The 72,089-nt window shown below is 35.5% G+C and overlaps 1 protein-coding gene across 5 annotated transcripts; it reads right to left on the minus strand.

The window, feature by feature from the left end:
• Positions 1 to 4,927: 4,927 nt before the first annotated feature.
• LOC149772040 (uncharacterized) lies at positions 4,928 to 51,639 on the minus strand. Of its 5 annotated transcripts, none has more exons than XM_089947976.1 (4): positions 51,546 to 51,613; positions 40,485 to 40,595; positions 12,850 to 12,934; positions 4,928 to 7,779 (listed from the first exon to the last, which is right to left on the minus strand). In XM_089947976.1, the coding sequence occupies exon 4, from the start codon at positions 7,527 to 7,529 to the stop codon at positions 6,378 to 6,380; it is 1,152 nt and encodes a 383-aa protein (XP_089804102.1). In that variant the 5' UTR covers positions 7,530 to 7,779; positions 12,850 to 12,934; positions 40,485 to 40,595; positions 51,546 to 51,613; the 3' UTR covers positions 4,928 to 6,377. The 5 variants fall into 5 exon arrangements, with proteins under 5 accessions (XP_089804102.1, XP_089804101.1, XP_089804103.1 ...); XM_089947975.1 differs by lacking the exon at positions 51,546 to 51,613 and adding an exon at positions 17,862 to 17,952 and having other exon boundaries at positions 40,485 to 41,019; XM_089947977.1 differs by lacking the exon at positions 12,850 to 12,934.
• Between the last annotated feature and the right edge of the window lie 20,450 nt (positions 51,640 to 72,089).

A 72,089-nucleotide genomic window follows, 5' to 3' on the forward strand; every position in this document is an offset into this window, starting at 1 on the left:
GTAGGAAGAGATAACAATATACGATTAAGCTTATCATAATTATGATTCCTACGAGTTGTGCCAATTTGAGATTTTTAAGTACTCGTTTAGACTAAAACCCTGATGAAGAAAACTTGTTCACAATAAAACGTTGTGAGACTATGAATGTTCGGTGGCAAGACGAGCAGCATCTTCTAATGGTCCTATCTTTCCGACATCAATATAGGACTTCACTATGCAAGCATGTCTTGAACTCCTCAGCTATAACGAGTCGTCCAGGATTATCATAATCTGTACCAACCTCATTCGCTGAGCACCACATGCCAAACAGTTGTTCCTTTCCTCTTGCAATTTCGACAGTATCTTCTTCACAATTCCAAAAGCACTGTCAATATGCTTCAGGTATCAACTCTTTTCCCTTTAAACTATGTTCCTTTACTACTCCATAATTTGCACTTCTGATGACAGTGAAGTAAGGACATTGCAAGCTTCAGAAATATGTTCAAATTCGCACTTCTGCTGACAGTGAAGCAAGGATATAGAATGCTTCAGAAATTTGTTCAAATTCGCACTTCTGCTGACAGTGAAGTAACGACATTGCATGCTTCAGAAATTTGTTCAAATTCGCGCCTTCTGCTGACAGTTAAATAAGGACATTGCAAGCTTCAGAAATATGTTCAAATTCGCACTTCTGCTGACAGTGAAGTAAGGACATAGAATGCTTCAGAAATTTGTTCAAATTCGCACTTCTGCTGACAGTGAAGTAAGGACATTGCATGCTTCAGAAATAAGTTCAAATTCGCACTTCTGCTGACAGTGAAGTAACGACATTGCAAGCTTCGGAAATATGTTCAAATTCGCACTTCTGCTGACAGTGAAGTAAGAACAGAAATATGTTCAATCTGTAATTACTTAGTCCAGTTCCATTTTTGACGTTGTAACGTTTTATTTAATTTTAACAAATGCTGAAATAATTATCTATTTCTTTCGCTTTAAAAAAGATACTCGTGTACTATGTTAGCATGAAATCCTGAACGTGGTAGTGAGTGCTTTCTGCTTGCCATTCTAATTCTTTTAATTTCAATTGCATTTCTTAGTATTGCATTTGCAGTTTTATTTCACTTTCCTCTTTTTCTTTTCGCATTTGCATTTTCATTGCATTTCTTCTTTTTCTTTTACCTCTGTCTGATCTTGAAGGGCTATACTTTCTTTCTGAAGCTAGATGTTTTTTAATTTTATTACCATATTATTTTGTTTAAAATTTCAATTCAATTACTTTCATTTCGGAACCAGAAAGAGACTTATAAATTAAACCCAAAGCATTTCTATCAAAAACATTATTTCCTACCAAAATATTTTATCGAACAATTTTTTAATCTTGTTCTACCAAAGATGATCTTACATCCAAAACAATAGCGGTCCGCAAGCAAAAGGAACGTGTTCTTTTTTAAACACTCCAAACATTCCTGGGTCGGATTAGAAACACAACTCTTTACTGTAGATAACAAGTACGGAATTTTTTTAACCACAGTTTCCTTCCTTTGAAAGCTGTTTCATGACCAACCCTGACAACAACGTCTAATACGTGGAGTGCTGCATCGCACAGTTGGACTTCCATTGATTTTGAGACAGGATTAGAAGCTTACCAAAACAACCGAAATTTTATGTTTTGCAACAAACTAAATGATGCTGAACTTCGTGTTCCATCAAGTCGTTGATAATATTATATATCAATCAAAATGTTATTGATAATAAGGTGAATTTGAGTAGATGGTTGTGCCGCACTGAAGGGTGAATAAAGTCTTCAATGCTTCCACTTAGCGGCAAGTCTGTATATACAGGGAGAAAGAATGCCTTTCAGGTTTTTTCGGTTTGCGGTATGCTAATATTGGTTTGTTCTGGGAGATGTATTTTAGGAGGATTGTACCTACTTTAAAGTTGTCTGGATGGTTCGTCAGGATAAATGGTATCTAGACAACATAGATCTAGATTAAAAAGAAAAATACAAAACTGAGATAGCTACGGCGCGGTTTTTTAATACGGATAAGCGTGTCATGTTTTGCCAATGATAAGTTCTTTATTAGCTGATGCACATTATTGGATTTTGTAACATTTGATAGTTGAAATAACAGTTGATGTTGTCAGCGGACATATCTCTATTTTCTTATGTATTAAGGTCATATTCAACAGCTTTTGACAATGCAACGGAAATATGAGTAGTCGCGCTATAAAATGTAAAACAAATTTTCCGATGACATGAAAACATGCCTAACATAATGAAAACCTCCAAAAAGGTATCTAATACAACATTTATTTATTCCTTTATGTGTTCTTTAATTATAACATATTTTGGCACAGATACCTCTGTGGTGAATGGCAGATGAATTGTTCATTAAAATGTGTACACGTACATCCATACCACATACAATATTTTTTAATCTGAAGTTTCAGGAAAGTAAATACATACTTGATCAAAAAGAAAGCAAAATATTAAGCAACATTACGTAATGCAGATTAAGCATGTAAATATATACATATTTACATACACATCTAGAGTGTACGCACATAAACAGACTTTATAAATAGGCCGTCCAATTTAATGACTTCTGATCAACTTAGTGACCAGCTGTTGCACATGATACGTTTCCTTCAATACTTTAACACCACGTGTATATTTCTAAGCCCACGTATTTTGACCTAAACAAGCTTTAGTGTGAGGTGAATTAGCTTTTAAACGTCACCCACAACATCACCAGATTCATGAAATGTGTCACCCTGCGTGCTTGATGTTTATTTGACACATAACTTTGTCGATCATCTTAGTCCCAAAAACGGATCTTCTATGCACTTTATGAGTAACCACACCTGTAGAGAAACACATCCTGCATAGTAAGCGCTCTAAACATAGAATGTACCTTTCTTATTTACAGATTTACTGTTTTATAGGTACGTGCACAGGTGAGATATTATATCAAAAGCGTTAATGGATATGTAAAGTCCTAACAGCTTGTGGTTTTAGTCCTTCCAACAATTGACTCCTGCGTAGCTCTTTATATTACATTTATTTAACATTCAAAGACTTGCAAGTTTTCACGAGTATGTCACGAACAAAAATGAGCGTGGAATAGAGAAATATCGAAATATTTCTAATGAAATAAAACATATTAACATAACATCGAAATTCCATTATCAAAACAGGTTTAAATATCCTGGCACAACAGATTTCGGTATAATCATTCGCCGGCGGCCTGTATTTTGAATCAGAGGATGTTAATCAAGAGGCAAGATTTTATCCAGAGCACCCACGACGTACATTCATAACTTAAGACATGAAAACGTCTTGCAGTTTGTTACACCTGAGAAATGTGACACGTATTTATTTATAAAACGATATATGTTGTTAGTTTTCATTATTGTTTACAGAGAACTATCATTTAACCGCTTTATGCTGGAAGCTGCCATGTTACCCAAGGACATGCACACGCGTTTAGATCAAGACTCTTACACAATTTTGCGATCCATTTTACTCTCCAAACATGAACATTCTTCAAGCAATTCAAATTTTCGTTTCTAGAAAGCATTTTATCAAAGCTAATTTAGCTTGATCTTGCGTGAAACATTACGCTAGATTCAAATCTATTCCTTACGCTAACTTGGACAACAATAATACGCACATATAATCCATGCTGCTCACTGACTAATATACCTATATATTGAAAACTATCTTCACATAGCATATACATCAATATAGATAATGATGCACGGAGCATATTCCCTATTGCAAAGTTGCGACTTGTCGAAACATCATGGTCGCGGCACAGATTACCAGCTTGGTACTAACCTTGATAAAGCTGAACGATCTTACATTCAGCCCTGCTGAATGAAATAGACAGGAATATTAGGCAGTTGGCAGTCTCTGTATTACGTCGACACTAAGGACAAAACTGCAGTGTTTATAAAATTTCGCATCCCATGTTAGATGTTTGGTCGAAAGGTTTAAGTACCTTCCCTATTGAAGCATCCTTCATTAAAATGGTGGAACTTGCCGAAACAGCGTTGGAGTTGCACCAACTATGGACAACATAGTATGAGCATTTTCTCAGACATACCAAACTGTGTCGTTTCTTTACAAATCCGACACTCGAAGTAGAAATGAATTATTTATTAACTTGATATTGTGCTTTGCTTGACCTTTTAAGTCAAACAATCTCGTAATATAAGCAACTGATGAAGGTAAAAGGCTCATGCCGTTCAAGTGAGTAGGACACTAGATTTGGCTAACATGTGACTATTAATGCTGCTTAACGAATCTTATCGTATGTACCAAAGTGGATAATGTATTGAATTATATGTCAAAGCTACATGTTATGCTCAAAGTGTCATATCTAAAAGAAATATATAGTTATTGTCGAGTTTATGCAGTTAAGACTCGATGCTCGTGAATAAAATGATTAAGCTACGCCACTACCGGGCATTCTCTGCATATTTCAACGTTTCGATAGGTTTCGGAGCTGACCTCGCATCTAAAAACAAATGGTCAAAATTGAAACGAGGTAGGAAATGTCAACCGAAAGTCGTACTATTTCGTGACAATGGCATCATCGTAAGCTAAATAAACCGATTTGCGTAGTTCAGTAGTGAATGTGGGGAAAGGAAAAGTGTATGTTTTCACAAACATGCATAATATATATTAATAAATATATGATGTTAGGTTCGCATTTAATTTTGTCATATGCTTTTTGTTTCGTATTGAACTATTTGTGTATTAACGACGATGGATATGTAATTATTGTCTTGGATAACAAGCAATTTTGCGTACTTTTATATCCAACAAGGGAAAAAGCGCGACTATTGATTTATTTGTCTTCAAAACTAGACTACGTTGATTTTTCAACAACATCTATTTGATATTTGTGCCATCGTTTAGAGCAAAACACGAACAAACAAAACAGTTGCATTTTTTATTAAGTGAACTTGTGCACTGAAATAAACAAAATGGAACCTATATAAATAATCTAATAATGTCTTCCTTTATAATACTTGCATACACGTCAAGCGATCTCAGGAAGTATATAAAAATAAGGTTCTAAGCTGTTTAACAAATCTTTTGAGCGACACCATCCTCTCATGAAATTTCCGTTTGTAGTGGGTTTATTTTAGTGGAATATTTGCATTTTGAACTAAAACGTTCCTTCTATTTTCTGAGTAGGTTTCGTTTTCCTGTGTTAACAGTTTAATAAGATTAGAAAAAAAAATATTTTGAACCTTTAACATTATTCAATTTTAGGATTATTTCGTTAACCGATATTTCATTATTAAGTTCTCACTGTACAACCTTCACACAGAACAAGTTTCGTCGAAACCTCAAAGTATTCTACCCGATTCAACAATACATTTGTTTAAAGAATTGCTTGAAATGATTTTGTTATAAGCTTCATATGCAGTGAAAAATTGCCTCATCTATGTTTGATTCCCAAGTTGAGCATACACATGCCTATACGAGCCAAGTAGTATAAGTTAGAACAGATGAAAAATGACATCGATATGTTATGCACATCCATCGATGTGAAAGACCCACACTTTTACCCTGTCAAAATGTCCACTCTTTCTGGTTAAGTTTTGCTCTTTTGTCACATTAGACCGGCATATGTATTCCACCAAATATGTGTAGAGCTTCTTTTTGCTTAACAGAGAAGCACCACTCTTATATTGAGCTAAGTTCTTTGAAGAATACGCAGATAAACGTAATAATCAATGCTTCTCTACATTGATATTCGACGAAGAACAGACTGCACGCTTTTTACTATAAGCATATACCATTACCAAATAGAAAAACTACGGGGGGAACACAACAACTGTATTAGTAGTATTAGAAACGAAACAACTTCCTTTCATTAATGTTTAAGAAATCCGTTCATCTGGGACTTGTGTCATTCTAGTTCGCATTCTATATTATCAGAGCAATGTCCGCTTTATTTAAAACCACTCAGAGCCAAAATGACACTGAAGGAAAACAGACTTAAGTCAATATATATTATAAACTAATTATCTATGTGCTGCATGATTCAGTTCAAGATCCTCAAATATATCTCTTGACAAAATAGTATACTTAGACCCTGTCCTAGAATCATTAGGATTGCCATTTCAGACACTCGTGTACCATGCGAATCATTCTTTCCCTGAACAGGTCTTAGAATGACCATAACAAGGCATAGCATCTCGTTCAAAGCTGCCATATTTTTGGTCCGGAACTCTGAAGGATGTTACAGATACACCTCCCGAGAATGAACACGAAGAAATACACTACATTTCTCACCCTCTATGAATCTCACAAAATCTGGCGAAAAAGACCAATGTAGACATATCAGAGACAAAAAAGACCCATAAGCTTCCAAATATCATAAAAGTTCATCTTTTGACTCTAACATGGATTTATTCACTTCTGATATCCACTTTTGGATCCATGTTTCTTTTTCTGTGTCCATAAGCTCGTTCTCCGTTATATACTTTTTAACATCAGTATATGCATACGAGTCGTTGATGTCGCGCCACGTGTGCCAAGTTTTTGCGGATTCAGTTCTGTCTTTTGTCGCCGTGGTGGATACATCATTGCCGGTATCATTTTCATTTTCTTTCTCGTTCTCTTTATCTTTATTTCCATTCACTTTTTCTTCAGATCTCACAGACCTAGATATCATCCTTTCTTTTCTATTTTCGTTCACAGACGCAGACTTAACATCTGGCGGCACCTGGCGAAGAAGCATTTGCTGCTCAGCCTCGTATTGATTATCCACTTCCTGTTTTAACCGTTTAATCTTTTCTTTGTTTTGTTCTTCGTGCCATTTTCTAAATTGCTCAATTTTCTTTCTTATTGAGAATGTTTCGTTCTCCTTCGTTTTCACGTTATCCTTTTGTTTTTTGTCTGTCCTGTGGTATAGACCCATTTGGTTTGACTGAACCTGCAGCCTAGGTCCTTGATCAACTGGTTCATCGTCATACAGTTTCCGGCCTATTCGCCTATCAGCAGCCTTGGGACGCCTTTCTAGTGTTGGCGAATAAACTTGCTGCAATTTTTGAAGGCTCATAAACGTTCGCTCATTGTTAATTTCTAACACGTTCCCTTGAGATAGCTTGGTGTTTTCTCTATGCAATACAGGGGAAGTGTGTTCTACTTTAGTGACTTGGCTGTGTAATATATATGGCGTTGTTACATCCATTCGGTTAAAACCAAGGGATACATACGGAGTTCTTATTTCCTTCCTATGAATAGATTGCACATGTGGGTTATTTTCTTTCCGGTCTTGAATAACATCGACAGGTGCATGACTTAGGACCAAAGGTAGATTCGCACCAGATGCAATTGGCGGCAAATGGTGGTTTGAATCTCCTTTCTGATTTATGCGTCGGCCACGTTTTTTCATGGCCATTGCGCCTCCTTTTGACCCTGCTGAAACACTGATCGGCTGCCTCATAAAATTTTCTATCGCCTCTCTATGTGATGGTGACAATTTTCCATCTTCACCTGATGACACCGTTGAATATTTTAGCATGATTTATGCCACTTCTTCCTGTAAGGATGAGTGACTGGTCAGAAGAAGAAATGAAGAATATGATATTACTTCACAATTCTGTTTTAATATCCAATGAATTTATTATCATCGCATTAGTTGCTGTCTCGAAAATAATCATCCCACTTCATTGTCAGAAATACTGTATAAGAGGATTTATTTTAATCACAAACTAATCCGTCTCAGTCATCTGTTGTATAGGATATGCCTATTCCTCCTGGATGAGGTTCAGCTGAAAATAAATAAGACGATTAGTAGCATTTAGTTTTTTGTTTTTTTCATGGTGTTTTTTATGTGGACAGATGATGTGCTGTTATCATACCGTTAACGCTAAACAGGAGATTAGTGCGACAATTTAGGATACCGTGTAGTTTTCCTGAACCGCTGACAAGTAGTTGCCAAACAAAATTAGAAGGAATTAGTTAGAATTATATATATCATATTAAAAAGACATAAATTAAGTCAGGTGGTATTAGAAATCCAGAAATATGTTTTCTGATGTATGTTCCTTAATAAAGCTAATTTTGTATCTTCTCTCTCTTACAGCTAGATTCAAAATCCATAATATAAACGGTGCAGAAATAAATACATACATCGCAACAAATTCTAGTCGCTATTGTTTTATACTTGTAAATATTTGCTAGTGTAGTCATTACGTATATAATGCGTAGTTTCAATACCCTTACAGGAACACGAAATCCACTGGCACTTTCAAAACTGATAATAATTCTTCACAGTAGATTGATTTGTAATTGTCTATATCAATTTGCAAGATAGTACGACAGTTGGTATAAAGGTAGGGAACCAAAACAATAACCCCAGTGTTGTTTCTCCCGGATTAATTTTCAAGGGGTTATTCATTACGTTTTGGCAGTTTTTTTGTTATTACTTACACGGCCTACCTGGCAAAATTAGTTTTCTGTACATTCTTACCCCTTCTTAAGGTTTTACCTTACCTAAGTCTACACGTGTTTAAGACCCTGTATCAATGTGGATTTTCTTTACAAATTTGTGACACAGAGTTCACTCGTAATAGCACTGTGTACTGTTTAATCTAGAAAAAGCAAATATGGTGATTACATTGTTCTCATAACTTGAACTGTAAGAAAGTGGGGTAGGGAAGGGAATTTAATGAAACGTCTAAAGTTTGAAATCAGTACTTGAATCATGTTGCATATCATTTAATTAAGGCTCATTAAGGGGCGAATCGTTGTTTATTAAAGCCAATGCTATCTAAAACCTTGAACGACGTTTAGGGCAGAACCGGATATTTATGAACAAGAACTCTGACCTGTGAATCTGAATTTTTTTTTTTCTAAAGCAATAATTGATCTAAATAATCAGATGAGTGATATGCGCTTCCGATTTTGGTACGTGTTCATTATATATATATATATATATATATATATATATATATATATATATATATATATATATATATATATATATATATATATATATATGTGTGTGTGTGTTTGAAAACATTCGTGAGGCTTTTACTTTCTCGTTTTGTACAGCAATATCGAGGAAAGCGTGTGTCATTATATATATGGTTTTGAAAACATTCGAGAGTCTCTTACTTTCTCCATTTGTACAGCAATATTGGGGAAAGCGAAGCCTTGTTTAAATAAATTTTACCTGGACACTAATCCATGCTACTTGTTAAACTTATTTAGTGATGATTACAAAAAATATGCTTAATTAGAACAATATAAAATCATTGTGAGAATCAATGGCACCGTTAGAATTGACTTACATGATTTTTATTTACCGTGTCATCCAATAAATTATTTAGCCTGTATCTACTGTGCAGATAAGGAAAGGCTTCTCAAATCCTTAAACTTACATCGTTCAATACGTACAAGATTAGTTTTTGTTCCGAAATAAAACATTAAAGATGTGAAAGTAGCTTTCAAAAATATTTAATTAAAATTGTATAAATGTATTCAAAACATCTGGGAAAAAGGGGCTTTCAGATTTCAGATAAGTCGTATGTTTTCAGTGCTACGATCTTTTTCGTATTGCTTCATCAGCAACAATATTGGTAATGGTATGAGAGAGTGTACTTTGTTGTATAGGGTACATGAAACTTGAAATAAACTTGTTGAATCGCTAGCAAATATGTTGCATCATTCAAGATTGGAATAAATTCAAGCACATGGAAAATAGACAAAAAAATAAATAACAACAAAACATTTGCACTTAGGCACATACAGAAATTACCGAAAAAGATACACATTCAAGTTGGTAGTGTTATATCTTACATTCAAATGGAGACGAATCAAATTAATTATTTGTGATCTGTTTTAGAAATTCGTAATTGTTGGAGTAAGACACGGTAAGCACCTTTTTCACTTTACTGATATAATTGTATAGATGATATACTAGAATGTATGGAACATGTACAATTTAAAGTAATCCAATTTAAACAAGAGTTACTGAACCTGTTCGGGCTTCCTCCTAGTGAGAATTAATTGCTTTGAAATGACCGTGGGCTGTGACACGCGTCTAACGGCTTTGACATGTGACAAATGACGGAAAGCATGTAACAAAATACGTTATTGTCTCATTTAAAGCAAACTAACTACACCTATAATTTTCTACAAGCATGTTTTGTCTAGATGGTATATCGCACAAACAGCAGTAAACATTAACAGCGCATGAATAAATTCCATAAGTATGAAGTAATGCATTCTAGGATTGCCTAAACTAAAAGGCACCAAAATTGGAAAAATATTACAATGAAAAAAACAGCGGAATGAAGTACGGTTTTACCAAGAATAATATAAAAAAGACGATGACAATGAAAACGGAACATCCCAAAAATGTTCACAAAAAATAGGAACATTGAGCAGAATGTGAAAGGAAAGGTAAGAATATAAAAATAGTAGTAGAAAATGAAGATCAAACTGGAGCACATGAAAGAAAGGGTAAGAAGATGAAGACTAAAATGAAAATGTACAAAAAAATTACTACGAAAAGAGGAAGAAGGAGACAAAAAGATAATATAACAAAATGAAAAAGAAGAAAACCATCAAGGTTAAGAAGAAGAAAAAAAAACAACTAAGAAAAAAGTCGAAAAAGATAACAAAAAACGAAGACGTCTACCATGATATCAAAGAAGAAGACAAAACGGGAGAAGAAAACTATGTAAAAGACGAAGTGAAAGAAGACCAAATATGAGGAAACAAAACTGAAAACAGTAAATGAGAACAAAAACTAAGTGAAAGACGACAAAGAAGAAGACGAAGAAGATCATTTTTCTAAGAAGGAAAGGGCAACGAATAACAAGAAAATAAAGAAACCGCAGAAAAAGACAATTAAAAAAAATGAAAAACAAGAAGGCAAAACAAGAAGAATAGGAATGACGAAGAAGAAGTTCTTAACAAGAAAAAAAAATATTTATTGGCAATACTAAACAGTACCGGATGAAATGACGAGAGCAAAATGCAATGCAATGGAATGTTTCAACAAGTTTATTTCAGCTTGTTGCTGATACTGGACAATAACGTCTTATTGTAACTGAAGAATTATTGATATAACTATTCTAAGGCAGTTGAATTAGTCCTGTATCGATCGAGAAGGATACTGCAAGCCAGTCTGTATTGATTTTGATTTCGCCTCTTGACTTGGATCCAAAAGATGTTCTTATTTTGTCAATAAATAACACATTTTCTGTTGTTTTTGTTAGCGTATATAGAGCCCGGTCCACATGATATGCTATCCAAGGGACACAGAAAGTTATGTGTATTACTCGGGTTTATGTACTAGCTGTGATTCGTTGCTTTCATAACTGTCGGAAAACAATGAAAACAAACGTGTTTGCGTTAATGATTAACAAAACCTAATTAAGTATAATCTGTGAAATTAGCACTGCAAGGTACAAACCTAAATAAATTGTTCGATATGGAGAAGACGGATCATGAATGCAGTATGGACTCAGTGCACTGATGCTTTTGGCTTAATAATAAGCTGAAGACTATATTATTATCGAAATCATGAGAAACAGTCATTTTGATCTATATCGGACAAAACTGAAAAGCCCTTATTGTTAAAAATAAAACTTGCCATCCATAGAACCATTGATTCAACAAATAATTTCCGCATAACGCTTAAGTTCTTCTGATCCTTTCGTAAATGCTATACATTTTATATTGACCATGGTGACCATAAACCTCATAGTACCGACTATGGGACCAAAGCCCACCTCACTTCAGCGGGATTTTTTAATAACCAATTAAAATTCGGGTTATATATTGATTCGATCATTCGAAAATTGCTAAGAATGAAGACGATTACTAGAAACGTTCTTTAAACAATCGGACCACCTATTCATTAGTATATACGAACACTGAACCATAATCGAAGTTTAGAAGATTAAAATCATTCTCCGGCCCAAAACTCTAATACTCGCTCCCTTTTCGGAAATTCGTCATAGGCTGATCATTTACAAATACATAACTTAAGTAAGAAGTGAGATTGGGTTTCCCTAATCTGTCAGGGTAAATTACTTTCTTTTCTTCAAACTATTTGGAAAACGATGGAGTCCATCCAATCCATCAATGCGTTGAAGTGGATTTGTCGTTGCTTAATTTCCACGTCTGTAATGTAAGGCAGTTTCTGTTTGTTTGCTCTGCCTCCTAAAGTATTCGTTTTTTGTGTTTCTGCAGGTACAATATTTGTGGGCACACACAATCAAGCGTGGCATGGCATGGTTGGAAATCGTATATCTTCACATGTAAAATTATGAGGATATATTTTACACATGTGAATATATATATATATATATATATATATATATATATATATATATATATATATATATATATATATGGGGGGGTGGGGAGGTTAATAACACTGTATCAGTCCAGTGGATCAATACAATAATGTAATTGGGCGTACATTGTCTTTTTATTAAAATTTAATTATTTGTTAATTGCAAGCATTTCTTTAAAAATAACTATGAGAGTCCCATGAAAGGTCGGCATTCCTATGTTCGTTTTTAATGTTATTCATGATACACGTTTTACTATCCAAGGGGATTTTCATACAGCGATAATTAGTAGCATTGCACTCTCACAATAAAATCAGGAGGTCGTCTCAATATTAGTAATGAAGAATTTTCAAATATGTTCTCTCTCTCTCTCTCTCTCTCTCTCTCCTGCCAAAATTGTATAGTATCAACTAATCATTGCATCTTTAATTGTTATATTTTAGTTTCATGTTTTTTCCCCGCCTGAAGCGTACATGATTCAGTTATATATTCTATTTTGCAAGTTGAAAGGTAGATAACCATTCTTACCTTTTATTTAATCAGTACTGCAATGTTATAATCGTCCCTCTGCCTGGTGTACTTTATTTTCCTCAAACATAGGAACCAGCAGCACCTGGAGTGAATAAAATATCACATGACCAGTCACATATATAATTTAAGACACAAGCAGTTGTGTTTTATTTTTCACAAGTAAAATATTATTGAAATTTGTTTTCAAGTATGGGGTTTGGAGGAGGGTAGCATATAAAATGCTTATTGCAACGGACATGGCATGTGGACATCATGTGTACAGAAGAGGTGGCGAATAGATAAATTATGTACAGATGTTCATAGAAAAATAATTCACAAAGATTAGGAACAACTCTGACATTACAATATTTCATATGTGGCCCAAATGATAGTAACGTATATAATTAGTCAATTAACCTCTGGAAGGATATGTATTCAATACTATTTAACATACGTATGGACAAAGAAATATCCGACCACATCGTTATAATTTAACACTTAACTGTACTATATACATTATACAAAATTTTAATATTTTTTTCTTGCATATTTTTGAACTTCATAGCTACGTTTATTTGGAAGCCTTTATCTTCCTTGATTTCATGGATCATTCATTTCGTTGACCTTTTTAAGAACTTTTTTCAAATCGATATAAGGCCCATATTGTGTGTAAGTGTCGCTAAACCTTAATACATACTTACATGCATATCTACTCATGCACACAAACACACACAAACACACACACATACATACATACATACATACATACATACATACATACATACATGCAAGGGGCCCCGAGTGGCCAAGTGGTCTAAAGCGCTCTCCGTTACTGATCACTGCCATCTCACCTGTGTCTGCGTGGGTTCGAGTCTAGGATTCGGCCAATGTGTGTATTTGAGAAAGCTTGCCAGTAGCTTCTCGTGGATCGGTGGTTCTTCCCGGGGTTTTTCCGGGTTCTTCCTCCACCATTAATACTGGCCGCCATGTATAGCCTATCGTGTTCTGAAAAATGGCGTTAAACTCAACAACATACATACATACATACATACATACATACATACATACATACATACGTACGTACGTACGTACGTAAAATTATATACCCGGCCTTATGACAGCCTTGGCGTCATTTTAGTATACTTAAGTATACTCCTAGAGTATGGAAGAAATTGGACCTATTCTGTTCTGGGACAGTTCGAACTATGACACTGACTAAAATATCTAGAACCTGTGAGTTGCCACTCAATGGTCAGTTGTGTAGGTTTCAATTTCGGTATATATACACATCTGATATACATACGACTATTCCAATATATGCATTGGAAATGCTGAAATAAATTATGTATATTCACATCAGGAATGATATCATATCAAGAGACGACACCATTGAAATAAGAAAACATATTCCACTTTCAAAAGTAAAAATGTAAAAAACACAAAATATTTTAGTCCGTAAAATTGAACAGGTAGCGTAAGATCAAAATATTATGTTTGCCTAAATCAAGTTCTCAGCAGACACAACCTTTTAAATATTTTTTTTTTGTTTCCTAAAAAGCAATTTATTCAAACTATTCATTCAATGTTTTCCATTTACAAAGGAGAACGACAATGAACTGCATGGAAATATTAAAAATAGACGTACAAACTATAGAGACAGCTGTTCGTATATTTAACGTAACAACACAGAACTGCTGATATATGCTTTTGTTTTGTTTACAGTGACAGGACTTTGGCAAATGACCTGCATATTTTATTATATGCAAAGGATTTCACTACCTAGCAAACCAAACAACGTATGCGTGAGTCTAGTTTTGATAGTCCATGTTTCCACTATTTTGAAGGACCTTAAAACAACATATGTTATCATCTGAAAGGTTCTTAAAAGTGCAAGCGCAAGAATAAATGCTCCAATCACATAATAACTGCACATCACGAAATTCTAATAATTTCACACATGCAAGGTTTACCTTGTTTCAAATTTGTACGATTCACCAGATTGCCTTTCTAAGCCGAATAATAACCTCTTCACTCCATTAATTAGGATACACGACCCAAACACCGAGTACAAATAATTATTTCTTTCTACGATCACTAAAAAACGTATGCCTTAAAATATATCCAAATGAATGACTATGTTAATAAATTAAGGAGGGTCCATTTTACGAAATTTGTCAAACAGTTTCGTGAATTATGTACTTTATGATGTCTTATCCTATAAATTCGCTAATTAATAGGACTGCAAAATATCATCCCTACACCAGCTCCGAATAATCAACAAACAGTCATGACATATAACAACGCTATAAATAGAGACTTAAATACAAAAAAGCGCATACCTTGGTTATTAGAGTAAGATACGACGAAGACAATATTCGATTATAATTTATCATTGAAGAAAGGGTCGTTGAAAAATGATTGACTTTCTAATTGAAACCGAATCATATTATAGAATCTTCTCTGCAGATTTGTATATTTCTTTTCTGACGGAATTCTGATTTCTAAGTTTGTTCACCACCTGACAGGTACAGATCATATCGGTATGATTTAGCTTGTCAAAAGAGTAGATAAATTGTACGTGGAAACTCAATGTCGTCTTTAAATTTGCGGATGTTCCGTTAACATACATTCGTTGGTTTTATTTGCTTACCATAAGAGGAATCAGAAGGGAAATATATAGATATATAGATAGATAGGTAGGTAGATAGATTTCAAGTGCACTGGATCCAGCAAGGGATCAGGTTTGTCTCTTAATGGGTCTTTTTCAAAGGCAGATACAAAACATAGACAAGACAAGCAAATAAAACAGACAAACCGTTGTCTTTGTAAAACTTTACATGACTATGACTTGTACAGAATGATTTCATATCAAAGGCAAACAATATCATGGTGTCAGTATAATGGGACTGGGTGGGACATAGTGCTCATGGTCGCCATTGCTCAGGAATGGATTAGCACAGATCAACACCGAAAAAGAGTTATGTGCACTTTACTGTTCAATCAAATAATGGAAAAAATTGTATTTTATTTATAATAAGTCTCAAAATTCAATAGTGAAATGCTATGATCCACTTTAACCCGAAAGACTGTGCTAAATTTGGATCAGACAATCTGACAAAAAGGCAACGTTTATGTTTTCATATTTTGGTTCTAGTGTAATATGCTCCCCACCCACCCACCCCACCAGTACTAAACTGACTGCGTAAAAACGATAGATTTGAGGACACGTTTTCAAATCTGCGTTTGCAAATCGGAGAGGTAAAAATGGGGGTGAGGGATGGCAAAATGACGATAATAAAAAAATGGGATACTGAAAGACACTTAAAGAAAGATATATTTGTGATTAGGGAGTGGGCAGACGAATCTGGAGCTACAATCAGCTATGCTGCACAAACGGTCTAGAAAAAGTATGTATACGGACAGAAATACGGACGATCGACATGTATCTCAGTATATGTATATTCAGACAAATAGAGACGGTCATACAGACCGACAAACCTACCGACAGACAACCATACACACATACGTATAAAAGAGAACATACATACATACATACATACATACATACATACACACACACACACACACATACATACATACATACATACATACACACACACACACATACATACATACAGAAATACATACATCCATACATAAACACACACACACACACACACACACACACATACATACATACATACATACATACATACATACATACATACATACATTAAAGCCAATGTTGTAACTCTACCTCGATTAGGAATACTTAGGAGTTAATAAGACTGATGAAAAAAAATCGATTCTGTTTTATAAAGGGTTACCTAAACCTGCTAGAAAAGCTTCACTATGATAAATGATAAATTTGGGTTATTACTCAGACATGTCTTTGACAAATGACACCTCTAAATAAACAGAGAAAATAGTGAATCGCTTTTATTGAAACAAATACTAGGGTAATTTACGAACTGCAAGTTTAAGAAAAGGTCCTGTGGTACTATTTCATACAGGGACGCGTCAACAATAATATACACATGTCAGCAGTCTTATGTGTAATGGCCCGTACTTAAAGTATTAATCTACACATGTCACCAGTCTTATGTGTAATGGCCCGTTCTTAAAGTAATAATCTACACATGACAGCAGTCTTATGTGTAATGACCCGTACTTAAAGTAATAATCTACACTTATCAGCAGTCTTATGTGTAATGACCCGAACTTAAAGTAATAATCTACACATGTCACCAGTCTTATGTGTAATGGCCCGTTCTTAAAGTAATAATCTACACATGACAGCAGTCTTATGTGTAATGACCCGTACTTAAAGCAATAATCTACACATGACAGCAGTCTTGTGTGTAATGACCCGTACTTAAAGTAATAATCTACACTTATCAGCAGTCTTATGTGTAATGACCCGTACTTAAAGTAATAATCTACACATGACAGCAGTCTTATGTGTAATGACCCGTACTTAAAGTAATAATCTATACATATCAGCAGTCTTATGTGTAATGACCCGTACTTAAAGTAATAATCTACACATATCAGCAGTCTTATGTGTAATGACCCGAACTTAAAGTAATAATCTACACATATCAGCAGTCTTATGTGTAATGGCCCGTACTTAAAGTAATAATCTACACATGACAGCAGTCTTGTGTGTAATGACCCGTACTTAAAGTAATAATCTACACATATCAGCAGTCTTATGTGTAATGACCCGTACTTAAAGTAATAATCTACACATATCAGCAGTCTTATGTGTAATGACCCGTACTTAAAGTAATAATCTACACGTCAGCAGTCTTATGTGTAATGACCCGTACTTAAAGTAATAATCTACACATCAGCAGTCTTATGTGTAATGACCCGTACTTAAAGTAATAATCTGACGAGTGATTCCTGGCATCATTCTAAGATGTACAGCCTGCCCAGCGATTAAACCAGAAAACCCGGATTATCTTAACATGGCAAATAAAATTAGTATCGACAATTTATTTACTGTTTCTTTTTATAAATCTTACTTCATTTCATTATGACTTTCTTTCTTCGTTGTTTCCTTGCCTATTGGTCTCGTTCCCTCTTTATGTCCCTTTCAGTCATTAGGTAGGTCGACTGAAAGATTGATTAATCAATATGTTACCTCTAAATGTGTCAATCTGTTTTGTCGACACAGCTGGCTTCTTATTCGATTAGAAACTTAATTGCCATTTATTGTGTGTGTATGTGTGTGTGACTCAGATTTTTAACGTAGTTTTAACAATATTTCACTCATATCGATACGATGTCTGCAGTGTGGCAGTTTATAGTGATGTCTAGCACTGGGGCATCATGCCGCAGACACGTAGCATGATGTTCCACCCAGTGGCATTCTCCGATTTCTGCGTTATCTGATTTATAAGCGTGAAATTATTGAACAATGAAAAACATTTCAAGATATTATCTTGATGGGTGTTACCTTCAAGGTTTTTTTCTCCGATTGTTTTTGGGTCACAAGATTATGAAAACACTAAACAAGAAATGGTGATAATTTGAGACCTCCTGTTCGTGTGTGTTGCCTAATATTACACAGCTCCACTAAACTGTAAAGTTCGTGTGTGTTGCCTAATAAAACACAGCTCCACTAAACGGTAATATTCGTGTGTGTTGCCTAATATTACACACCTCCATTAAACGGTAAAGTTCATGTGTGTTGCCTGGGTGGGACATCATAATATATATCTGTATCACGATGCCCCAGTGTGCTAAACATCACTGAAAACTACCCCACTGCAGAGATCGTAGCGATATGACTGAGAAAACAAAATTAAGCGAAGTTAAAAATCCAATTATCTTTCTTCGCCTCCATACCTTCCCTCTTCTGCGGTCAATAAATGAGAAGTCTGTCTTACAAACTCAGTGAAAAACGACGTTTATACATCACTCTACGCATGCAAACATATATTTTCCTTAAATACAACTTTGCAACTCGTTGGTCCTCTATTAGTTGTGATCCTGATCAATGGCGGAAATCAGTTCACAGACCAAGGTTTTTATAAAACTGCTTACAGTGTCTCAAACCTTAGATCCTTTTTTGTTCTCCGTTTGTGTAAATGAAGCAGATGTTTATTCATGTAGTTGCATGTCTGCGTGCTATGGGCCTATTACAATTATTCAAGGAGAACCAAACAAAGCATACGTTGTCTTTAAATGTATTCCCATTACATTTGTCACACGCATGCGCTTTGTTCATAGCCATATTCAGCTTTTAGTGCAAACGCGTATTTTTCTTACGGCTTTCCCGGTATGTTTGTCTCCTATTCATTGCTTCGAGTAAATGCTTGTATGAAAAATTGGTTTTGACATGTTTGATATTTTTTAATCAAAAAATCGGACATTAACTTCTGACTTCGTTCTTGAGGTCCACAGGGTACATAACTTTAGATCAAAATGTATTATTATGTTGTTGCGGTTCTCAAACACGATATTGTATATTCGTACATGATCAGGCATGTCCAACGGGGTTTGACGTCATTTTATTGACGTCAGCTTACTCAAACACCGGAAATGTTTTGTGCTTAAGGTGTCCACGTCAAAATATTTTTTTAAAATCACACTCTGTGTATCTGGGAATATTATTTACTTCATTTTTAATTAATTAATTACGAATAACTGTAATACACCGTTTGCTGTGTTTAAACCTTTGGTGTAACACAATGGATTTCTTTTAACCTTCTTGGATCACACTCTTTCCCCTGATTGTTAGAATTATGTTGGTATGATATAAATTTTGCGAATCTGGCGAGAAACCGAACCCACAAAAAGAGGGAAAGACTGTGATACAGAAATGGCATTTTCGTCTCTCGTAATTCTCATAATTTTTTTTATAGCACATTGAATAATTGTGCAAGACTCAGAAAAAAAATTAATGGCGCAAAGACATTATGATTTAGAACTTTAGCCATGTATCTAGTATAATGTGACAATAGGAGTTCCAACGCTCTTCAGTGTAACTAAAATTACAAACTGCCTAATAATGAACACCGAGCCTGAGATAGCATCTCTCAGCGGTCTAATCACTGTTGTTATTAACATTTGAATCGGGGAGGTGGTGGTTTATAGGCTATCCTTTCACACTCCTATAGCTCCATTTTGTTATTAATAATACAGACACACCAAATTAATTATTCAAGCAGCTTCATTATGGAACAAATAAAATATGCATCACGTTCTGTACAAAATGTGACAACGTTGCGTCTTATCTGTATCAGATAACACTCGACTCAAAGTAGGTTTGTTCAATGAAGTATTGAAAGCTCATGTATGGAGACGATACAATTACAAATTGTCACGCTATATCACGGTTGGTGTAGATCAACAGCCTTTATCAGATCTGAAACCTCAGCCAATTTATTTGTGGACGGAACACATATTTTGCATTGAAGGTTATTTAAGATTGGTAACGACGCCACAAGTTAACATAACTGTGCTACACTCGAATCTGGTGAACACCTCTGCTCATGAGACCTTAACCCAGGTTTTGTTTTTATTACAAAATAGCTTTATTTCTTTCACAAACAAAATCTACATCGATACATACAAATATGCGATAGAAAGATATATTCCCAATGTGCGTGTGTTTGAAAGGTTTTCGGTAATGTTCACGCATATTTTAGTGTGCGAAGTTAACAAGTCCACCATCATGGCAGTGTGGCTTGACAAGCACAAGTACGAGACAGTTGACGTGTTTTCTAGTATTGATAGTAGTTGGTTCCATTAACTCTTTAGAGGATAGAATGGTTTACGAGACAATGAATGCTGTTCATTATTGTTGTTCAAAAGCATTAAATGAAGACATAATTTATCTAATAAATTTTATTTAACAGGTGGGATGGCATGCAATCTTCTAAATCGAATGTATGACAGAAAGTCACATGACCGTCACAATTTGAATTTTCACTAGTATGCGACACATGTAGGTCAAGTCACTGAACATAGCCACATTTTTAATTTTGAACTGTTGCAGGCCTATACATGTCGCATTCAGATATTAGCACAATATACAGTCTCAGCAGTATGGATTTTTTAAAAAAAATATTTTCAAGACTTTTTATAACAGTTTGTAAAGGAGAAATCCAAACGATATTATATATAATACTAACAAAATAATCACGTTGTTGCAACTGTCACTATTAATAGAACAGTTAACTAATGATTTGATTCAGATTGTTAATAGAGGCTTAGAAAATAAATTGTTGGTTCACAGTTGTGTTTTCAATTATTTGAATGTAAATGTTTGCTTTAAAAAATTTCTCTGAAGACTTCAGTTGCTAAGCAATTTCACTTTTCCAGTGAAGCTATCAATTTAATTTAATTTAATTAATAATAATAATAATAATTGGAATTTATTGAATATCACAATTTTCATAAATTTTTTAACTCGTCTTTCGATACATTTGTGATATAAGTAAAAGATCAGATAAAACGAAGCTAGCCGAAGAGGTCCGAATCGGAAATGAACAGAGCTAGGTTTCATTCTGACCGTACTACACCATTACAAAATTACTGAAATAAAATCTGATACATTTTTATCTTTTGACTTTACTCCATACAGGCATATTTTGATATGACCATGTCCTCCACGGTGCGGTTGTGATTTTTTATTCGACGCATCGTTGCATAATTAAAGTGTATGTTCTGTGACTTTCTGTTCTACATGTCCACTATGACAATTCAAATTGTGATTTGTCGTTGTCCTATGACTTTTTTCATGTATGTATTTGTGACTTCTTGTTATGTACGAATATATAACTTGTTGTCCGTGACTTTATATCCTTTACGTTCTGTATTTGTTACTTTATGTTCTGCCACCTTCTATCCGTTTACTTCTCTATCACCCCTTTGAAAGTGCGACCCGTCCAAATTTAACATGTATGGGCAGACGATAACGAGAACGTTTCGGCTTGTAACCATCTGCAGTTTAATGTGCAAATATAATAATTCACATGATGTAACTCTTGCAATAACAGCTTGAGAGACAGTGATTCGTTAATATGTGCATCCTCTAATGATGAACAATCTTTGCAGCAAGTACAAAACAATCCATCAAATTTATTAAAGAAACGGTCATGTTTCAAGACTGTATCCAACATCATCTCTGCTATAAATCAGAGAACGTACTAACTATTTTTAAACATAATTAAGGTCACATGGTCAACAGACACATATCTAACGATCATAGGACAAGAAGTGGGGGGGAGGGGCAAACGGGGATATATGCCCGGAGCCCGGGCCCTTAAGGGGTCCAGGGCCGATCAAAACTTTTTAATTTAAAAAAAAGAAACTTTTTGTTTGAACAAGAACTAGGGGAGGCCCTGGTGTTGCTTACCCCAGGACCCGTGATCGCTCTCTACGGCCCTGCTAACGTTAATATGTATCATATAAATTTCACAGGTTCCCATCAATAGATGCAAGACTATATACCTTGCCAATTATGCGTGAATGACGGTAGAACGAACCCACCCAAAAAATCCTATATAATATATAATACCGCCTTATGGAGTTGACTTTATGGCAAACAATAAAGTCATTAATAAGGCAGCAGGCATTTCTGTATTATTTGATACAGGATAGGGCATTATACCCTAGGAAGATCCTTGTGACAACACTCAGATATAAATAGTATGTTGCATGAATATACCAATACAACTTTTAGTAATTAAGCGCTGGCCATGGGACCATCGTCTAAATTCTTCCTTAAGAACACAACACTCGGATGCCATCCCACCCAACTCTTCTTACTTCATAAGACTGGTAGTAATGCATGAGCATATTGTTCCTGAATACGTGAGATAATGCCGATTAGCCAGTCTGAAATTAATCTTTTTAGGAATTCAATTATAATTCATGCAATACGCGATGGTTACAACCATCGTAACTGTGCAGTGTACTAAGGTAAATTGCGCTTGGACGACGCTGATGGTTCCAACAAAGATTTTCCAGCAACTAAATTATCAGCTGCTTTCGGCGCCTCAAGACCTCTGGCGCCCAGTGGAACGCCCCAGCCACTCCCTTCCCCTCCCCATCCCTCTTAGTATGCTACAAGCCTTTAACATTAAGGAACGGCCAATTAATATTCTACTGAAGGATGGTATGTAATGACTTTCTTTCAATAAATGGCACTTTTGTGTTATTTTGTGTCAAGATATAATTTTCATTGTACAACTTATATCATGGAAAATAAATAATTTTAAAACATATTTTACAAATCAGGACAATATTATTTATGTTTGAAGTTATCCGAGGAGCGAAGATATATTTTCAACAAATTTCTGGGTCCTCTCCTCCTTCCCAGCGAAAAATAAACGGCCGGTCCCCTGTGGTTAAAAATGTTTGCCAAAGCAAAGCGGTGAGAAAACCTATATAGATGCATTATTGAGATCAAATTAACCATGATGAATGGTAACAATAGCCCCCCGCGGCTCTGAAAGCAAATATCCACGTTGAAGGTCAAACACTGATACACCAAGGTACGACATATAACTTGATGGCAGTCCTATATGTAATCCACACTCTTATGTTTTTTTTTTCTTCCTGGATGCAACATTTGTTTTCCGATATCTAACATAATGTCTATTTGGGGTAAATATATGTATCTTCTCGTCTATTTTATCCACATGCACTTTACGTACCCACTTTACGTACCCATTGACGTTTGTTTACTTTATATCTCTAAACAAAATATGACAATTTTACTGCTGTGTTATAATGGTATTGCTGTACATTTAGACGCCAGGTTTACACGCCTGTCAAGAAATGAGATATCCAGAGGACAGAGAGAGAGAGAGAGAGAGAGAGAGAGAGAGCATCTATTTATTTGGCATAACGGCACATCAGCAAAGCAGTGGCTATGTAAAGCCGGTAAGTTTAGAAGAGCTTTACACAACAAACAAACGGATTAAAGGCAAATCCTGAAAATGAAAAGTCACATTTTAAAACAAATATAAACCACATTCTTTTACATACCTTCTGATATGTTACAGCATTCGATGCTTCATTCTATACCATATTTTAAAATACATGTGGCGTGGATTAAAGCAGACATATCCATATGTTTGTAGCAACACTGATATATATTCGTAGAGCTAGGAACCCTCATATTAAACTCTCCCATTCAAGGTACACTTGAGAATCTTTGCAATTGTGTCCTCGTACAGCTATAATGTATCGCTATTTACATCCGGGTTATTCCATTTTTGATGGGTTGGAGTTTATTAAATGGAAACATGGATTTTTATTTCACGACAGTTGCTTACATGTGTAGCCACACACAACTATGAACCAATTGACGCGAATATGATCTAGTATAACGGAATTCATGGTATAAATATTCGAGACCTAAAATAGTGAAATATTTGGTAAGCGGATCATTGTATGAAAATATCAACTTAACTGACCACCCGTAATATCAATTGATGACTAAATGGAAAATCGTCAGTCCTATGTAAACGAGCGAAATTACAATTTTCTCATTAACATGTCATCTAATATTTGCAATAAAAAATAAATAAAATATTATCCATTTAATTATGTGCTTAATGTTGTTTTCTTAGTTCCTTTAACGTTATAAAAACAAATGCAATAATGAGCACGGGTTAATTAATTTATCTGTCAAAGATGGATTGAATACTGGCTTTGACTAGTCAGAAATCCAGGACCAAGTAGTGCATTGTGGTGAACGCTTTAGTAACACTTTTGAACACAGTTATACACCTGTCACGAAGGTTTTAATAGTCGTTGCTAGACACAGTAATTCTCAAGACAAAGATGGGCAACGTAACATTATTGACACCACTTTAGTGCTTGGATCTCCTTTTTAATGTCTTACCATGAACGAAGCCTATCATAGGAATCTAAAATGTTGTTTTTTATACCTGAAAATAATAATTTCGGTTCAGTTGGATACTACCAGAGATGTTAACAGTTTCCACTCTGTTCCTATATTTGAATGTGGTGCATTGCCGTGTCTGAGAGCAGTTATGAAGATAACTGATTATATGAAGTTCTATTTAATATGTGTATTGTGTTCTACAAGACCATTCATGGCCGTTTCATCTTGATAACATGACCAAAATAATTTACTGAATTTTGGCAAAAGGTAAATTTACACCTGTCTGTTCCATCCTAATGCAGGTATTAACATAGATGTATTGTTGTTTTGGGTTTTGTTTTGTTACCTTTTCGGAGGATTTAGTTTTCTTCAGCTGAAGAACAACACCATGTTGTGTTTATGTATTTTGTTTTCTTTACCGTTTAGGTCTTTTTTAACTCGATACAATGACAAACATATCTCGTTACCCCACAGAAAGCGCGAAAAAACATATGATGAACAGTTACGAAGAGCATTTTTTGCAAGCGTTAAGAGACAAATATGAAACCATAATTAACAGTATTACAGGCAGAATGTGGCTTTAATATGTAAGTTACAAATATAATTAAAAGTTTACCATGGTGATATAAATGATTTCCAGATATATGACAGTAATGTATTTAACAAAGCTTATTGTTTTTAAAACATATCTGCCTCTTGAATCGAAGTTAAAATTTCTAAATAAAGGGCATTTATTGTATGATAACATGATAAATGTCGATGTATTTTGTCACAGTTTTGCCTGGACTAATTGAGTGTTTTTCATTTGCTTTGGACACGTGTATCAGCCTTTTAATTATGGGAACTTTCTATCTAATGATTCTTCCAAACTATGATAAAGTCAAGATGAAGAAATAGGCAGCTATAAAAACGTTGTATAACAGACAAGTATACGAAGCTGATTTTGACAAAGTTTTATTTGTACTTCATTTTTTAAAGCATTACACATCATTCGGCACAATCTTCTCTTCGGCGTAGGATAAAATTAAATTTTAAGCTGATGAGCAAACGTAAATAAAGATATACTTAGTTTTAATTTAAATCTAATCTAGGCACCCCATGTGGTCAAGTTGTCTACGGCGTTCATGGTTACAGATCACACACATCTCAAATATGTCGGCGGGTGTGTCACTCTCAGCTCTGCCAACTTGGGTATGTGACAATGTTTGCCAATATCTTCCCATTGGTCAGTAATTATTCCCTGGGTCCTTCCGGGTTCTTCCTCAACTAAATATACTGGCCTACATGTATAACTTGTCAAGTGCTCACAAAACCAACACAAAGTTGAATGGAGAATCAAGTAGATTTCTGTGCTGTAGAAGTCAAATCCCATTCGTTCTATGATTTGACTCCCAATCCAGGCCAATCTGCATTTGTCTTTTCGTGTACAGTAATTATATACATGGTTATAAAATAGAGATATTCCTTCTTCTGGTTCGAGAATGAATGCAGCAAATCCTATATGTCGTAGACCAAATCATGGTGTGGGATGCGTCTTGAAATTGTTATCCGAGTGAATGTATTTAATTAATCCCCACGTTGCGGACAATTTAATTTACGGGGGTTAGAGGTTGAGGGGTTGGTTGCTTTATTTATCGTTCGAAGAAAAAGAAATCATAGCACTTCCCCTACCCCGAAAATGAAGTTGCCGGTCCTGAGGCCATAGAGGAACTGAATTGTAAAAGATTCAAGACGAATCATACTGTGGACATGTAAGTCCTCGTATTCTTTTCAAGAAGACGAATTTTAATGCTCAGATTACACAACCAAATACCGTATCACAAAGTGCCGAAATTATCTGGCATAACTGCAAGATGTATTGAACCTGATATTTGTCCCTAAAGCACCATTAGCTTTCATTATTATTAATACAATAGCGCTTTTTATACTATTAAATCTTTTTCAAACTTGAGCATATGTTTGTCGTAAGGGGTATAATAATTGTTATTACACTTTTCACGATGTTTCAATCCGTATTGGAAACAATTCAAGACTAATTGTCAAACACTTACCACGGGGATGCATAGCAGGTCAAAGCAAGATGGTAACTGAGCTGGGGTCTACTGAAAACGGAATACCGACCAGCTGGCCTGGACATATGGGTCAAATCTTCTTTATTGTAGGCCATAACATTAAGTTTACTCGCAAATTAGTCGTATGCCTGAATTAAAATTGTATAACGTTATAATTGGCGATTTAAATGAGACAATGAGTAGTAAATTGCAGAAAATGTTATAAATTTATAGAAGGAATGTAATAAAATTTTGTATTTATAGAGTTCAATAAATTTATGACAAAGGTTATATTACCTTTCCATATCAAACATTATATATAAAACGTAACAAAGCACATTATCTTATGATGCAGAAAGGTTGTACATATATTAGCCGCGCTCAAAATCCGAACATGGCAGAAAATGGTTATTCAGATGTTCACCGTCACGTGTCAATCAGTGTCCTACAAGTAGCTTAAAGTTCCAACCAGACAACCAGACCCCGGTCTGGAGGGATGTCATTCAAAAACAACTAAATAGAAACGGAACCTAAGAGAAAACTGAGTTAATTCTCCACTTTTCATAATACGTGTATAATGCAAATCCAGGTTTTACGCATTACTAGTCTCCATATTTGACAATACGTGAATACGGCAAGACCAGGTCCATATATATATATATATATATATATATATATATATATATATATATATATATATATATATATATATATATAAGCATATCTTAATATTATAATATTATCGTTCACCCTCAAGAATGATACTTCACCGGAACCTGTCCTAGCACGTACACTCTATTGAAAAAAGACCTGATCTTTAAGGATGGTAACCATAAGCCAACCTTCCTAAAGTTTGTTTCACCTTTTAAATCAATATAAGGAATACCTGACCAAAAGAGACACGGCTTTCATTCACACCGATCTAGTGCGAAATTCTTCACAGTTCTATCCTAATCTCGAAGGAGAAAACAAAACAAAGCAAAACACAAGAAAACAAACTACGTGTGAGTCACGGGGCGAAACTAAGTATTGGGTCCAAATAATAGTTTCACCACAATCAACGATTTTGAATGCAGATAGCCTAGTTTACAATGTTGTCATTAACAGCATAGGCCTTCAGCCGGAAAGTTGGATAGTGTGTTCCAATGTGTGTGGTCAGATATTAGTAATAAAGTAACATATCAGTGTTTCATTTAAGAACATTGACCTCTGTTCTGTGTCCATATTTTGCACCGCGTGTGTGACTGGCTTGATTTTTTGCTTTCATTACACAAGAAGTTCAAAACTTCTCGCAATATTAGTGGAAAAAAGAGAGATCAACCCAAAGCCCGTCAAACTGAAACTTATGGAACTGCAAAGGCTGGCAATTGTTAACTACAGCCTTAATATTTTTCTGTACTGTATATTCCATCCCATCACCCCCATTTCGTATATACTGATACCCCTAGAGAGTGACGCAATGGTAATAATGTAATTTATGTTACAAATATAAAGTTTCTTTCCGATATGACTACATATTTAAAGTTTTATCCGATTGTTTGTTGGGATAGGGGTTGTATGTTTTTTTTTTTTTTAAATGCTAGTGTACCTGAAAGCCCAGGAAACCTGGAGTTGGAAGCAAAGAATGACGAACCTCTTGAATATGAGTATCCCCACGTGCAGCATGATATTGAACTTTCGTAAATTTCCATCCAGCCGTTTTGAATGCCATCTAATAACTGACAGACACACGGACAGATGGACGGTCTATACTAGTATCCCATTCCAAAAATGTGATAGAAAAGAGGACGGAAAACATTAGACTACAAATTATGTGGCATAACGTTCAGACATGCAGAAAATGTAATCCCACGGCAAGCGTATGATTTAACAGTCCCCTCAGTTATCCACCATTATATAAAAAACGTAGTAACACATTGAAAAGATCAACAATGAAATGAAGAAATCAGTATTAGAATAAAACGCTATTGTAGGTGCATATCAAAGTCTCTGTTTCTAATTAAATCGGTTATTTTGGAAGAAAAATAAACTAAAGAAATTTAATCGCGATAATGTACCAATTTCATTCTCCTATATAACATCAAAGATAAACTTAACATTTATATTATCACACGACGTAACATCATACCACTCCGACGGCCTAAGTGGTTAGAGCATCCGCCTCTGTTGCGGGAGGTCGCTGGTTCAAACTCCGGCCATGCCATACTATAGACTTAACAAAATGGTACTCGTTGCTGCCCAGTTTGGCGCTCAGCATTAAAAGGATAGTTTTAGGACTTGTTGGCTTGGTGTCACGATAATATTACTGGGTGGGACACGATGTCACATGTCTGCGGCACGATGCCCCAGTGCTAGATATCACTATAAAATGCAGACATCATATCGATTTGACTAAAAATGTTAAAGCTACGTTTAATATCGAAAATCACACATACATACACACACATAACATTAAAGTTATACTTACCATTACTTATACCATCATACATGAAATCAAAGTTATACCTATCATTATATTGACATTTAGGACGCTGTGCAAGTTTGAATGGTTGATTTCTGGTAAAAGATTCAACCAAAATGTATGCCATAAAATAATCACGAGAAAGCAGATAATATTAGCAGCTAGATTTCTCTCTCTCTCTCTCTCTCTCTCTCTCTCGATCCATCGATCGATGGATCGATCGATTCATCGTCGATCGGTCAAACTACGAGTTGCTTAAAGGCCGCGAACGCAAAAAAAAATGATCTTTATTATAAACAAAAAGTTATTCACAGATCATTTTCGTGCCTTTTCTCATGCGCATATTTTAGCTTGACGTTTAGACAAAGAAATTATGGCAAACTGCATTCGTTAAACAAGTCTGGCGTGTTTTTGCGGCGGATGTTATTGTTAGCTGGCTTCATCCGGCATTTTTCGTATCGCTTTTCTTACGGAAGGGATTTATTTATGGCTCTTTATTATTCAAGATTTACTGAGAGGAAGTTCTCATTTTTCAGGCGAATTGAGTAGAGAAAACGAACGAACAAATAACTAAAGGAGTAAGTAAATAAACAAATAAACGAAGAATGAGTAAACAAATTAACAATTCATGGAGCAAATGTTTTTATGACTCAATGAAAATAAAACTGGAAACGAATGGAGTGAAATGCAACGTTTTAAGCAGCTGAAATAAATTTAATGTTCACAAGCAGATTCAATTTTGATGACAGTGATAGACTATCCATCACAAGATTACAAGATTACTTAGTTTCAATGACACTGAATATAATATAATTTTTTATAGTTCATGTTAAGAGCTATATAAAGAAGTGGTGCGAACAACCTACCTTCTTTATCGTCTCTATTATTTTATGAACACTATACCTACTTAAAAACTGTATAATGTTGACAAGAAAAACACTTTATACGTATACTGACCGTAATAGATTTTTATAATTCATCTGACCATATATATATATATATAGAGAGAGAGAGAGAGAGAGAGAGAGAGAGAGAGAGAGAGAGAGAGAGAGAGTTGACATCAAGTATAACCTTCCAAATATCCTGACAGGCCACTATTCGCCCCCAATTCAGTAAGTTTCAACTCACCTTTGTTCTATCTCATGTTATATCTGGTATTTGTTTTATTGTTTTATATGCATTATATCTAAACTTAACCGTATATTTAGGTGACTTGCTCAATAACTCAACGAATTAATATTGATATATCTTGGGCCACTGTCTATTCCCAGCACATCTTTTCTTTTTTGTTCGTTTTCTTATAGAATATGAAGGTATTAATTTATAAATGTTTAATGCAATTGGTTTGTGTCTTTGCGAATAAATTCTAACGACTTTGGATACGTTTGATCGTTTCGTCCCATCAAACGAAACCATATAAGCTTTCTCGTGATTTAATTTTATTTTGAAGGACCTTGGGCATAGACACAGAAAAGGTGATACGGATCTGTTGTGCATATTGATCAAATATCTTGCTATGCATATATTTTCTTAGTTTTTACTTTTTCCGTAATCCGATAACTACTTCCGTATCCCATAATCCGACGTTATTTATACACGTGGTCGTACCGACAAATGGAACATATCTTGCAGCCGATGAAGTAACCGATTTTCAAGCAATAAAGATTGTGATTGAGGCAAGCGTTCAAGCACTGCCCTTGTTATCGATAACACCAAGGATTACATTATATTGGAATATTTGACACAGTGAATCATTCAATGGGTAAAAAAAGTCCATGATGCTATCTCACATAAGAGACTGCTGGTTTACATTGATCACTGGAATATCTAAAGGATGTGACTGTCACCTAGTCTTCGATCGGTATTTTCCGGCTAGAAATAAATGATTGCAGCAACACCTATGTGAAGTGGTGTTTAAATAAAAAGAATTAGAAAACATCTTACATGAGAGTTCATTACATATAATACTTACACGAGAGGTCATTAGATATATTATTATATGCTCATTTGTTTCCCCGTTAACTTTACATTGCCAGAATCGTGCAGTATTACACGATATTGAACCCGCGCGACAATACACATATAGCATTCACGTGCATAAAGGAACTACTTTCTATTGTAAACAAACAATGGACACAGACGCCAGCACTTTTGATTTGTACACAAATCATGTACACTCGCGTAAGAGGCTCTTTACTTTGTGGTTGTTTAAATTTGTTTCTGAATGAACTAAAACAGATGTTTCGTTGACTGCCACATACCAGCTACTTTGGCACATTCCGCAAAGATACAATGTTACGGATTTAGGCTAGCTACATTATATAACAGACGCAAGATAAGGTCCTTACAAATAACATACAAGTGACAATACTATACTCTCTTCTTTAGCTGATGATAAGGATGGCAAAATAAAATATACTTAGTTTTACATCCTGAATTTCAAAATGTATTTTCTTAATTCTGAAAATCCGAATTACATAAGCCATATCATAAGTTTTCAATCTGGATTATACATTTCGAAATTGTGCTGTAACTTCGATGATAAGTGCAACTGCATCCTCTTTACTGCACTCAAAATGAAATAAGCATTAAATTCCATAGCGTCTTATGATAATTGCAACTGAAAGACTTCATATTTTTCCCACATTATGATTTCAAACATTCATTGACAGAAACAGAAACACATTTGTAGATGTCAACACGCTTGTCCCTAGTTTATTCAATCTCATGTATTTCATGTGGAATTGTCACATACAAATCCAGTCCATAATCACAAAATTTCCTAGAATCGAGATAATTACCAAAATCTATTCATTCCAGATCAAATGTAAGACTTGTTGCAATGCACATTCATTCCCAATATGACTCCAAATTTCAATTTTAAGTAGACATGCCATTTTCTTTCCAAAGTTATGTCTAGCGCGCGACTAAGTTCAAATTTATCTGGGCGGAGTTATGTGCGCAGTAACAATGTTGATTTGTGTAATGATGAATATGCGCTTGTGTAATTAGTTTGGACTGCGGCAGACATTCATTTACGTTGTTTCTTGTAGTGTATTGTGTTTATATAATAAAGCCTTAGGTAGAATAAAAAATGAGCATATAATAAAAAGGTTACTGCATTTGTATGGGAAAATATGAACTCGTTTTGTCGGAAGGATATACTTCACTCCCAAGGTCGTGCAGTATTCCATCCAAAAAAACTCGTTCATATTTTCCCATACAAATGCAGTAACCTATAAATACTTACACGAGAGTTCACTAGATATCATACTTACACGAGAGTTCATTCGATATAATACTTACACGAGAGTTCATTAGATATAATACTTATACGAGAGTTCATTAGCTATAATACTTACACGAGAGTTCATTAGCTATAATACTTACACGAGAGGTCATTAGATATAATACCTACACGAGAGTTCATTAGATATAATACTTACACGAGAGGTCATTCGCTATATTACTTACACGAGAGGTCATTATATATAATACTTACACGAGAGTTCATTAGATATAATACTTACACGAGAGTTAATTAAATATCATACTTACACGAGCGTTCATTAGATATAATACTTGCACGAGAATTCATTAGCTATAATACTTCTGAAAACAGTTGAATAATAGCACATACCACGCGCTGTTTGCAGGATGCGGTATTTAGAGTTATTCAAGAATTCTTGTACATGAGTGTATATGAAATTAAATTTATGAAAGAAGCGGACCATTATATGACATTAAAATATTGGAAAACAGTGTGTATTATTTTTAACGTCGAGTTTCTTAAATTGAGTTATGGTTACATGATATTGTTGGCTGAGATGCAACCATGGCAAGATCATGCGCTTCATTAAGGATAGCTACACTTCAATTTTGAAAAACAGTTTGAACAGGTTTCACGTTAATCTAACGTACATTGTGAAGTGTACACCAACAATGTGATGAAGTTCTATAGTTTTTAGAGTTTATCAATATAGTAACTGTATTTAAATCAAAAGGCATTTGCTTCTACTTAAGACCCGTTGGGGGGAAAAAACTTCATAAACAAAAAGGCATTATAAACAATATTTGTAGCTCTAGATTACTTTTTTTGAATATGCGGAGTTAATGTTTTCAAAATACCCATATGGGAAACGTCACATTTTTCAAGTAATTGCTGATATCTGGTTTACAAATGTTTCATTACATATATTTACAGTTTATGGCACAACCACAAATACCAGCACGTAGAAATAGTGATGTCATGTTCATACCTCAAACGTGTACCTCCTGTAGGTCATGTTCATACCTCAAACGTGTACCTCCTGTAGGTCAGGCAAAGATATATAACTCGTGACTGGATAATGATGGTAACGTCAAAGAACCATATTTGAATAAAATATCTTACCAACGGACACACCTGAGTGGCCGACACGGCCCGGTCTGGTCGGGATTCTGACCATGACCCTTTATTGCGAATACTTAGCGCTAACCACAGATTCATTACAGTGTATTGTGTGATACAGTATCGATTAAAGATCATCATAAACAATGTGATATCTGCGATATTTAGTGATAACTAGCAACCACACAAAAACGAGATAAATCTGAAAGGGTGGTGAAGGCATAGGGTATGCAAGAGCTAAATAACAGGTGAAAATATATACAACATGAAAGTATAGAAGCTACAAATTTATAGACAGGGAAGCTTAAGGGAACCTTCAGTTAAGATATCAAGAAGTTAGTTTAAGTTCATTAATAGCGGACTACATTAAATCGTGTACAACATCTTACGGTCATAAATGACGTTACCCACGCAAGGTGATATTTAAAGACTCAAGTAGGCATAAACTAAAACTAATATATTGTCGCCTATTACATGTATTACATGTAGCGGATATTCATTTATTTATGGTCAGTTCTGTTATTTTTTTCAACATATTATTAAAAGCTAATTTTAGATAGTCGTTGCTTATGCAACTGACTTCCTCTTCTTCCTTCCTAAGTAGATCGTAGTCATTACCATACCGAGTGGTGCCATCTCACCTCTGTCTACGTGGGTTCGAATCTAGGATTCGGCCAATGTGGGTATGTGAGAAAGTTTGCCAGTAGGTGGTTCTTCTCGGGGTTTTCCCAAGTTCTTCCTCCACCATTAATACTGGCCGCCATGCATAGCTTATCGTGTGCTAAAAAATGGCGTTAAACCCCACAACAACAACAACTATATTAATATCGGTCATCATCGACATAAACTTACAAACATCCTCAAAACATTATCATATACTGGGTCACAGTAACAAACATCATAATCATCATCTACATCACAACCGTTTTCATTATCTTCATCACTGCTTTTCATCACTGCTCCATAATAAATACTTCGTAAATACATTGCCATCGCTGAGAACTTCATTATTCCAAATTCACCATGATGAGTTAGGAGGAAATGTTTCTTCGTACGAACATAAATTTATTACGTAGCAGGCGGTGGTGGCAAATAATGCAATGTCTCTATATCAGCCGTCAATTGTCCCATTAACGTTTATATTCCTGTTATATTTTTACAGAATGCATTCAGATCCCCCTTTAACGGGTATATTAGTGATCTGTATTGGTTGTACCAACCCCGATGGTCATCTATCATCAGGAACCTTTTTTATATTTTGTCTATAAGTTTAATTAGTTTGAGTATATTAAGAATAATTACAAAATTAGATTAAATCTCCGCATAATCAAACCATACTGACGCACTTTCCTCTACTTGCTAATCATCGCGAGGCAGCCGTTAGACACCTGTTACGTGGAATGCCCTAAGTAGTGCAAAGTCCGGGCTATTTTTGTTCTGTAAAGAGGATTAAGTTCGTTCTGATGAACGTCGCCATAAACAAGATGGATAAATAATAGGCTTTCCACTCGAAATGTCCAACAAGAATAAGTGATGTGATTCCTTTAAATATTAAAGATAAATTGCACAAAAAAAGCGTGGAGATCTATTCCCTTACAAATATATGTTAATCAATTAGTGCTTGCTGAATAAACCATTCTCTGTAGTATTCACTGATGAGACGGCGTATATGCCCCATAGGTGATATTTCCAACAGAGAGTGCTTATGTACAGTAAAATGCATTCATTCATTGCGGCAGAATAAAATAAAATATCATTAAGAGTGGGATATATATATATATATATATATATATATATATATATATATATATATATATATATATATATATACACACACACACACTTATAGAGGTCCTGCATACAAAACAAAATGAGTTCTTTCTGTGTATTAGTTAGACAAGTGTTACTTTCTTGATAGGACAAGTGGGCTTGCACTAATCGAGTTTCCGATTCTTAACTTGAATATCTGTTTAGAGCCCTTTCTCCAGTAAATAAAAACTTTCCATATATATTAGGGTCATATGCGATAATAAAAAAAGTTTATTTAACAAAGACAAGCATTTTTATTATAGGATCTCGCATGCGACCCTAATCTATCAAAGCTTCCAAATGTTTTAATATAAAACTCCTAGAGAACCGACGAAGAAAAATCTAACCTATATTGTATTACTTACTTAAGAAAAAGTCAACGCATTTTGTATGGTTTTTTATTTTTGAATTTCAGGGGAGTACAGGGATATATACCAATAATTTTCTGACATCATCGATAACGAACTATTTACCTGTGCTAATAATGACGTATGCCTTTCGCTTCACATATCTCATCTAAATAGAACAAACGTATTTTGCAGCCAACCAGCTACATCCAAGGTTAGCAAAATACAGCTGTCATTGCTAGAAGACAATTACAGCCTTACTAATACTAATAATGAAAACATCGCCACTGCTAAAACCGTACGATGCATACCTGAAGTACAACGAGAAACACGATAGCGGAATATTGCGAAGACCACGTTGAGACAAACAGAAAAGTTCACATAAAACTTATTTGCTTAGGGCTCAAGGCCTTAGAGGTGCAACAACGGACCAAATGCGCATTATCAGGAGAAATTTCTATTTGACAAAGGATGCGTATTTGGAAAATGGACGGCACGTTTACAAGATTGAGACCTTGTACAGAGGGTGCATACAAAACCTTTGCATTGGCTGAAAGCTAAGACAGGTATTTATAGGAACATGTCATTAGCTAGGGCATATTATAGCATGAATCAACAGAAAATAGTTATTTAGTATCAGGGTCACCTGCTGATTATTTTCGGGGGCTGGAGATGGAGTGCGGATTTAAATATAGTGGTCATCTATTAAATTTTACGGATGTAGGTCAAAACATGTTCAAAGGTGAAATCGGGGGGTGAGGGGGCTCACTTTACATATATATATATATATATATATATATATATATATATATATATATATATATATATATATATATATGTGTGTGTGTGTGTGTGTGTGTGTGTGTGTGTTGATCTACTACAACCATGGTAGAAACATGTGTATCTTATTATTATTAAATTGGGTTGGATATGATTCTTTTCATCCTTTTCATCTGAAGACCACAATGGAGCAACTTGACACTTAATACTGAATTTCATGAGACGGTTCAAGTTTTTGCTACGATAAAAAATGGCACTGAAATGTGCACGAGAGCTAAGGCGGGGCACTTTTCTCGGCTCACAACCGATGGAAATTGTATGGAGGATATTTTGACCTCAAATGTATCACGGAAAGATCAAAAGCGACCATACTATTTTATCAGTGCAATTATACGGTAAGATTACTAGAAAGAAATATATTGACCTTTCTATCAGAACATTCAGAAGAGGTTAAGCTAGATTAATTATTCAATGACTTGAATAAATCGGATTTGCAACGAATACTAACTTAACATTCTCCCCTCAAATGTTAAATATCAAAGCCATTGAACCATACTAATCTATACTTTATTCGTATTCTGTTAATACACAAAAACGGAGACAAAAAGAACTGTGCCGTTCTATCGACATTTGAGGTCATTACTCTGATTCACGCTGACAGATTACTGTTCACTTATAACGAGAGACTTGGATGACCCTAAACTTCTCTATAATGAATTTGCGCTTACTGAACTTGGTTATTTTTTTTTTTACATATAGCAAGTCAATGGGTGGTGAGTTGGTTCAAACAGTAATTTTAAACTATGAATTGGCTATTTCATGTTCAAGAGTTAAGAGCTAATTGTCTATTTAAAAAACATAACGAAGCCACCTAATAGGGACTGCCCAAGCTGTCACTGAACCCTAGAAAACGAAGCTCATAAAGTGAAAGTTAATAGTCAATCTTAACAAATAAACTGTATGGGCGATGAAACACATATATATATCAGGTAAAATAACATTAGAAGAATCTCCCCCATTGTCAGCAAAAGGATGAGAGGAACGAACTCTTGTTACTGATTTTTAAACATATGTCACTAGTGCGAAAATATGCAGGTTTTCTCGATGTTGAATTATGTACAGCAATTAGATTCTCACATTTTCATCGTAAAGTATTTTAGTTTCATATAGGAAATATTATAGTAACATTCACTGGTCAATATTCACGTTCGAACCGCTTCATCGTAAGCTTGGGGCAATAAGACAAAATGCAAACCTAATTCAGTTTGCGGAAAATGTTCGGAAGAGCAAACGGGTTATATATATAAAAGCAAAAGTTCGCATATGAGTCAAAAATATTAGCACGTATAGGTTAAAATCTTTGGCGTAAATCTGTACTTCATCTTTTAGAGTGACTACATTTGCAGAAGTTTCTCAAGCCGTTATTTTTTCGCGATGATCTTTTTTAAAACATTATCTCTGCTTCACGATCTCGCACATTCCAATTCCATAAGTCTTCGGTCAAAAATGATGAAACTATTCCAACTAAATTTAACTTCTTACTGTACATTCCTACCTGCATAATAACTACATTCTGGTACGCCGTCATTGCTGTATGGTTGTTGTTGCTGTTGTGGGGTTTAACGCCATTTTTCAGCACATGATAGGCTATGCATGGCGGCCAGTATTAATGGTGGAGGAAGAAGCCAGGAAAACCCCGGGAAGAACCACCGACCCACGAGAAGCTACTGGCAAGCTTTCTCACATAACCACATCGGCCGAATCCTAGACTCGAACTCACGCAGAGGTGAGATGGCAGTGATCCGTAACGGAGAGCGCTTTAGACCACTCGGCCCCCACTCGGGGCCCCCATGCTGTAAGGACTTATATATGTAAGATATTGACTTTCATGACATATATATATGCCATCATCTTAACATAAAGACAGAAAAAAGACAAACATAAGTGTTTTCATAACTAAGATCATCCCAAATGTAATTATTCTTCAAGTCATTCATGTAATATTGTTAAGTATTTCTCCACTGTATTACTACTAAATAAGCGGACATAATTTTGCTATGTTGGCTTTATTTGATTTCAAACAGTGAATAGAATGATAAATACACCTACTGAAGCTTTTATTTCACGCATTTAAAATCACGAAAGTCGAATAACACAACACAAATATCAAACCAATATTATTTGTAATTGTTCTAATAAGTGAGCTTTCTTGACAAATTGTAAAATAATTGCTGAGAAGGTTTTTTCTTTTCGAAATGCGAAATCAGCGAATTTTTGGGGTTCAAGAGGAATTTCAACAATCTGATGTAAGCTTGGTGGATAACTAATGGAAGCACAAGTCAAAGCCCAGTGAGGAACGTATGATAAATAGAACAAAATAGAAGGTCATAACATGGCCTCAGGTTTTCAACAGGGCGCGGATACAATAAAGTAACAAACAGCACTTGATTCGTACGTGCAATCAACATATGTGTTTTGGATTTACATTATGTGACATGATTGCACAGATCAGTTGTATGACTTGTTAGGTAAGGTACTATACCCATCCTGAATCACACGATGAGATGTGGCGCTCTAAGTCATTCTTGAAGCTGTTGTATATCTACATGATCGAGTTTCACATACCCTTATCAAGCACTTTAATAAAATAAATATTTAAAATCAACAATTAACTTAGCAACACATAAGATAAATGAAAACGTCCTTCTTTCTTGCAAATTTTGCTAGAGATTAGATCTATTGAATTTCCTTTGTTCTTTTTTTTCCCTATACTTATATTACACAATATTAGCATATATCCACTCTACACTTTTCAAATTCAGATCATGGCTTGTCAAATAACACAAATATTGTTTATTAAAAAAACAAAAAACATAGGCTAATGCAAATGGAGTACAATGTTAACCACATCAATAATACAATGTGTGTCGACCCCGTTGAATTATATCTCCCAGCTATGATACAGTGGAAACGACGTATTGGACTTGGAATTACAATTATACAATTGATTGATAACAAGCGATAGTTGAGCACTTCATTGAAAGCAAGTGATAATCAAACACTTCACCGATCACACCTTATACTTTCTTTCTATATTTTTTTATTTTTATTTTTTTATAAATGTCAAGTAACGTGAAACAGCTTTAGTAAATATATTTACTTAGGAATGATCAAGCGTGTATGTATATATGTATGTATGCAATATATGTATGTATGTATGTATATATGTATGTATGTATGTTCTGACAGCGAGGGCTACTCTTGTGGAACAAGCAAGTGTATTGGTATCGAAGAAGTTTGTCAGAACACCAACCCCACCCTCACAAAAAAGCAAATAACGTGAGACAGAGTCGAATTCTCTCAGATTGCAAATTAAAATTTCTATAGCACAAGTCTATTATTTACAAAACCCTTCAGCACGAACATCGCCACACTGATTTATGATTTTTTCAACGTAATAGATATTTACTGATGTACATGCAGGTTTTTATATATAGCCGCTATTTGGGCTAAACTAATGAAAATCAACCAACATGCAATAAGTGACCATTTAGTCTTCCGTCATTATTTTGAGACTAAGTATGTTGTGCAATGTTTCACATTATTTTGTTAAAGCTGAACTTCAATGCTCAGTGGTAATTTATTTACTCTAGCTGCAGAGCAGTTATACCAATTACTTCTATATATATATATATATATATATATATATATATATATATATATATAGAGAGAGAGAGAGAGAGAGAGAGAGAGAGAGAGAGAGAGAGATATGTATGTATGTATGTATGTATGTATGTATATAAGTGTCTGTCTGTGTGTGTGTTTTATTGTGTCAGTTTTACAACTAGATTTCGTTAAATCTTAATAACTTTTATAAAATTTTAATTTTGGTTCTTGACGAATTTGTTAAAATATAAAATGTGTTATATTTTTACTGTACCGTGTTTATTCCCGTGTAAAGATGCTTTTCCATCACAATCTTCTAAATGAATCCGAAAATGTAGCGTCCACATATGTCCCTAGTGATGACTCTATCATTGCTGCTTATGGCCTGTACAAAACAAGCAATACACATTTAAATACACTGGAATACTATTTCTCATCAATACACAAGTCAGTATTGAAACCATTCTATTTACCGTGGTAGTTCATCAGTAAAGTAAATCGAAGAGTAAACATAATCAGTCCACGTCATACAACTGACTTGTTGTATATGCGGGAGCCATTATTCCTCACTGAATGGTATCGGCCAAGACTTTAGCATAATATTTTGCACCCAAAAGAAGCATAACAAAATACTGAGTATTTATACAACGACACTTCACGCCACGATATTGATCGGTAAAGTATGTGTTATTTCTCATTGTATTGAGAACGTTTAATGTGTTCCGCCCCAGCGATGACAGGTAGCAAAGAAAAGAAAAATCTCTAGACTGCTTTTCGTACTGTTCAGTGTCTTAGTTGCGCGAGACAGTAGTCTAATTATGACGAAACAAAACTGTATTATTGTTCCTTTCGTTCATTTATCCACTTTCCTTAATCATGTACTATGTGAACCCAAATGCGAACAACATGATCAAAACTCATACTGTCTTGTAATGAGTCTGCGAATCAGATCGAACAAAATATATTCGTTCAACTTACAAATATAAGTGAAGAGCGGAGACCGTCATCGGCCATTGTGCTGAGTTACGGGAAATTAATGCCCGGTATACATGTAAACATACGGTAAATATGCACCGTGCTCTGCTCGAAACCAAAATATATTTTGATCCAAGGACGTAATGGAGGGGGTAGGGCAGAATGGCATTTGCGCCCCCTCCCCCCCCCCCCCCGAGTTTGCATGTGCTGTAAAATGTAAAATTCATGTTACATATATACGAAAATTATATTTTGCGCCCCCTTCTCAATTAAGTTTTGCCCCCTCCCTCTGAAAAAGTTGAAATGACGTCCCTGTTATGATCACTTAATTTTCTTGAAGCGTGTACCTTTACGTAAATGTGACATAAAATATTCGTGAATTATGATCGAACATAAGGTGCAATTGTATATGATTGATAATTGACACACACACGAGCAAACACACACACACACACACACACACACACACACACACCCCTAATGTGGAAGGCGTAACACTTCTCAAGCAACACGTATTGAACCCTGAAGGTGGTGGAGGCGATGGTGATGTGATACTATAAAATTATTGATATTAAAACATAATAAAACTAGTAATTAAAGATATGGAATTATTCGAGTATATGAAATGGGAAACTTCAAAAGACCTTTGAAAATAAAAATATTATCGATTCAAACGACCGAAGAGCTAAGTATTGTTATTTTTAGAACTAGGTTTAGGGGCTGTGATGCCAGGGTCTTGATTTATCCAGAAATCTGACACAGACATTTGTTATTTCAAAAATTCTTTTGCATATGCTTACTTAGTTTTAATCTGGTACAAACGATTTCCTGGACCGTTGGATAACCCTTTTATTTTTTTGTATTTTTTTTATTTTTGTCCCAGGTGAAATACATACAGATCAAAAATGTGTGTGTGTGTGTGTGTGTGAGAGAGAGAGAGAGAGAGAGAATGTAGTCGAAACATGGCCGACAATTCATGAATGGCTAGTTGGCATTGATGGTATATTTACCAAATAAATTGGTTGAACTTGTATTCTTATTCATCTGGCTATAATACTTGTTTGCCAGCACGATATTATTCCCACATTTAAGACTAAAATATATATTAAGAGTGGTCTAAAGCTCTCACCGTTCCGGATCACTGCCATCTCACCTCTGTCTGCGAGGGTTCGAGTCCAAGGCTCGGCTAACGTGGGTATATGGGAAAGCCTGCCAGTAGCTTCTCGTGGGTCGGTGGTTCTTCCCTGGGTTTTCCAGGGTTCTTCCTCCACCAGTTATACTGGCCACAATGTATAGCCTATCTTGTGCTGAAAAATGGCGTTAAACCCTAGAACAGCAACACCATATTAAGGGCATGCATTCGTATCCACACGTTTACGACTCCATTTTATTTTACAGATTTAAAATATCTTTATTTATGTTATAGAAGGAAAATATAATGTATATATTAGTTTAACTGCCTTTTTTCAAATATTAGCTGAAATTGATCACTCCTTGCCAAAGTAAGACGTTAGGAAATGCGTCTTGCTCATCATTGATACTCGATTCCAACGTTACACTTAACGTTTATATGTGTATGTACCTGTATTTGTGTATGTACCTGTATTTGTGTATGTACCTGTATATGTGTATGTACCTGTATATGTGTATGTACCTGTATATGTGTATGTACCTGTATTTGTGTATGTACCTGTATTTGTGTATGTACCTGTATATGTGTATGTACCTGTATTTGTGTATGTACCTGTATTTGTGTATGTACCTGTATTTGTGTATGTACCTGTATATGTGTATGTACCTGTATTTGTGCCGACTTTATTCATTTTTGCACAAAACGTCATTTAGCCAATACGGAAATAGTTCTCCCTTGACAACTACCGAAGTGGTGCCAATTATTTAAGAAAACAAAACAAAACTCCCATATTCATTTAGAAAATAGACAGTCTTCCACTTTAAACCTTTTCTCTAGACCTATAGGAAGTCACAATTAGGGTATTTTTCTTTAACTGGAAATCAACAACAATATAATTCATAGGTAACGAAACGATTTCGCTTAAACTTGCCAAATCTGTTTCATTTATATGGATCTAACTTTTAAGGGAGAAAAAAAGGCGATGGAAGAACGAGAGAGAGAGAGAGAGAGAGATGGGAACTGCATATTTCACTTGAAAGTTTAAAACGACACTTCTGAAATCAGGAAGGAAATAATGTTCCAGGATGGTCATCATTATTATCAAGAACCACAAAAGCTGTAACAACATATCTGGACCAGCTCTTGAATCTGGTGGCCAACTGACATGGCGGCCGTACAGTACCGGATTACCCAATAAGCCGACTATGCATCGGCCTATGGGCCATTCGCCTTTTAGGGGCCCCACAACAACGGATCAACAGAATATTAGATATTAGTAGGAGATAATTTGCGAAGGGGTCCCCAAGATTTCGACTGCCTAAGGGCTGCCAAAGGACCTCCACAGGGTTTAATCCGGCACTGCGGCCGTACCCTCATAGCTGTATCTAAACCTGCGCATCCCATCTGCTCTTGGGTATGTAGCAACATGGGCCAGTCCGAGACTGCCTTTGCTCCTATACAGGTGGTGTAGCAAGGGAAAACATTTGGAATACATATAATCGGTCTCTACTTAGTACTTTCTGATTTAACTGTCCAGCGATATCCGAATACCAAATTAGTTATTTGTCCAATTTACTGGGCATCAAGGTTAACAATAGTTATCATAAAAAGCAAACAGAGAAACAATTTAGTGCCAGCAACCAAATATATTGAATCTACTAGAGTTCAAAGTGCACGCATAACCCATTTAATTGAAATAATATTAGTGTAGCTTTCATGCTAAATCAGTGTTAAATTACTCCATCCTCCTACACAGTATCGGTCTCACGGATGGAGATAATAGATTCCATTCGATTTTGTGGTAGTGATACTAAGATAAGTGAATACAAATTTGTTTTAACGCAGTAGAACATGCTATTGAACTCAGCTATTTGACATACATACATACAGACAGACAGACAGACATACGCACGCTCGCACGCTAACATACATACATGTTGTTATTGTTGTTGTTGGGTTTAACGGCATTTTTCAGCACACGATAGGCTATGCATGGCGGCCAGTATTAATGGTGGAGGAAGAACCCGGGAAAACCCAGGGAAGAACCACCGACCCACGAGAAGCTACTGGCGGGCTTCCTCACATACCCATGTTAGTCGAATCCTAGAGTCGAACCCACGCAAACAGAGGTGAGATGGCAGTGATCAGTAACGGAGAGCGCTTTAGACCACTCGGCCACTCGGAGCCCCACATACATACATACACACACGTGTGTGTGTATATATATATATATATATATATATATATATATATATATATATATATATATATATATATAGTTGATATTGTTCAATTTCTGTTTAAATAAACATGGCATATACATGAACTTGTAATTGTTTTTTCTGCCAAAGGAATCAACACCTCAGATGTATATATGTAAGCATATCTAACATTCGATTCTGCACGATATCCCGAAGATTGAAAATGTTAATATCCCAATATATTCCAGACTGGCCTCTTTGATATATATATATATATATCAATTTAGACAGACCAAGCATTTCAATTCGCTACGTTCTTTTTCTATCTTTACCAATCTACCACAAATCTATTACTCAATGAGACTCCATGTTTTTGTATTGACAGTTCACAAACGTCTTTACAATCTAATGTTTGCTTATCACAGTCAGTGCGAGCTACTTCACTTTGACAGTGAAATGTAAAGAAGCGCTTTTGATTTTGTAACAATATCTAAAATAAATCACTTGAAAACTTGAAATCAAGTCGGTCCAGAAACACTTATTGATCAGTGCTGATATACATTTATAATATATAAATCACCAATACATTTAATAGACTTAGTTTTTGAAATAAAATGGTGATCAATTCTTCTTTGTTTGAAAAAGGAGGAAAATTTAATCACATTACAGTTAGTGATTCGTAGGCTTTATGCGAAACTCTTTCGTGGGTATATATATATATATATATATATATATATATATATATATATATATATATATATATATATATATATATATTACATGTTCTGATCTTAGCAATTAGTTCTCAATAGATTATATGGTAATTTGTATGCGTCATTGTATGTATGTATGTATGTATGTGTGCATATGTGTGCGCGTAGCTCCCTCGATATCCCTGTCTCTTTGAGTCACTTTCTCCGTCTGTACCTTATTCACGATGTCTTCTGTAATACATTTATTTAAGTCTCTAACGTACGACATTACTCATGTTGCATTCACTCGAAATTAAATTCGTGTCTGAACAATTGTTTGCCAAATAATTATAAATTAGTACAGTGGGACAACATCTACAACTGAGGCACACCATTTTCAAAATATATAACACCAAAGAGATGTAGGTTTGAACGGTGGGGGTGGGGCTGCATGAATGAGATGAATATATAAACGTTTTAAAAGTGAAGCAAAGATGCAACGTACAGAACTTTATATTATTAGGTCAAAACTCTACATGTTTCTTTGATGCAATTATGCACATAAGGGCATTTTGCAGTTCGAATCATATGGCAAGTAGATGTTATTGTTGTGGGCTTAACGCCATTTTCGTCCCATGAGAGACTTTGCATGGCGGCCAGTATAATTTGTAGGGGAAGAACCCGTGTTAACCTGGATAACAATCGTCGACCCAAGAAAAGCTACTGGCAAAGCTTTAAAATATACATACATTGGCCGGGTATGAGGCTTGATACCACGCGGACAGAGGTAAAATGGTCGCTATAGGTAAAGGCAAGCCACACTGCCACCCTGGGCCCCAGTAAATAAAAAATTAATATTTTAATAGCTACAGGTTTGAGCTGATTGGGTAATTACAGATTAATTTCCGACGTTGAGTCACATAATTTTCAGACCAAGAAATAATGAGATTAAGTTTCCGGTGCCTCACCGCTCTTGCATAATGTTGATTCATTATACGATGGATAGACGGGTCATTTTCCTTTCCTGTAAATACATCGACACATACTCGCATATTAAATTCTAGCATATGATGTACACACTTTTGAATCTTCACCCAAAAACAATTGATGTTAAACATTTTCATAAAACAATAACTTGTATCTGAGGTGATAGGTGCGTAACAATTGCCGAAAATCAGCGAGAATAACAAAATGGCAACTGCACGAGTTTAAGCAAATTATAAGGAGGTAGTATTTATTCCATTTCATTTTATTTTTCGTGTTTTTATAAAAACTAATTTTCATCAATGCAGAATGTTACTATACGTACATTAAAAGTGAACACAATCAAGACTTATAGAGAATTATTTAAAACAAGAACCTACACATTCCGGACAAATTATCTGCACGCACGTATTCATTCACTTATCCAAGGATTGTGTAACACGCATTGGCTATTAGTACCCTCCTCAATGCCCAGTAATAACATATTTATTATTAATTGTATCATGCATACATCTCTTCGTTTATCAAAGGATCGAGTAACACGCATTTCCAATTAGTACCCTCTCCAGTGCCCAGTAATAATATAAAGATTGGTAATGTTATCATATATATTTAAATTTAATAAGTTGTTGTAGATATGTATGACTCTACCATTAGGGATTCAAAGGTACAAGTTCAACTTAGTAACGTAGCAATTGTAGAGTTCCCTTGACACGCGTGCAACAAATGTATATATTTTATAACTGAAAGCAGATTGTTACGTTCAATACATTTAAACAGTGTGCAACTTTATAGTATGTATGTTTACGTATTTGTGTAAAGCATGTCATTTGGAAGGATTTGCATTTGCATGTTGTTGTGCGGACAATGTGCTTTTTATATGGGTACATCTCAAGCCCCTAGCTTTGTTGGCTTGTAACCATGATGTGTTCCACCCCCACCCCGTTTGAGCCAAAATTTAATAAATGAACTTTATATATTCAAGTATCCCACTAAGGTCTTTGGTGTTGTTTCTTTCGTGAAAAACTGTCACCTATTGGTTATATCGTATATCTGGAGTCACATATACCCCCATGCACATGGCCACAGGGTCATAACTTAGAAACGTTTTTAAATCCAAACCCGATAACCATATTTGTAATTATACAGTATGATATTACTATCTTGTACATGTAACTGACAGTTCCCACCCGCCATAACATGTAACTGACAGTTCCCACCCGCCAGAACATCTACCCTTAGGCAGCTATTACCTTCAGGAAACCACACAAAAGGCGGAAACTTCAAAAGGTCAGGTCAACACGGGGAATCCCAAGGCAATTTTTATCCTCAGGGACCTACCCAAAAAGCACCAACTTCCAGATGTAGGTCAAAACAGGGAATCGCTGGGCAGTTCTTATCGTCAAGGACCTACCCAAAACGCACAAACTTCCAAATGTAGGTCAAAACAGGGAATCGCTGGCCAATTCTTATCCTCAGAGACCCTGACCAAAACGTACTAATTTCCAAACGAAGGTCACAGCAGGGAATCGCCGAGCAGTACGTTTCTTTTGGGACCCCCTGTGCGTAAGTCACCCTCTTCCAAACGGAAGTCAAATCAGAAGCTCATTGTGCAATTCTTATCGCCAGATACCTATCTAAAAGGCACCAACTTCCAAACAGAGGTCAAAACAGGGAATCATGTGGGTATGTGTTATGCAAATACAGAATTCTAGTTTAATATTTGGATTAGATCTGTGCTTCTTATATGCTTGAAAGTCGTAAGTGTATTAATTTATGCACATAAAGTGCAGAAATGGTCCAAAAATAATATAATTCCACAAATAACAAGTGTGTCAAAATTCCAGATTCAATCGTAAATATACAACAACGATGATAAAAACTCCACATGTTTAGACGATTCCGCCAGTCTTATGATTTAGCTTACTACATACATGTTCAATTAATTTTCCACAGGCATGTTACATTAATTTACCACTAACATGTCACGTTAATTTATTGCTGATATGTCCCAGTCCTTTACCACTGACATGTCCCATCAATTTCCCACAGATGTTGTCCATTAATTTACCATTGATATATCCCAGTAATTTACCACAAACATGTCCCAAACATTTACCACAGACAAGTACCATTACTTTGCGACGTAAATGTTACATTCATTTACCAGTGACATTTTGCATTAATTTACTACAGACAAGTTCCATTAATTTGAATTTCCAGGGTTCGCATGTCAATAGGAACTAGCAATATGTTTAGAAACTGGTTATTGAATCAGTGGTCACATTTCTACATGACTGATTCGGTCTCTATAAATGATTTAATGATGCTACTGCATCGTACTTGAACTACAGTAATATTATTTTAAATGAAATATATACCATAAAAAAACTGCATTTCAGTCTTGTGACACAGCATATCAAAATATTGATCGCTGGAGAAAATTAGATCAACCTGATGTATGAGACAGCAGGTGCTTTTTCAATCCCGTTTTGTGAACCCAATTAAATATTTTGTTCAGCCATATCAGGAATGAGCTTACTGTATCTAATTTGAACAACACACAAAAAGGAACAAGCAGCACTGACATATCTTAAATTTCTTTTTTTGTGGCGAGGATGCGGGTGTTTGTTTAAAATAAATTGAGATGACTATTATCAGTAAGCAATCAATGTCTCTTATTCCAAGGTCTTTATTTGGTACCTGTTGGAATATCAATTTTTAATGACAGGTAACTTGGTGTTCTTGAATAAGAAAACATCAAAGAGATGGAGAGTGATAACAATGAAGAAAATGAAGAAACCTTACATGTTATTATTTATATACATTAAGTTTTAGTTAGTCTCATTTGCTGAAAATATGTATCTTTTCGCTTGTAGTTAGATATAATGTTTCCAGAATTAAACTCAAACATAAAAAGAGAGAGAACGAGATAACCAAATATATCCTAGCCCATCTTTTTATGACACTGCATTTGACTTTCTCCAGTTAGGTAAAGAGAGTTGGTGAAACTATTGACACTGCATTTGACATTCTCCAGTTAGGTAAAGAGAGTTGTTAAAACTATTGACACTGCATTTGACTTTCTCCAGTTAGGTAAAGAGAGTTGGTGAAACTATTGACACTGCATTTGACATTCTCCAGTTAGGTAAAGAGGGTTGTTAAAATTATTGACACTGCATTTGACATTCTCCAGTTAGGTAAAGAGAGTTGGTAAAACTATTGACACTGCATTTGACATTCTCCAGTTAGGTAAAGAGAGTTGGTGAAACTATTGACACTGCATTTGACATTCTCCAGTTAGGTAAAGAGAGTTGTTAAAACTATTGACACTGCATTTGACATTCTCCAGTTAGGTAAAGAGAGTTGGTAAAACTATTGACTGACCTTCTCCTTTAATGTCTTAGAGAATTATTAAAAAATAATGTTTTTCTTTTAAAAACTCGGTATGGAGATCACACATTGATATCAGGAGTTCATATATTTAGCAGTCTGTAATATAAGACATTTAGAATTTCTTCATGTTACAAAAGTACACTCTGAATACCGTAGCTAGACCAGTTTCTGATCCCTAACACCATTTGCACAAATTGATTTAATATGATAATATATATATATATGAAGAATGGAAGGTAACCATTGATAGTGTGACTCTGTGTAAAAATACATGTGGCTCGGTTTAAATAGATTCAGTTCAAATCTCCTCTTTATCGCAAGATTTTTGTCAAAGGAAGTTTTTATCATATTGTCATAAAAATATTGTATGTGTTCAGGAAAGCGTACTTTTTAAATACTTGTTCTTGCCGAATTGCAATGGCTGTACCATATAGAGAAACACATCCAATTATAATATGTCCAGAACTGATTTCCTCCAGAAAAGGGCAGCCCGAATAATACGGAAACTTCCTATTTTGACTCACTCAAATGTTTTGTTTTCATGTCTGCAATGTCTATCTATTAAAAGGTAATCTTTATTTAAAAGGAATCATGACGTATGTCTTTCTCCAGATTATGTTACTAACCTAATTGAACTAAGATCAACAAATATTGACCGTATACTCCTATTGACGACTAAAAACGATCTCCAGATTCCGCGGTCGAATACCAACCTATGCAAAAGCTCATTCACTGTATCAGCACCTTCTGTATGGAATTACTTTCCACTGAGGATATGTAATTCAAATTCCGTGTTTCTTTTAAAATAGTATAAAAGAAATTCTTTCTTGACCAGCTGGAATGGCATATTAAACTCTCTGCATAGAAAATTGGCTCATTATTTCCATAAATAATATGTCCAAATCTTATTCGATGTATGTGTATACGTACGGCTTAGGTTAGGCTTAAATGTATGTACCTGTGTATAGAATATACGTTTCCCAATATATTCACACATATGCATTCATGTTAAATATGTATGAATGAGTGTGTGACGATACCTGAGTACGTGCATGATTTTGTATTTTTTACAATTACAAACTTGAGGTCCACATGGCAGATGGGGCAGTCATGACCAAATGTGGCATCCTCGTTAAAGAATGGTTATTATTATTTTTATTATTATCATTATTATTATTATTATTATTATTATTATTATTATTATTATTAAAACGATACGTAACTTAGCAATCATATTTTATCGAAGTAGTTGTTATCGAAACCAGTGTTACAGAAAAGAAGCAAAACGTGAAATAGAAATGAAAGGCAAGTATAGTGTTAATAAAAACAGATGTGCAGACAGCCATGGTCCACGTGCCATATTATACATATGTGAGGTATGGGTATAAATTCTCTAACGGACTCCCCCACCTCCCGAAGAGCGCATTGGTGCCAGAGTGGAAATGCACCTCTGCCGGAGGACTAATATTTCATCTCCGATTCCTGTATGTGTGGAACTGCTGGCTGCCTTGTTAGTGTATCGGCTATTCCTTTTCCTCTTGGTTCTTACGTTTATCCTAACAAAATGGGGCCACACCATGCCAACACATATTGCCAATGGTAGGTAGTGCAGTCTATGACAAGAACGGTGATACCAAATATAATGTTAACATGTGAAAATCAAAAGGACCCGAATAAAGGTTTTAATTTAATGACGTTTGAGTTATCAAAGCTTAACCACACACACACACACACACACACACACACACATTCTATTATTTATTCATTAAGTTCGTTAAATCTACATTCTTTTTGTTCTCCGGACAGGTAAAATATTTAGTGTGTGGAGACTTTTGTTACCGGATAGTTGCTGACAGTGCATGATTTAGTTTAACTGATTATAACTTATTATTGTGGCTAAATTATTTAACAAATGATTTAGAAATTCAAGGAGAGTTATTTAAGCCAACACTTACTTGAATGCTTGCTGTTTCCACGGTATAAACCACTCCAAATTTACCAAAACAACGGCAATTAGTAAATCTCAATTATTAACAACCAGCTTTAAACAAAATATGTTTTTCACAAGTGTTAAGAATGAAACAGCAAAGTCAGAACTTTTGTTTTCTTGTATTGTTATCTACCCAATGGCGTCATAGTAATGGGTATGCCACACGCACAGAGAAAATTCCTTCTCAATAGATTAAACGAAACGTTACGAGAAAGAGCTACTATGTTCATCTACAGTGCTCAGCTAACTGTGATCACCATAGACCCCAATCGGCCTTCCCATACTACTAGGTCGGGCACAATGCCGTTTGATTAAGACTATAAGCACAACCATTGACTGAATTGTGATACAATGACAGGCCCGAATCCGAGTCAACTCTGTTTGCTGTTGGGCGGTATTTTTAAAAGGGTATATACGGTAAAGTTAATACGCTGCTGTAGGATATGATATCCCATGTCACCATCTATTGTCTTCAACGATTGTGGGGGGCTTTGCTGGGTACTTAGTTGCATAGAGAAGATATTTATATATTCGCAGTGTATGAAGCCTATTTTGTATAATAATGCATATTCTGTTTTACGTTGTACAATCATTCGTGTTGTTGACTGCTTTCATCTTAAAATTATTTGTTGAATCATTCTCTATGACGAAAATTGTGAACTTTTTTAATATGTACATGACTACACGAAAAAATACTAGGAACTTTTTGTATTACGAATAGTGGTGTATAGACTGTTTCTATAGTTTATATAATATACTCGTGCCCCCCTCCCCCCGGTATATGTAACGAACTATGTTCAGACTAACTGAAACACCTCATCCAGATGTTTTTGAATTAAATACTGTACCATTAAAATTTTATCTTAAAAATACAGTACAATACGTTCTTGTGACTTTCATTAAACATTATAACTTCCAAGATCCAATTGTTATGCTCTTCGTGATAATAGTTATAACATGGTGCTCGAATAATAGTTAATATTGATACTCTTTGTAACACGGTACTAGATTACTAGTTATTCATTGCACTGTTTGTAACATGGTACTCGAATACTACTGCTTCATGACACTGGTTGTAACATGGTACTCTAATACCAGTTATTAATTATACTGGCGGTAACATGGTACACTAATAATATTTATTCATGATATTGATTGTACCGTGGTATTCAAACACTAATGTTTCATGACACTCGTTATAACATGACATTAAAATACGAGTTATTCACGAAAAGGAGCACAAAAGTTTTGAATAAATTCTTGCCTATGTACCGTAGTTAATATAATAAGGGTAGTAAACGCACCGACTTCCAAATGAAAGAAATTACTATACTTTATCGAGTCTTAAAGATTTGCATATACCCATTATGGTATGTCCAAATTATTAAACATTACATTACAACGACTGTAGAAAAAAAAAGATTTTTTAAAATAAATTTTAAACGTTTTCAGTCAACCAGTGATATACGGTATTCAAACAGCTCCACCTCAAAGACACCATAGCTGGCTTGTTGCTGGTGTCCGAGTCTTGTTGCTGGTGTCCGAGTCTTGTTGCTGGTGTCCGAGTCTTATTGCCGGTGTGCGAGTCTTATTGCCGGTGTGCGAGTCTTATTGCCGGTGTCCGAGTCTTATTGCCGGTGTCCGAGTCTTATTTAAGATTTTTAGGATGATAGTACTAATACTAATAGTTCTCTAATAAAGCCCCTCCCCCACCCCCACCCTCGTTAAAAAATGTACCGCCCGGGGTGTCTATTATAATAACTACAGTAATCATTTAATTTTTTTGTACTTTATGATGGATTATTTTCTTCAAAGAGTTTGCTTTGGATACCATGTAAAATAATTGCTGAACAGCAGTATTGCAAAATATTCGATCAGGTATGTACTTAAAAGTAGTTGTGATTCGAAATTTGATACCTGCTTATCAACGGTCTATAAAACATCCGTATTTGTCATTCATTGTCAAGGCAAGTAAACATCAGTGCACTGCTGAAATCCGAACCACAGTTGAGTCGATAAATAAAATATTTTCTACTAAAGTTGTTGTAAGAAAGAAAATTCAATCCACGAAAAGACGAGATTAAAGATATCAGTGTCAACAGCCGAATGATTTCCAATGTAGTTTTACTGTCAAAAGTTATCGATACTTTCTGTTAGATATAGCATCAACTTGAGAGCATTTGACCGTTATTTGACACTTGCACAATCATAAAGAAATTTTTTTTTCTTCGGAATAAAATAAGTTAAAAAGGAAGGAATGTATTTTCGTCATTCTGTTTGCAAAATATTTATATTTCAGCCGAAGGCGTGTCAGTATGCATATGTTACGATCTTGTATAATGTAATACCAAACTAAAGAAATAAACAAACATGCATGGCTACGACATAATCACATAAATATCGTGTGAGTGCAGAAGGTCGTATTTATTTTCTCTTATTTCAATATTTTTATATTTACACAGAAATGTAAGCAGTATAATTTGGCGATATAGGGTCAAAATTGCATTTGGGGGGTCATACGAGAAATACTATGTTGAATTGGTAAATATGCTTTACATGCTGGGGGGGTGGTGCTTTAAAGGGTTATAAAGGAAATATGGGGTCACATGAAAAATCCTATGCTAAATTGGCCAATAACTTTAACATGAGGGTGGTACTTGGGGGTCAAAACGTGTTTACACCCTCAAAACGGTAACAGTGTTATAAGTGGCTTACCTCAATATTAGCGACCTTGTTACATTGTTGGGGATGACCTCAGTACGTTCCACTACTGACAAGGCTGACAAATCCTATTATTAAATGGTCCCGTAGGTTTAACAAAAGAATGCATTTATAGGGTCAGAAGTGTTTATGGGGTTAAAAGCGTTTATATGGTCAAAACGGAAAGGGTAAATGGCAATTGAACAAACAAACACATACATATAACATAGACAAAACACATATGGCAATGACAGAGTATGATCGTTCTTTTCCCAAAAAAATTGGATTGGCCCTGAAAGCAATGCTAAAAGAGGAATTTGTATCGAATTTTAGCGGAGAGGAAAATTTCTTGGAACGTTATCTTAAATTGGCTTATATTAAACGTAGTACTAAAATTATGAAAATTTTCGGGGCTCTAGCGGCTACTGAGAAAATCCAGATTATTAATATTGAAATCGCCGAAACTAAAGTAGCAATCAAAATCCAGCATTGTATCAGACCTTACGGGAGACTAAAACAAATAACGAAGTTTTGCTTAAAAATTGGCGAAGACTAAACATAGCACTAAAATTCCGAAACTTTGTCATCGTTAATGTCGACTGAAAAATAAATTTAATGTTTTTATTAGCTGAAACTAAAATTAACTCTTCTTCTCTAGATCATAGTCATGATATTTGCTATATCTATCTATAAAAATGCCTTGTGTTGTGCATATTATCCAACACCAACTATCATAATAAAAGGGTATTGTGTAATAGAAGATGAAATAGCACAAACATAATATTCAAGATATCTCTTCCACCATTCATCACCCCATACACAATCTAACACAGTGTCTAGTATTTTAAATACCACGCCTATTATCATAAGAAATGAGTAGTGTATAAACGAAGAAACTAAATCACACAAACGTGCTATTTGTGCTGAGGTGTGAATGAGAGGATAACAACAGCTGGGAGGAAGTTAAGGAGGAAAGTAAGAATTAGAGCATAACGCATAATGCTGGAAGATGATTTGTTGATGCAGGCCACATAAGTGGCAATTGTATTGAAAATAATATTGTGTTCATATGATCTAACATGCATAAAGTTATTTACAATATTACTTTAGTATATTATGTGATAAACTACTTGGTTGAAATTCAGACCAGAATGTAATTTTGTAAACCATCAAACCAAAAACAATCGATTTGGGAGCTGAGACCGCCATAACACAGGAACCAAGCAAGTCACCCATTTTGCATGGGACCTGTGCTGCCACAAAATGGGCAGTGGCCCACATAAACCATGCATTCCGCTCACATACATGTGTGGGTCCCAAGTGAGAAGGATAGAAGTACCAACTGTGAAGATTGCAAATAGTGAAGAATTATCAATGATGTTGTATCCTCGTTATTGTTATTTGTCTCTTTACAACAGCAAAATCAACTTATTCAGTGCTTCGTGGCTGTAGTAATTATTCGAGTGAGGTTCCTCCTGTGTATTGTTCCTATCATATTCATCCGCAGTGAACCCACTTGCCATGTGATGAGAGTAGACAGTGTGTTCAGGTCTGTGTACCCACGATACCTGAAATAGAAAGCAATATTTGCGCGAGTATTTATATGAACACGAAAATAACGTGATATACAATATCTATATTTAATGTAGGAATGATATTTACCCAGATTATGATTATGAAACAAAATGTGATTGGAAGTGGATTTAAAAAAGCGCAACTAAGAACCCCCTTTGAGTGCTAACTTAATTAAATACAGAAATGAATTATAGACTGAAATGACGTTCACAACATCTACTGTATCGTTTGAAAGCATCTGATTTATATCTCTCTGACTGAAGAATCTGACTATTCGACTAGCCCTGCGCCGCAGCAGTTGTTGCTGATCCAATTATAAAGCTACTACTCTTGCGTCATGTCACCCATGCTGTCGAAAGTAGATCTCACGTAAAGCTCAACGTGGCTGGAACGCCACTCTGCCTCTCCCCTCTCTATCATGCGTCGAAACTGCTCATCGAAGTATCTCCAATGGGTCCTGCGTTCAGTCAACATCATGACGACTTCCATGTGGTGAGATAGCACCGTGCTCAACATGGGGCATTTCATGCATATTATTGTAGCAAATCTGTTCCATGCTGTCAAGCAATGAGTGATGGCGATCGAGGACTTCTTGGCCATGGGGACTAGGTTCAATTCAGATGCGTTTGATGTGATATCGAACTTTATTTTTTATGTTATGTCCGTGGATGAGGAATGGAGAGTTTAAAACTCTATGTCCCAGCCTAAATCTGCTGTTTAATTGTTTCAGTTACAGAGGCAGTTATATCAACTGATGTGCTTACAAAGTTGGATTGACTATGTGTGACTAAAGTAGTAATATGAGTTAGAACTCACTCAGAGTACCTATACCTGTACGAGAGAGTCCCGTTAAGGCAGAAATAGCATGTGCAATGCTTCCCCCAAATGACTGTTTTCTGTTTGGGAGCTGGAAGAGGCAGATGTCCCTTGCTCCGATTCCCACGACTACATGGTAGGATGTTGCATACGATTAGCCCCATCCAGCATCTCAAAGATGTGGTCCAACTTTATGTCCACTTGTCCTGAGACGACTGGTGTAATCACCTGTACCACCTGCTGTGTTATCCAGTCAATGGTAGCTTGACGGACTGTATCTGCTGCATGTGTTGCTCCAATTCCATTCTGCTGTTTATAGAGACCAACTGACCTAATCCGTGAACTGGTGGACTGAACCCTTTTCACTGCATGCGTAACCCCTGCTGATGCTTTGTGCTAGGGCGTTATGATCTGGTAAAGTTATAAAAAAAATACTGTACTGAACATAATTATAAGAAACAGATAACCTGGACTACCCTATATGTGTACTATGCACAAGGCATGTTATTATTTAATGGAGTTTGCACGGACAAATTGTCATTGGCAAACCGATGTATGTATGGTTACCTATTTGTTTTATTTTTTTTATAGTACATAGCATGCTTACATGGTAAACCATAATGGGTGTGATCTATTTGTTCTTAGCAAAATGTCATATGTGTAGAAGGTGGTGGTCCGGTATGCAGCCGGACCTGTTACCAGTTCAACAGGCTGATACAAAGTGCAAAAGAAAAAGAGGACACGTACAGGACCTGGCCTGTTATCTCCCAAGGTGGGTAGATGACAAAACACATTGGAACATGTTCCGGGAAGCCACCCATATAAGACCACTTGTGAAATATAAATAAGAAAATGGATACCTTGGTATATGATCATTAATGTTGTTGGGGGGGGGGAGTAACACAAAAACAACAACACTAGTACTGGGATCTCTTTTTACGTAGGCCAGTGTGGCTTGCCAGGAATAAATAAAAAATGATGAGGTACGGGACCTGAACCAGTGCATTCACAATGGCAGACACTAAGGATGTTTACAAAACCAAAGGAATAGGTACAAAACCTGGTCTGATATCTCCCTTTTGTTGGCAGATACAAAAGACATTGGAACATGTTATGGGAAGCCACTCATTAGACCACTTGTGAAAAATAAATAAGAACAAGGATACCCTGGTATATGATCATTAATGTTGTTGGGGTGTGGGGGAAGAAATACAACAATATTCCACGGACCCCCTATTAGGTAGGCTAGAATGTCTTGACAGGAACAAATCCCTAAAGGATCCGGTACGGGACCTGAATCAGTACCTCCACAATGGCAGACACTAAGGATGTTTACGAAATACAAAGGATCAGGATATTTTCTTTGAGAATCGAAAAGCGGAATTAGTACAAGAGTTAGCCTAGCATGGTTACTCTCGATTTTTGCTCTACACACTGACTACTGTGTTTAGGTCTATTTGGTCCACTATCTCGCTAGATTGAAAAAGTGGATTAAACAGGCATAGTCGGAGATGCAATTCCCTCAGTATCACAATGTGTACATGTGGGCACTACAGCCATATAAATTTATAAAAACAACATCAAAGAAGAATACACGTGGAACTCCGGCTGTATTTATTCTCTGCTTCATTCATCTGGGTCAGGAAATGTTTTCTTTTGACCATGTGCACTGATGCTTCGTGGATCATCTGAACCTTGTGATCGCGAGGTGTTTTTTAGTAGATATGGAGTTCACAGAAGAAGAAGTTCAAAACTTGTAGGGGCCTTTAAGGCTGTTAAGGTCAAGCCCAAGGCAGACACACTTGAAGATTTCACAAAGTGGAGGCAGACTTCACGTGTCTGTTGGGTGCATATCCTGTTACGGATGAGCTGACAGCATCACATGCAACGGCGTCCGTGGCCAGTGGCCCTCTGTCTGTCACGCTACCACAAGATTTAAGGATATTGGTATTTTCAGGAGACAGGAAGAGTGAAACATCGTATAAATTATGGAGATATGAAGTTACATGCTTACAGCAAGGTACGTATCCACAGGAACATGTATCTCATGTCATCCGACGTTCCTTGAAAGGAGAAGCTGGACGGGTTGCTATGCAATTGGGTCCAACAGCATCCATTAGGGAGTTATTATCAAAGCTGGACAGTGTGTGAGGCAATGTAGATTTGAAGGAGACTTTGTTAGCTCTATTCTACAGTACTCGCCAGAAAGAGGACGAATATATTTCTATATTGAGTTGTAGGCTGGAAGATTTGTTGAATGAAGCCGTTCAAAAAGGGTCAGTGAAGACCAGTGAGACAAATGATATGATAAGGGCTATGCTGTGAATAGGACTTAAACAGACAATTAAGGATGTGTCTGGCCATAAGTTTGACTCGCTCAAAACATTTTACGAATTGAGAGCAGCTCTTCGTCGTATTGAATCTGAACACATGCAACGGGAATATGAGCTAAAGCGCACCAAGAGAACTACCCATCTTAATATGGCATCAACTTCAACCACATCACAAAACAAGGAGCTAAGTGAATTGAGGGATCTTGTTCAACAGCTGTCACATGAAGTGAAGATGCTTAAGGAGCATTCAGCATCCCACGTATCCAACAACCAACAACAATATATGAATCGACTTAGGACAGATAATACTGATGAGAGGAGACCGAATATGCTGGCGCTGTGGGCAAATCGGATACATTGTTTCTGCTTGTCGTGTTCGACTAGACCATTTGAAGAGGGATTTAAACTTAATGAGGCATATGGCTGGGGGCAAGCACTAGGCTTTCCAAGGAGTTGCCCCAAAAAGCATAAAGGAACTGACGCGATAGAGCTAGCAGGGCAAGCTAATGAGGTTTATGTTGTCATCAATGGTATTAGAGTAAATTCATTGATTGATACCGGATCGACCGTATCAACAGTTAGCCAGACATTTTATAACAAGAATTTAAAGACGACTCCGACTGAGCTCATTTCAGACCTTTTGAATGTTGAATGTGCGAATGGAAAGAAGTTACCATATAATGGCTACATAGAAGTTGGAATAGAAAGTAACATTCTGCCAAATGTGGCAAGACAACGTTGTCTAATGCTAGTCGTGCAAGACAGCAACTACAGTAGTCGCGTTCATGTGTTGCTATGGACAAATTACTTAATGAGTGCTCTAGAGGAATGCAAAAGCGAGCATGAACCAATATTTCTACATACAAATCGTTTGCCAACTCCATGGTATTTGACACTCAGATGTTTGAACTTGCGAGAAAAGAAGTTAGCAAAGAGAAACTTTTCTCAAGTGTTTTGAAGAGCGCAGAGTCGCATGATATTATCATAGAAAGCAATGTGATATTACGAGCCTTCGTTGTTAAAGGGGTACATTATTTTTCAACATGTGCTCTGCTTCAGAACTCAGTGATGTCTACAGTAAATGAAGACTTAGATATTTCTCCAGGTCTGGTACACGAGGAATGTTCTGATCGAAGTACAAACGAGACTGCCAGGACAATTAGTATTCCGCCTGGAGTTATTTTGTGTGAGTTGCAACCAGTGGCTGTGGCTGATATCCCAGCAGATGTGTTTGGAAGGGAGCTAGTAGATGACCTCAGTAAGATGGGCACCATTTCGGATAAACTGCCCAAAAGATGATCTACAAAAAGGAACAGATCTTGTAAACAATTTCGAAGACATCTTTTTCCAGAAGTGAGACAGGTTTGGGATTTACATCTGCTGTAAAGCATCACATCAATCTGATCGACGAAACACCTTTAAAACAAAGGTATCGTCGGATACTCCCTTCCTTGTGTAGCGTTCACCTTACTACTATTAGACGAAAAGTGTTTCCTATAAAAAAAGAGATGAAATCGCACAAACATACTACCCATCACACAACCTACACTATCCAAATCCTTTTAACCATCCTGATTGAATGAGTACGTTCGTGAGTGCTTGTGTGTTTATGTCACAGTGTAAACAATCAAGACAAAGCGGTACAAACGTTTTCTTTAATATACTCCCTTTTTGCATCACAATGAACCGTCCACAACACATCACAAAAGTCCATATTTATTTCACTGTCTGTTTCTCTTTTTGAATTGCTTCAGTGGTGTCGGTTGTTCCTCGTCTTCAGTTTCTTCTCATGGTCTGGATTTCTTGGAAGTGTTCTTCATCTTCTGAAGAACTCTCCTCTTCTTCACCTTCCTCCTCTTGCTTCATTTCTCCTGAACATGATAACAGGGATCATGACCTATGGGTCTCTGTTCTCCTGTCGTTTCCTTGCTTTGACAATGGGGGGGGGGGGCAATGTTCTTTCTTCTGATAGATATAGAAAATAGCACGACTTTTATCGCGAGAAGAGTAGTAGTCAATAGTCATCTCTAAAGTATATATTCGAATGGCTCTCTATAAATTTCTGACTGTAACGGCAGTCCGATGCACTAAATCTCCGACCAGAAGGATAAGCTGTACTGGCTCTTCCATGTGCACCGTTTGAGAGTTGAATGAATATTCGTAGGGTAAAACATACGCCTTATATACTCGGAGCCGCTGCTTGAAAAATTGGGTAAAATGTCGGAGATGACATGAGTGAGCTTGATCAACCGCCTCAACTTCTGGCACAAGCCATAGAGAGTCCTGATTCACCACCAAATAACTTCCTTCCGTCAGGAAAATTATTAGTACGTTTGAGAAAAGCAAAAACGTACTTAACATATAATTTAGAACGACGGCTTACACCTACAAAGTGAAAGTTAAAGTCGAATTAAGTTATTGCAATCAAGATGAAACGATCGTATGTTTCCAAAGAGAAAGCAGAAACCATGCGACGATGGCGATTCGTCTCACCCAACACGCTCTCAAAAGTGTTGGCAGAAGTGCACGCTAGTAATCTAGAGGAAGACTTGTTTTGTTTTTTTCTTCATATCAAACAACATCTACATCAACTGCAGAGTGAGCTCGACAGAGATAGTAAATCTGGTAAAACTGACAGAACAGCCGTTCGGTAGCTACTGAAGATTTTTTTTCATATTCCCGGTACCCTAAATTTACTTCCAAAAAATGTAGAATGACAGTTTTAATTTAGTCTGTTTAATTTGAACAGTTCAAGTTCCGATAGTTCTCATGCTTTTGTACGTGCAGCTGATAAACGAATGCTTTGTGGTACCAGTTCTTTTAATATTATTTTGAAAATGCATTAAGTCTTGAATAGTATAATTGACTTTGGTCAGTGGATTTTCGTGTAACACTGAAGATAGAAGTTTTGGCATGGCAAGTCCTATAATGCCTTATCATTTGACCAAAATCTAGTTATTTAAACATTTTTAAAGTAAACAGTCTTATAATGTCATACAGATATCAACGGTTCAAATGTCTATGCAATTTTAGACCATTTGAACATTTTCAAAACTAATCAATTGTTCTTATGACGTATAAATATTAATGTTAAAGACAGACATGTTGTAGGTTATGTTATTGCTACTTCTCTTAGCAGTAAATGTGCGTACCTCACAAATGTCTAAGTTGCTCTACAAACAGTTGTTGTAAATGCGTTATTGATGCTAGCAGGTCAATGCTGAGTGGACTCCAATAAACTGTCCATGCACAGGGAATTCTTTCAGACCATTTGAATATTTTCACACTGATCAAAGTATATTGTATTCTGATACCAATTTATAAAATGTGTATGTCGTAAAGAATGCGATAGTTCCTTTAGTAATTATTACGTTTGCAAACCACACAAACATGAAACATTTTTGTTATTGGTGCGAAAATGGTTTACGCAAATTCTGGGGTAATGTGTATTCTACTATCAAACTGTTTTCTTTAAAACAAGAGCAATTTATGAGAATTAAAATTATGCGGCTCACTTGTAATAAACTACTTATTACTGGTAAAATTAATCCATAAATTTTAAGATATACACTAGATATATTGGCAACATTGCTAGCTTCAAAAGCTTAGAGTGGCCGTATGTTTAGAAACAAATTTAAAAGGTTTGACATTGGAAATCTCTTGTCCACGGAAAATGATTTGCAAAAATCCTAATTCCAGTAAGTAGGTACTGTATACAAATTTTGGACCACTTGTCTATTTAAAAGACGGAAATTTATCTTTGGGGATATAACTTTTTAGTTTTGGGTCTCTATGACTTAGAACATGAAATGTTATGTTAAAAAGGTCCAGATGTTACGCAAATTTGGTTCGCTATGCCCTCTAGCTAAAAATTTAATATTGAAAGTACACTTACTTACCACCTCTGTCTGCGTAGGTTCGAGTCTCGGGCTCAGCCAATGTGGATATGTGAGAAAGCTTGCCGGTAGCTTCTCGTGGTTTTCCCAGGTTCTTCCTCCACCATTGATAATGGCCGCCATGTATAACCTATCTTGTGCTGACAAATGGCGTTAAACCCTAAAACAACAACAACAACAACAACAACACTTGCTTACCAATACGCAATTTCGAATGATCAACGCTAGGTTTTCTACTAGCCATCACATAGTTACCAACTATCTCAAAACTATACTATATATGTAATATAAACTATCCGTTTTTATTTACAAAGATTAGGCGCTATACAAAGTCCTCATTATTATTATTATTACTATTATTATTATAATCAAATTCTGGGAAATGACAATCATTACTGAAATAGTCAGTGTTAATTGCCTTCATGACCCGTGTGACTTGTACAATGCATTGGTACTAAATGATTCTGACACTGGTAATAAATGATTCTGACTACACTGGTACTAAATTATTTTTGCTATACTGGTACTAAATGATTCTTACTATGCTGGTACTAAATAATTCTTACTACATACTACACAGGTACTAAATGATTTTTACTACATACTAACTGGTACTAAATGATTTTTTCTTCATACTACACTGACACTAAATGATTCTTACTACACTGTATTATGTATATTTGATTTAATGTACGTTTGATTTAATTTAATTGTTTGTTTTCTCGGTTTAATTTTTTTATTATTTTACAGGCTATTGTAATGTAATTTTATTTACTGGGCTTGACATTTTCCAGAAATTCATTTTCCAGAAATTCAGTTCAGTTGTCCTGACTGTTTTTCGTAAACAATAATAACAGAAACTTTGTTCCTAATGCTGACCTAGTCCCTGGCCTTGATTCAGAATCAGCAAGAGTTGAAGGAAACAGCTTTTTTTTGTTTTTAAATTTTTTTCTCACAGTAAAATTCATAAAGTGAATTCGAGGCCATAGTTGGAGTATGTGACAAACAACATGTAGCGATCGTTTCAAACTCTGGCTTTTCCAGTGGACTAAAGCACATCCGGCCATCTATTTTGCGCCGTAGCTAGATTTACTATTGATGTATTGAGAAAAAATAATTATTCTTGCCAGAACACTTGAGAAGTCAAAGTGTGTTATATTGTGACCAGCATTTTGGGGTTAATTGTTATGTTTTCTTCAAATTATTTGGATTCCACGAGATCATTTTCCCCTGGAAATGTTTGTGCTCTAAACTAATTCTTTGACAAAGACAGTTATAGTAATTACACAAAATTCAAACACTGGGATATTATTTTCTGTGATTCAACAAAGAACTGTTTACACATCAGTATGACCCTGACCAAAGCATACGTCATCGCCCTCTATATTGGATTTTATAGGGATTCGAGCTCAGTTTCTTTAGGATTTTTTACTACTGTGATTTTTATTTTTGGTTCTTCGATTACTCTTGGGGATTTTTTTGGATTCGATTTGTATAACTGTAGGTTCCTTTCTAATTTTTACCTTTTTGTTCTAGAGAAATAAATTATTTGATAAATTTTACAAAGCTTGTTTTCTTCACCCTTTTCTTGTTACTGTTTTAAAGAGTCTAAAACGTAATAACTGGTACTAAATGATTCTTACTACACTGATACTAAATGATCTTAACTACACTGGTACAAAAATGACTCTTAATACACCGGCACTAAATGACTCTCACAACACTGGTACTAAATGATTCTAACTACACTGGAACTAAATGATTCTTACTACATACTACACTGGTACTAAATGACTCTTACTACAGCGGTAATACATTATTCTTACTTCACTGGTACTAAATGACTCTTACTATACTGGTACTAAATGATTCTAACAACACTGGTACTAAATGATTTTTACTACGCTGGTACTAAATGAGCCTTACTACATTGGTACTAAATGATTTTAACTACACTGGTACTAAAAGACTCGTATTACACTGCACTAAATGATTCTTACTACAATCTACACTGGTACTAAACTACACTTACTACACTGGTACTAGATGATTCTTTCTACACTCGTACTTAAATGATTATTACTACACCGGTATTAAATACTTCTTACTACAAAGTACACTGGTACTAAATGACTCTTGCTATACTAGTACTAAATGACTCCTACTACACTGGTACTAAAAGAGTATTACTACACTGGTACTAAAAGAGTATTACTACACTGGTACTAAATGACGTTTACAACACTTGTACTAAATGACTCTTACTACATCGGTACTAAATGATACTACATACTACATTGGTACTAAATGACTCTTACTACACTGGTACTAAACGATTCTTACTACACTCGTACTAAAAGATTCCTACTACACTGGTACTAAATGAACTTTACTACACTGATACTAAATGACTCTTACTACACTCGTACTAAATGATTTTTACTATACAAATACTATAGGATTGTTACGACACTGGTACTAAATGATTCTTACTACACTGGTAACAAATGATTCCTACTACACTGGTACTAAATGACTCTTACTACACTTCTGCTAAATTATTCTTACTACACCGGTACTAAATGATTGTTACAACATACTACACTGGTACTAAATGTGTCTTATTACATCGGTACTAAATGATTCCTACTTCACTGGTACTAAATGACTCTTACTGTACTGGTAGTAAATGATTCTAACTACACTGGTACTAAATTATTCTTACTACATACTACACTGGTACTAAATGATTATTACTATGCTGGTACTAAATGAGCCTTACTACACTGTTACTAAATTATTCTTACTACACACTACACTGGTACTAAATGACTCTTACTGCACTGGTACTAAACGATTTTTACTACACTGGTACTAAAAGGCTCTTACTACACTGGCACTAAATGGTTCTTACTCCATGCTACACTGGTACTAAATGACTCTTACTATACTAGTCCTAAATGACTCTTACTACACTGGTACTAAATGATTTCTACTACACTGGTACTAAATTACTTTTACAACACTTGTATTAAATTACTCTTACTACACCGGTACTAAATGATGCATACTACATACTACACTGGTACTAAATGACTTTTTCTACACTGGTACTAAACAATTCTTACTACATTCGTACTAAAAGATTCCTACTACACTGGTACTAAATGAATTTACTGCATGGTACTAAATGGCTCTTTCTACACCGGTACTAAATGATTCTTACAACATACTATACAGGTACTAAATGACTCTTACTACACTGGTACTAAATGACTCTTACTGCACCGGTAGTAAATGATTCTTACTTCACTGGTACTAAATGACTCTTACTACACCGGTACTAAATGATTCTTACTTCACTGGTACTAAATGACTCTAACTACACTGGCAATAAATGATTCTTACTACATACTACACTGGTACTAAATGATTGTTACTATGCTGGTACTAAATGAGCCTTACTACACTGTTACTAAATTATTCTTACTAAACACTACACTAGTACTAAATGGCTCTTACTACACTGATACTAAATGATTTTTACTACACTCGTACGAAATTAATCTTACTACACCGGTATTAAATACTTCTTACTACATACTACACTGTTACTGAATGACTCTTAATATACTAGTACTAAAAGACTCTTGCTACACTAGTACTAAATGATTCTTACTACACTGGTACTAAATGACTCTTACTATACTTGTACTTAAGTACTCTTTCTACACCGTTACTAAATGATACTTACTACATACTACACTGGTACTAAATGACTCTTTCTACACTGGTACTTAACGATTCTTACTACATTCGTACTGAATGATTCCTACTATACTGATACTAAATGATTTGTACTACACTGGTACTAAATGATTCTTACTACACCGGTACTAAATGTTTCTTACTACATACTACACTGACTCTAAATGACTCTTACTACACTGGTACTAAATGATTTATACTACACCGGTAGTAAATGATTCTTTCTACACTTTTACTTAAAGATTCTTTCTACTCTGGTACTAAATGACTCTTACTACACTGATACGGATGATACGGAATAATTCCTCCTAGTTCTTGTCCATGCAAATCTTATAGATTGTCTGGTTATAAGTGTTGTTGCTGATTTTTTTTATTCTATTAGATAAATGATTGTGCTAGATTTAAATATATATATATATATATATATATGTATATATATATGTGTGTGTGTGTGTGTGTGTATGTGTGTGTGTATGTATATATATATATATATATGTGTGTGTGTGTGTGTGTGTGTGTGGTGTGTGTAAGAAACATGCATCTCTTGGACTTAAACTAGATTTTATAAATTAATAAATTTTGTGTATATCAAAATCATATATGTTCGGTATATTCTCTCTTTTCGTTTTATAAGGAGGGGTTCCCGGATGGCAGAGTGGTCTAAAGCGTTCACAGTTACGATCTATGTCGAGTGTTCGAGTCTCGGGCTCGAAGCAATGCTTCTACGTGAGAAAGCTTGCCAGTACTTTCTCGTGGGTTGTTGGTTCTTATCCGAGGTTTTAATGGCATACATGTATTGCCTATATTGTGCTGAAAATGACGTTATACCCTATAAAATAAATTCTTTCAATAAGGAAAAGAAAACAGAACCAGAGAGAACTGTAAATAGAGAGAAAAAGAATTTGAACCAGATGAATAAAAATGAGAATCTCATTATGTTGATGCAGGGCTTTGTAGTTAACATGTCTATTTATTATGAATGTGTAAATACTATTGTATTCACCGAGTGTTTTCTATACTTACATTTAATATTATCCTCCTCCTCATTATTAATATTATTATTATTATTATTATTATTATTATTATTATTATTATTATTATTATTGTTGTTGTTATTGGTGGTGGTGGTGGCGGTGGTGGTGTTTTTGTTGGTGTTGTTGTGGGAAAAATCAAGAAGTTATTAACAATTATTATTACTATTATTATTATTATTATTATTATTATTATTATTATTATTATTATTATTTAATTAATTAAAGAATTAGAATGTTTAATATTATTATTATTAGTAGTAGTAGTAGTAGTTTTCAAAATTTCCAAAAATATTGTTAAGTTATTATTATTATTGGTCTTGTTGTGTACAAAATTGTTGAAAAGTTATTATTATTATTATTATTATTATTATTATTCATTTATTTATTTATTAAATATTTATTTATTATTATCATTATTGTTGTTGTTATTCTTATTATTGGTGTTGTTGTTGCGGCTGTGCAGAAAAACTTCAGAAGGTTATTAACATGTTTATTTTTATCCGTTTGTATCGATTACTCGTTTTAAATGGGAAAGCACAATTTAGAACAGGGGTCTCAAACACGCGGCCCGCTAAGCCGTATCCTGTGGCCCGCAAAATGATTGGTGTCACAAGAGAGATAACAATGGTGGTGAGGCCATTGGGCCATCGAAAATGCTGTTATAGGGCCTTCAGGTTTGAGTTTGAGACCCCTAAATTTCGAATATATAACCTCCATTAAATAATAAACCCTCTCTGTTTCTAAATCGTGTATTGAACTCATTTCTGAGGTAACCAGAAATTCATAAATATTGTATTTGTCTTACGTACAAGATTGCAGTTCCATTCTTCACCCTGCCTAGAATGTTCTTCACAGTAATTAGTTTTTCATGGTACACTAACAATGTACAGAACATTCCGTCATCAATGCATTATGCTGACAAATGGACACACGGTATTAATAATATGGAAAAATGGAACCAGCCTGGAAATGGGTGGAAAAATGGGAACCAGCCTGGAAATGGGTGAACATAAAATAGAGTATATATGGGTTAGGTTGACCAGGATTGGTTAATAATGTCAGTTCTGATTTGGAAAAAGAATCTCTTGAGAGAGTATCCTAGTTGTAAGTGGGAAAAAATAGAGACATTGTTTTATTGATGGAATTTAAGTCCTTTAGCATTGTTGAGTTTGGAACACTCTTTACTAAAATTAACACCTGACTCACTGGTACGGAATCGAAAGCACGTTTCAAACACACGCAGGTCCAGAAAATGCCGGGCTCATATCCTTACCTTTACAAAGAAGCTGACATCCAGGTTTCAACTATACTGATATATATATATATATATATATATATATATATATATATATATATATATATATAGGATTGATCATGAGCACTAAAACCATTTAAGTTATTGAAATTTTAGTATCATGGTGTTTGCATAGGTTTTCTATGGGAACTGAATTAGTACTGAGCCCTTAACTACCACCAGTACTTATCTTAGCCTGCGAGAGTTATTTCCCTCTAACCAGCATCGTCGTGATTGAGGGGGCGGGGATTTAATTTAAAATCATAATTTGAACTCATACTTGGAATTATATGGTTTCCAACCATCGGAAACAATTGTTTTCTTCTTTATAACTTCATTTTTCTTCCCTACTTTTTTGGGAGTGGGGGGCGTGTAATAACTTTGACCCGTCTATCCGCCCGACCATAGATTCCGCTGAGTAGCTCCATTACATTGTAGTGGATTTTTATTAGGCCTTGGGTAGCCTGGATCCCGGTCTATCATCAACTAGAGTTCGAAGGGGCTGTGCATGAGCCAATCTACTATTTCAAACCGATGACTGACTGGTTTACGTTTTATGTACACTATACCAACATTTGAAAATGGAGTGAAGTAAACCAGTTCAATATGGTGGTCTTGGATACTATAAAAGACTTTAATTAAATTCAGATTTTCCATCTTCAAATTATGAATAACGAAAAATCATTATTTTAATTAACAGAATGCTATATTGGACTAACGATTTAAGTTGGCAACATTTTATGTTACAACTTTGTTTCATTTACTCGTAAATGATATCAGGTAGGCCGGGTTACAGTACGTGTATTAAAATGATGTAACAATTTAGCGGCTGGGATGAGACTACCCATGGTTATATATTCAATGAAGTGTTCTATTTTGATAATTATACAAGCTTAATACTAAACTGTGACTCTTTATACCCTTTATCAATATTGTTTTGTGCGTTCGTTGTTTTTCTTCAGGGAGTCTAGCCAGTCTTTCATAAATAGAAACACATATGGCATATTCGTTATGTTCTTAGTTTCGTGTGCAGATATATAAATTTAAGTCCCATGACTGGGTAGCATATTACCACCACAGAATTACCCCCACCCAACCACACACACAGACACACACACGCACATACAAAAACTGCCCTACGAATTCAGCCCATGTTTTTAAGTCACCCGTCTTGTACAAATTCATTTCTAATTACATTTAAATAAAGCTCACGTATAGGCTACTATTTTCTTATCCATGACATTAGACTCTATTTATATATCTGAGTGGACATCCCATTTATTCTAAAAGAAATCCCCCATCTAACACGGCAGTACATGTAATTATCTGTGTTGAGATACATATATTTCATCCAGTCATGCCCCATTGTACTTAATACAAACACTGTTATCTGTATCTAACACGGCAGTACATGTAATTATCTGTGTTGAGATACATGTATTTCATCCAGTCATGCCCCATTGTACTTAATACAAACACTGTTATCTGTATCTAACACGACAGTACATGTAATTATCTGTGTTGAGATACATATACTTCATCCAGTCATCTCCTATTGTACTTAATAAAAACACTAGTAGTGAATGGGGCCACCCTAGGGACAATGGGACTTAGCATTAAAAACACCCCTGGGCCACTCTAGGGACAATGGAAATTTAACATGGAGAAAAACGCTGGGCCACTCTAGGGACAATGGGAATTTAACATAGAGTTTGGGCTTGTCTAGGGACAAGGGGAATTGAACATGGGAATAGAGTTTGGGTTTGTCTAGGGACAAGGGGAATTGAATATGGGATTTTTTTTTTTTAAAAAGTTTTTTTAAATTTAAATTTAAATTTAAATTTAAAAAAGGGTAGGCAATGGAAAGGCTATCTCTTTTCGAGAAATATGGCTGGCCCTGAAAAGGGCCTTTGGGTTTATGTTAATGTATCCATTAACATAAAGGCACCGCATTGGTCTTCTTCTTGTCCTTAGGCTGCGTTTCACTGTAGGACCGTAAATCAGGACTCTTTTGAGGCATCCTTGTCTTTCTACGTAGATCCTACGTATCCACAGACTGGTGTTTGTCCTGTGGACAACGGTCCACTTGGATCGGACATACATGGGTATGTCCGTCCGGAACATCATGGAAGACACAAGCGTAGAAGATTGCACATCGGTCCACATCTTGAAGCGACGAGAACAAGTGAATCAATGCACTGAACTGCGCTTATTTATAGGTAGAGGTAGGATTGAAACGGATTGAGTTCATTCACCAATCCAAACACGCGTTACAATATTCAGTCAGCCCGCATCCAATCCGAAGAGAGCAGTCTGTGACGTCAGTTGGTCTATATAGATTCGCTAGCGCTTGTGTGCAGTCAATTTATGCGACAGTGATTCAACATGACGGAAATTCAGAAAACGATCCATTGGGGTGCACCAGCAGGGGAGACCGCCCAAGGGAACCCGGACTTACTTTCAGAAGAGGTACATTGGGATTTTGTGGATTTTCTTACCTCGCAAGAATTTGTTCCGGAACCTTCGTCATTACCGCAAGTGGAGAATTTTAGACAGAGACAGAAAGAAGAATTGGAGAAATTTATGCAACGACAAAAGGAAGCGGAACAAGCTTTTCTCCTACAGCAACAGCAACAGCAACAAGAAGAGGTAAGAAAAAAACAACAGCAACAACAGCAAGAAGAAGTAGCAGCAAAGAAACAAGAGGGTGAAAATCAAACGGCTACGGTACTGTTGGACATTTTAGCGGAGTTAAGAAGTCTGAAACAAATGTATCAGACTTCTTTATCACGACCGAAGAGAATACGACCTTCCCGAGCTAAACACGCCAACCCTGTGACTAAGCCTGTCGTACCACCCTTAGTGATTTCAACCCAATCATCAGAAGTAGGCCTTGGCCGTGGCAAAGGCTTAAGGCAGTTAAAGTTGATTGGTTAAACTCACTCCTACACCATAAAGAAAAAAGGCCCTTTTCAGGGCCACCCACATTTCTCGAAAAGAAATACAATTTCAATTTGCCAATAACTCAAAAATAAACCCCACCCATTTTACCCTTATAGTACGTGTCTGTGTATGAGTGCGTGAGTGTAGCTT

The sequence above is a fragment of the Sinohyriopsis cumingii genome, unplaced genomic scaffold (genome assembly GCF_028554795.1).
Source record: "Sinohyriopsis cumingii isolate HCF-2022 unplaced genomic scaffold, ASM2855479v2 utg001527l, whole genome shotgun sequence".
In the NCBI taxonomy this organism is placed as follows: domain Eukaryota; kingdom Metazoa; phylum Mollusca; class Bivalvia; order Unionida; family Unionidae; genus Sinohyriopsis; species Sinohyriopsis cumingii.

Bases quoted from the DNA above. Each gene is read 5' to 3' on its own strand.
- LOC149772040 (XM_089947979.1), bottom strand. From the start codon at position 7,529: ATGCTAAAATATTCAACGGTGTCATCAGGTGAAGATGGAAAATTGTCA.